The sequence below is a fragment of the Ovis canadensis genome, chromosome 3 (genome assembly GCF_042477335.2).
Source record: "Ovis canadensis isolate MfBH-ARS-UI-01 breed Bighorn chromosome 3, ARS-UI_OviCan_v2, whole genome shotgun sequence".
Classification (NCBI taxonomy): domain Eukaryota; kingdom Metazoa; phylum Chordata; class Mammalia; order Artiodactyla; family Bovidae; genus Ovis; species Ovis canadensis.
This window is the reverse complement of record NC_091247.1, coordinates 144,562,408-144,634,496: the sequence shown is the minus strand read 5'-3', so window position 1 is coordinate 144,634,496 and position 72,089 is coordinate 144,562,408. Positions and strand designations below refer to the sequence as shown.

The 72,089-nt window shown below is 39.1% G+C and overlaps 2 protein-coding genes across 4 annotated transcripts in view; both read right to left on the bottom strand.

The window, feature by feature from the left end:
* Positions 1-27,771: 27,771 nt before the first annotated feature.
* Positions 27,772-61,750, bottom strand: RPAP3 (RNA polymerase II associated protein 3). Of its 3 annotated transcripts, none has more exons than XM_069580911.1 (17): positions 61,650-61,750; positions 58,760-58,943; positions 57,863-58,003; positions 54,549-54,671; positions 53,662-53,789; positions 50,615-50,736; positions 49,395-49,465; positions 48,288-48,413; positions 46,633-46,760; positions 40,945-41,066; positions 39,532-39,602; positions 39,311-39,412; positions 34,094-34,332; positions 32,639-32,825; positions 31,460-31,557; positions 30,926-31,026; positions 27,772-28,406 (listed from the first exon to the last, which is right to left on the bottom strand). In XM_069580911.1, exons 2-17 carry the CDS (start codon positions 58,910-58,912, stop codon positions 28,321-28,323), a joined length of 1,998 nt encoding a protein of 665 aa, XP_069437012.1. In that variant the 5' UTR covers positions 58,913-58,943; positions 61,650-61,750; the 3' UTR covers positions 27,772-28,320. The 3 variants fall into 3 exon arrangements, with proteins under 3 accessions (XP_069437012.1, XP_069437013.1, XP_069437014.1); XM_069580912.1 differs by having other exon boundaries at positions 61,670-61,736; XM_069580913.1 differs by having other exon boundaries at positions 61,318-61,683.
* A 9,230-nt stretch (positions 61,751-70,980) lies between these two features.
* Positions 70,981-72,089, bottom strand: part of ENDOU (endonuclease, poly(U) specific) — a 17,331-nt gene continuing 16,222 nt past the window's right edge. The window contains exon 10 of the mRNA XM_069580910.1: positions 70,981-72,089. This exon is cut by the window's right edge and continues 1 nt beyond it. Within this exon, the coding sequence (XP_069437011.1) occupies positions 71,970-72,089 (120 nt within the window). The 3' untranslated portion in view covers positions 70,981-71,969.

Genomic DNA, 72,089 nt, shown 5'->3' with positions numbered 1-72,089 from the left:
TCTTTTTCAACTTTTCCAACTCATCGTTGCTGCTTCTGAAACTGGTAAATTTATTTGGTGAGCCCTACCTTTAATTGAGAGCCTAAAAACCCTACGTGGGAGTTAATTCCATTTCTAAAATAAAGCATAAAACCCAATGATTCAAGAATATAAAATGGAAACGAACTTTTCAGTTCTAAGCTCCTGTCCAGACTCACCACACCAAGTAAACCGCTGAGGTCAGGTGGAGCACACTTTCAAACAATTACTACTAATAATGAAAAGTACCGTCTCAAGGACCTATGTGCCAGACACTACAGAAGACACTTGAAATGTCATTCTCGATACAACAATGGGAGATAACAGTTATCTTCATTTTTAGGGTCATCATATAATCTCTCAGGGCACTTGAGACAGTGAAAGGAGGTATTATTAATAAGGATGACAAGACACAAAGCATAAACCAAAATTGGCCAGGCAAGGTGGGGCAGATGGTCATCCAGCTCATGTCCCAGCTAACAAAACCCTGACTGACAGAACCAAGCGCCTGACCAGCCACACAGCTTAAGAAGCAGCAGAACTCAAAGACAGGACTGGACTCCCTGATGCCAGACTCCCTCATGCTCGCTCTACTGCCTTGGTTTAAAGTATCGGGAGTAGTTGGAGGAGGTGTGGGGACAGAGCGAGAAAGCAGAGAGAGGGGGTGATACAAGTGACTGACGTGGCTACATCAGCCTGCTAGACCAGGTCAGCCTCATTCATTCCACAGGCTGCCTCTCCCACCGCTTAATTCACATCTCTCCAATTTCCAAACCACAAAGAGCCTATAATGGGAAGAAGTCAACACATGTTGACTAACGATAACTTTTCTAAATGATTTTTCCGGGAGAAGAAAGAGAAAATGAGACAAGAACAAACTGGAAGAGGCTTGGGAACAAATTAATCTAAAGAGTGTCACAAGAGAAATCAATCCAGTGTAGGCAGGAGACTTCGCACACAACCCTGGAGTTTGAACTACAGGAACCATCAGCAAGAAAGGAGAAAATTATATATCTTTAACAGAAAGCATAATTTCTTTTTCAACCTGTAATTCTATTTCATAACCAGACTGATGGTATTAAGGAATTATTTACCACTGCATATGCAGATGGGCTTACATAATAAGGCCACTACATTAGCAAATGTTTCTCATAGGGTAAGAAAAATGCATCTCACTTCTACAGGCTATATTATGTCAAAACAGTTGCTTTTTAAAGAAATGTTTGACTTGTGCATTTTATATTCACTAACATGCCTTGATTTCCTCTGAAGAAATATGAAATGAAAAGAAATGACAAGTACTTCAAGTGAAAAAAAAAAAAGAAAGCAAAAAATCAGTCACTCCCCAGGGGCATCTTATGTGTCCATTCAGACTATGCAGCTTGATTGATGTAAATCTGTTTATCACCCTTCAAGTGTCATAAACAGACATTCACTTCTTCATTCCACTCCACACTGCAGCACATCAGTTCAGGGAATAGCATAATTATTTTAGCAATTAAGCCTACCAAATACTGAAAATGACTTTACAAGGGAGCAACATAGACATTGGGTTGTGAAAGCTTTAGGATAGAAAAACCTGGTAAAGAAAACACCAGAGAGAAAGACTGAAAGAAGAAAAGAGACAAAGAACATCATAAAGAAATCTGCACCTCAAGTCAAGGTGGGCGTGGGGGCCATAGCGAACGGGCTCAGGGGAAAGCTGGGTTTTCCATTTATCTGATGGCTACAGGGTCTGACGGTTTAATCACGTGCTTATCAGTTCACTTTTCCATTAAATCTCTGAGGTCCCTGACAAGTTCAAAAAATTATTTAAAATGGATGCCGCTGTCATTAATATCTAGCTTTTATTTCTACCTTTCTGTGTGGTTACATCTTAATGTTTTCCTATATTAAAAGGGACCAGAGCCCCTCCTGAAACTCCCCTGACAAGTTCTGTTTGCTTAATTCTTTTTCTCCCTCTGTGCTCAGGAATCTGAAGAAATCGGGCAGGGCCAGCTCACTGTTCACTGATGCTGTGACCCAAATTGGGTCTGTTTCTTTCAAGCAGGAAGAGTTTTCACCTCAGGCTAGCGATACATCTAAGGCTACAGTAAATCCACAGTTTGTGTAGGAGGGATGTTTTTACCTGGGGTAAAATGTAGGCATCAGCTGTTGATTTCTTCTGAGCTAATAAAATGGTCTGAGATTCAGGAAAACTTTTTAATCATCAAAAATGATCACAGAGGTATTATCTCTGTCTCTTAACACACTCAGAAAGTTTTGTAAATTTCTTCTCCTTCTAAACTTGGCAATTTCTGTCCCGCTTCCAATAACTGACAGCAAGCAAAAGAAACTGCCCCTCAGCCCTGAGAACAGAGAAAGCACTAAGTCATCCTTGGTTCAGTGACTCACTTCCAAGTCTCCTTGACTCCCTTTGATGATCTTACATCATATTTGCACAACTGCAGTGGGAACTAAGTATCATTACTGTGCACTTATCATGCAGCAGGCTCAGGGCTAAGCACCTTCCACCCATTAGTTCGATGAAGCCTCATAAGTACACTATGAGGTAATGTTGCCCAAACTCAGCCCCTCTTCACTGGTACCAAATAGAAACAGAGTTTTGGCTGAAGTAGAAAAGAGTAGCTTTTATTGCTTTGCCAGGTTAAAGGGGCTGCAGTGGGCTAATGCCCTGAAGACCATGTGACCCACCCAGGAGGGGGTAGTGAGTAGTTTTATAGTGTCCAAGGAGAAGGGCATGATCAACTCATGGACAATTCTGGGATTGGTTGGCATCAAGGTGAAGTTTCAAGCATCATCAACTTTCTAGTTTCAACCAGTCTAGTGTCTATGCTCTATCTGGAGGGGGGTCTGCTTCCTGTAAGACTTTAGGAATGTGTGTTGAGCCTTTATATCTTTCAGGGAACTGGGGGGTTCGGTGATTCTATTATATGACAGAATTATAGTCTAAATTGTTACCAGTTCCTTAGTCCAACAGCTATTCTTTGGAATATTTCTGTATCTTCACATTTCCCAGTCATTAACTCTTGAGTCAACATTTTACTTCAAAAGACAAGGACACAGGGGCATGTACACAGTTTCAATAGGTACCATAAATATCCCATTTTATGGATATCTAAGAATACATGTTTATTAAGTAGAAGAATTAAAACTTGGGTTCCTCCGACTAAACACAGACTTAACTATTATAGAACTATCTAGCAGTGCTTAGACTACAGATTCTAAATCATCTCAACCATTTGTAATGATGGGGTTCAGGACACACTACCCCCAAAATGGCACCCTTGTATATTGAGTGTTTTAAGCTAGAGAAATATGTAAAAACCAAAGAAGCAAGAAGGCCACTTTGGCCTTCTCCCCATCTTTTTCCCTTGAAACAGGTCATGCTGCTGCTGCTAAGTCGCTTCAGTCATGTCTGACTCTGTGCGACCCCATAGACGGCAGCCCACCAGGCTCCCCTGTTCCTGGGATTCTCCAGGCAAGAACACTGGAGTGGGTTGCCATTTCCTTCTCCAATGCATGAAAGTGAAAAGTGAAAGTGAATTCCCTCAGTCGTGTCCGACTCTTAGCGACCCCATGGACTGCAGCCCACCAGGCCCTCCGTCGATGGGATTGTCCAGGCAAGAATACTGGAGTGGGGTGCCTTTGCCTTCTCCGAAATAGGTCATAAAACCCTTTATATAATGGAATTTAGAAAGATGGCAATGACGACCCTGTATGCAAGGCAGCAAAAAAGACACAGATGTGTATAACGGACTTTTGGACTTAGAGGGAGAGGGAGAGGGTGAGATGATTTGGGCGAATGGCATTGTAACATGTATACTATCATGTAAGAATCGAATCGCCAGTCTATATCCGACGCAGGATACAGCATGCTTGGGGCTGGTGCATGGGGATGACCCAGAGAGATGTTGTGGGGAGGGAGGTGGGAGGGGGGTTCATGTTTGGGAACGCATGTACACCCGTGGTGGATTCATGTCAATGTATGGCAAAACCAATATAGTATTGTAAAGTAAAATAAAGTAAAAATAAAAATTAAAAAAAAAAAAACCCTTTACATAAAGGAAAGAAGCATCCTGGTCTCTGAAGACAAAGGAATCCTAAGAGGAATCCTAAGAGTAGGTCTTACCAAGTTACCCCTGTTTACTATACCTACCTCATGCTCTTTAACTTATCCTATTTCTCCATGGCTATCCATTCTTTATCAAACCCAGTACTAAAATATTCAGTCTAACAGTTTCATTATGTAGCATTCTTCATTTCCTTATAAAGCCTCCTGTGCCAGGAAAAATTTACATTAAATAAATTTATATAATTTTATCTTGCTGATCTGTATTTTCCAGTTTTCAGATCTAAGACAGACTGGGCCCTGGGACCCTTTTCCTGCAGTGCTTGCAGCTGGACAAACGTCTCCTTGAGCAACAAAATTCGAAGAAACTCTAAGGGACTAAAAATAACTGCCTGCATGCACAGTTGGAGCCAAGTATGGACAGCAAGATGCAAAAAGACCAAAACAAACCCAACTGCAACTTCTAAAGAATCGGGACAGGGTGTTGGGAACAAAAGCAGAGGGCTGCACAGGCCCCCCTGCACTCACCACCACCAAAGGGGTGGGTAAACCCCCTAAGCCACTGACCCCTGGACCCACCCCTGTGCACAACCCTTGGAACTCCCAAAGTGATAGTAGTATCTTCTGTTCTAATGAAGCAACTCTGGGTGGGCTCCTGGAAGGGGAGAAAGACCAAGCCATGATTAAAAGCTTGGAATTTTCAGTCCCACCTCTTCATTCTCCAGAGAGGAGAGAGGGACTGGAAATGGAGTTAAGAATTGATCGCGCCTGTTTCCCAAAGCATGGAATTTGAAGCACTTCCAGACTGTGAACACACTCACGTCACATACTGGAAGTGTTGTAGGAAAGAAAGTGGGGCGTGAAAGAAAGGTCGCACCCAGATCTCAGGCGAGTCCCTGGGACAGCCGCCAAGCGTGAGTTCTTAGCTTCACACAGGAAAGAATTCAAGAGCGAGCCATAGTAAAGTGAAAGAAGGTTCATTCAGGGAGATACACACTCCACAGACAGCGTGTGGGCATCTCAGAAGGTGAGGGGCCCCCAAATATGGGGTGCTTAGCTTTTATGGGCTGGGTAATTTAATAGGCTAATCTGTGGGAGGATTATTCCCTCAGGGAAGGGGCGGAGGTTTCCAGGCGGGCCTCTTCTGGTCTCTTGTGGTCGGCCTCAGAACTGTCGTGGTGCCTGTGGGTGTGTCATTTAGCTTGCTGATGAGTCACAATGAGCTTATAATAAGGCTCCAGGTCTAGGGGAAGTCAGTTGTCCTCCATCATAGATAGACCTACTTGGATCTTACCAGTTCATCTCATATCCTCAATGGATGTCATTCTCTTAAAGGTTGTGTCCTGTGCCCTTCCTGTCTCATATTACCCTCTCACTCCAGCTTCACAGAGAAGGAAAATCCTGTGCTTTGGACCATCTAAGACCTCATTCTGTGGATCCTTTCATCTGACTGTTCATCTGTATACTTTATCTTATCCTAAGTGTTAGTCACTCAGTTGTGCCCAACTCTTTGTGACCCCATGGACTGTAGCCCGCCAGGCTACTCTGTTCATGGGAATTCTCCAGGCAAGAATACTGGAATAGGTAACCATTCCCTTCTCCAGTGGATCTTCCCAACCCAGGGACTGAACCTGGGTCTCCTGTATTGCAGGCAGATTCTTTCCTGGGGCCTGGGCCACCAGGCAAGCCCAGCAAGTAAGTAAATGAAATCAGCACTGAATGTTCATGGGAAGGACTGCTGCTGAAACTGAAGCTCCAACACTCTGGCCACCTGATGGGAAGAGTCAACTCACTGGGAAAGACCTTGATACCGGGAGGCACTTCCCTGGTGACTTAGATGGTAAAGAATCTGCCTGCAATGCAGGAGACCCAAGTTCAATCCCCGGGTCGGGAAGATCCCCTGGAAAAGGAAATAGCAACCCACTCCAGTATTCTTGTCTGGAGAATTCCATGGACTGAGAAGCCTGGTGGGCTGTAGTCCATGGACTCACAAAAAGTCAGATACAGCTGAGCAACTAACACTTTCACACTTTGATGCTGGAAAAGACTGAAGGCAAAAGGAGACGGAAGCAGCAGAAAAAGAGATGGTTAGTTAGCGCCGCTGACTTAATGGACATGAATTTGAGCAAACTCCTAGAGAGAGCGGATGACAGAGGGGCCTGGCGTGCTGCAGTCCATGGGCTCTCTAGGAGTTAGACGTGACTTATCAATTGAACAACAACAAAGTAAGTAAGTAAGTGTTTCCCTGAGTTCTACCAGCCACTCCAGCAAATACCATATCCAAGGAAGAAGAGGTCATGGGAACCCCTGATTTGTAGCAAGTCAGACAGAAGTTGTGGGTAACCTGGGGACCACCCACTTGGATTGGCATCTGAAGTGGATGGAGGGCAATCTTATGGGCAAAGTGAAAGTGTTAGTCACTCAGTCGTGTCTAACACTTTGCCACCCCAGGGACTGTAACCCCCCAGGCTCCTCTGCCCATGGGAGCAAACCCTTAATCTGCAGGATCTAAATTCAGTTCACTTGTAGGACACCCTGCTGGTATCAGAAAATTGCTTGGTGTGGGGAACAACACACCCACCTCTGGCGTCAGCAGTTTGTGAGGGAGGCCGTAGTGTGAGAGTAAAGTAGACACGAGGGCAAGCGTCAGCTCCCTATCAGCCCGCTCCCAGAATGTGGCCCAGCACGAAGTTGCTGCATGGGCAGAGCTCCCTCTGGCGACCCGGTCATCTGTTCACATTGAGTGTTGCTGAGGTCCCAGGCGCTGGTGCTGCAGGGACTCTAAGTCCCAGGCCTGCCGGAGGCCACATCCTCCTTTTGCTGAGCCTGGAAGCCTGGTGCCTCTGCAGGCTCGGACTGTGTGCTCTGACTGGGAAGTAGGGTGCAGCTTCTCTATGCCCTCACCACCTCTCACCCTCTCTGCCCACCCTGGGGACAAGGCAGAAGTTTATTTTTTTTCTAATCTTTGAGAAATCACACCTCCCTTCAGTGTCTGGCCAGGAACTTTCATCTGCTCTTCAGAATCACTTCCCTGTTCCTTGGGGTTTAGACTTTAGAAAACACAAATTAAGAAGATTCCACACTTGTATATCTCTATCGTATTCTCATCCTTGTGCAAGAAGCACAGGACCAACTAATTTTTTAAATGTAAAAAAAAGACAGAAGGAAATTTAGGAGGGAAAAAAATCTGTTGTTATCTTCAAATATTCTTCTGTCACAACATAATGTAAGAGTTATGGTTTTGTAATAAAATGTTTATATGTCATGATTTTTCATTCAATACACTGCTGTCTACAACTCTGCAACTAGAATTAATATAATCATCTCATACACTGCAGCCAGACCAATTTCCTAAAGGCAGATTCATCAGATTACTTCTGAACTCAAATCCCTCCAAAGGCTCCCCTTTGTCTCCAGAATATAATCCATGCTCAATCTTTTCAGCAGCAACAATGGATGCTGGAAGACAATAGAGTAGTATCTCCAAAGCACTAAAAGAAAATATAAAAATTATGAAGAGAAGTGAAGTGTTAGTCACTCACTCATGCCCAACTCTTTGTGACCCCATGGACTGCAGCCCATCAGGCTCCTCTGTCCATGGAATTGTCCAGGCAAGTGTACTGGAGTGGGTTGCTATTTCCTTCTCCAAGGGATCTTCCTGACCCAGGGATCAAACCCGGGTCTCCTGAACTGCAGGCAGAATCTTTACCAACTGAGCCACAAGCAAAGCCTGTAAACATTGAAGAGCAACCACCCAACGTGGGGCTCAAACCCACAACCCCGGGATTAAGAGTCCCATGCTCTACCGACTGAACTCTGCTAAATGATCATTAAAGGGCAAAACAAACAGATTTTAAATATACGAAAATGAATCCTTTTTTGCATTTTGTTTTTACCACCCACTCTCTGTCTCTGTATAAACTATTAGAGGGTGTTCCTCAGCAAAAAGAAAATTCAACTAGGGGCCATTGTGGAAGTGGGTTACCACAATGAGCTAGACCAGAAAAACAAATCTTTATCAGGTCCTGGGTTAACTATTAACAGCTTGCCTATTCATTCATTCAGCCAACATTTATGGAAACCCAAAATCTCCAGGCACTGTTCTTGGTGTGAGGATCTATTGGAGGAAAAAAGCTGTTCCTGCCACCAAGGACTCTAGAATAAATTAGATGAGGGTGGAAAATGCTATGATAGGCAACTACAAAAGGAAAAGTCAAACTAGAGGTACAATGTTGGCAACCCAGTGAACCTAGAAATTGTAAAACACATTGACAATTTCCATTAGCTAGTAATTATAACCAGAGCCTCTTGATGAGGGTGAAAGTTGGACACTGAAAAAGCTGGCTTAAAACTCAACATTCGAAAAACTAAGATTGTGGCATCCGGTGGCATCACTTCTTGGCAAATAGAAGGAGAAAACATGGAAGCTGTGACAGAGTTTCTTTTCTTGGGCTGCAAAAGCACTGTGGAGAGTGAGTGCAGCCATGAAATTAAAAGACGCTTGCTCCTTGGAAGCAAAGCTATGAAAAACCTAGACAGCATCTGAGCCACCATATTAAACATGCAGCATATTAAACAGCAGAATTTTCACTTTGCCAACAAAGGTTCAGTAGTCATGTATGGATGTGAGAGTTGGACTGTAAAGAAAACTGAGTGCCAAAGAATTGGTGCTTTTGAACTATGGTGTTGGAGAAGACTCTTGAGAGTCCCTTGGACAGTAAGGAGATCAAACCAGTTAATCATAAAGGAAATCAACCCTGAATATTCATTGGAAGAACTGATACTGAAACTGAAGCTCCAAAACTTGGCCACCTGATGTGAAGAACTGATTCACTGGAAAAGACCCTGATGCTGGGAAAGATTGAGGGCAGGAGGAGAAGGGGGAAACAGAGCATGAGATGGTTGGATAGCATCACTGACTCAGTGGATATGAATTTAAGCAAACTCCAGGAGACAGTGGAGGACAGAGGAGCCTGGAGTACAACAATCCATGGGGACACAAAGAGTCGGACATGACTTAGCAACTGAACAACAACAATAGTCAGTCATAAAAAAAAAAACAAAACAATAGTCAGTCATAAAGCACCATCAGTTACCCCTATCTCCACCCCAGCTCTACCCACGTGTTACTGAAAATAGCAACAGGGTCTAGGACTGTTCATAGCTGACCTTTGGCAATATTCTCAATCCAGCATGTTAATCTGAGCTTCCATATCTATTACTGCCCCTGCAGATCTCTAGCTTGCTGTTTCTTATCATTCTTTGTGGGAGTCTATTTACCCATCCAAAAAAGATCCAGACAAGCACGAAAGGCAAAATGCTGTCCTTGCACCCCTGGCTTCAGGGCCCAGCGGGGGGAGGTCCTAGAACTGCTGGTGGATGAAGGCTTAACTTTGAGACACCACTGGTGGCACTCACTGAACAATTTCCCGGTGGCAGAAAAAGAAAAACAAACTCAGAGCCACTGTGGCCTGGCTGAGCACGCAGAGCAGGCAGAGCCTGGGGAAGTCCAGGCCACAGCAGGAGCCGGGGGGGCCCTTTTTGGGAGATCCAAGTCTCCACTACTATTCCAAAAATAGGAGCTAAAAAGCCAGCGGGCTCCCCAGTGGAGTGAGATTTAATTTAGATAGAGTGCAAAAGGAAGCCTGAAATCTGAACTGACAGCAGATAAAGTGCTAGTATGCTTCCTCCAGGATGTGACCCAGACTCCAAATGAGAGAAAGTGATCTCAACATCACCACATTATTAAAGTCACTCACCACATTCCTAGCCAAAGCGCACTCGCTGCCTTGGGGCTGCTGCCTCGCTGTAGGGCTTCCCTGGTGGTGCAGATGCTTTAATGAAGAGCCTGACTCGGGCTGTAGGTAAGTGGACGGGAGCTCGGGTATGATCCGTCTGGTACTGTGATGCCAGCGAGGATCCTCGTCTCTGAGGTCTCTCCCTCAGAGTGGTTTGTTGATTTCAGTCATGGGCATAACTAGATGGATGAGGCTCATCAGCGATATCTGTCTGAACAGGTCTCACCTTAGATGTCTTTGAGGCAGCCTGCCCTCTACCTCCTCTTTCATCTCACTTATTAATTGTATTGCAGTCTTTACATTTATAGATTTGTTCCCCGTAATAATAGAACCTGATTGGCCACCTGGTGTGAAAAGCCAACTCATTGGAAAAAATGCTGATACTGAGAAAGACTGAGGGCAGGAGAAGAAGAGGGCAACAGAGAATAAGATGGTTGGATAGCATCACCAAGTCAATGGACATGAGTTTGAGCAAATTCCAGGAGATGGTGAAGGACAGGGAAGCCTAGTGTGCTGTGGTCCATGGAGTCACAAAGAGTCAGACACGACTTAGCAACTGAACAACAACAGAACACAACATTTATTATCACTTTGTTGCAAACCCAATGCCAAGCACTTTAGAGGAATTATCTCATTTAATCCTCACTTCAACTCCACAAAGTAAGGGCTAACATTATCTCCCTTTTAAAGATGAAAAACCGAAAGTTCTGAGACTTCAGGTCATTCGTGCCAGAGCTGGGATTCAAACTCCTGGCTGTCTGACTCTTGAGCCCAAGTTCTGATGCTACACCACCTCTCCAGTCTGTAAGCATGAAGGTGGCAACCACATCATTCATTCATTCATTCATTCATTCACAAATATTTATTGAACAACTACCACAGAGTATTCTAAGCTATGTGCTGGGAGTAAAACTGGCAAAGTCCCATTTGCAAGAAGCTAACATTCAAGAGGTTAGAAAATAGACAAGAAACAAGTAACTAACAAATGGGAAAGAAAAACCGAAAAGTGATAAAAGCTAAGACTGCAATAAACAAAGTGAATATGCTAGCTGTGCTGAGTCACATCCGACTCTTTGTGACCCTATGGATTTCTCTGCAAGAATAATGGAGTGGGTTGCCATTTCCCCTCCAGGGGACCTTCCCAACCCAGAGGTGGAACCCCTGTCTCCTGCATCTCCTGCACTGCAGGCAGATTATTTAGCCCAAGCCACCGAGGAAGTCCTGTATGCTGGCTACAGATTGACTAAAGCAGGTGTGCAGCCAGGAGGGAGAGAGGGACTTCAGTCTCAGTGGGGAAGACCTCGCTGGAGAGCTAACCTTTGGGCTGAGACCTGCAAGATGAGGGGTGAGGACAGCACCAGGCAAAGGCTTAAGGTGTGTTCAAACAACAGAAAGGAGGCTCGTGTGGCTAAAATGAAATGAACAAGCAGATTACACCTGATGTGGGAAGTGAGGTGTTATTGCCAGTGTAATAAAGAGCCAACTTCTCCTTTACCACTGGTTCTACAGCACTTAGTGATATATTTAAGGTACACGTAACAGTCACTGAAGGAGAAAACAATACCCACCCTTGGGCTCTGAGGAAGGAGGGACAGGATGGTGGCTCCTGTATCCACCCAGGATGCAGCGCAGTGCTCTTCCTCCCACCTCCGCTGCCTGCCCGTGGCTGGAAATCCCAGAAACAGCAGAAAGGAGAACCACAAATCAGAGGTCTTTTGCATTTTGTTGTGTACCTGTAATACAAGGAGTAGGAGATGGGTGTGTCGTTGCTGGGTGTGTGTGTGTACGATGCCCCTATCCACAGCCAGCACAACAGCTTCCTTTGTAGGCTACATTCCCAATCCTCTTCAATCTCCGGAGGATAAAAAGCATGGAACATATGGGAGGATGTCACTTCCCTGTGGAGGGCAGGTCTCATTTCTGGGTGGCCGATTCTACAGAGCCATGCTTGCTGCTTCCAGGAACCCCAAGTATGTGCAGGAAGGGAAGTTGGCGAAGCATGGCATCAGCCTTCCCGATGATGGGGACCATGGGCTTCAGGCAGTCCACACCTGACACTGTTTGCCTGGCTTGCTTCCTTCACACTGCTTTTCTCATCTGTGATATGCCATCTGATGAAAAAGGTTTTCTGATTATCTCCAAGGCACAGATTCACCGTGGGAAGCAAGCATGCGGGCCACTTGAAACAGTCATCTGGCACATTCTTTCTTTGCTGAGAATTTTATCAGCCTATCCAGACAATGCTTCTAGTCTTCCAAGTGCTACGGACAGATCACACACAGATATGGTCAAAGAGACACCTGACCAAGAGAGGCAGTACTCTTCTCAGGGTCAACCCAAAGTGTGACTGTGGCCTAAGCGAACTTTGACGTCCACGCTCTACATCTTTGCCATTTTTTCCTACCTTTCTCACCCCCACCCCACCCCTTTGTGTTGTCATGCTGTGTGGAAAGACAGCGTATCTGTAGGAGCAGCACTGATTTTGAAATCCAGCCTTACTAACAGAGTGACCTCAGGCAAGTACCTAACCTCTGTGTGCCCCAGTGGGCCAGTCTCTAAAATTAAGAGAACAGTGTTGAAAAAAATTAAAATGCAAAAAGGCCCAGAACCCCTAGCTCTGTATCTGGCACATACTCAGTAGTAAACCTTTCCCTAAAACCAAACAGCCATCCCCTTGGCTCCCTAAGGACACTGGCTAGCCCAGATGGAAGATGCTCACAAGTTCATTCTCATGAAGATGCTAATATCCAATAAATTTTTTAAAAAATTTTTAACATTTAGTTTGGCTGCACTGGGTCTTAGTTGCAGCACTGAGGACCCTTGATCTTTAGTTGCAGGGCATGTGGGATCCAGTTCCCTGACCAGGGACCGAACCTAGGCCCCTAGTGCAGAGTCTTAGCCACTGGACCACCAGGGAAGTCCCCAGTAACAATCTTATGTGTTTCTTTTCCCCAGGATTTCTGTGTTCCAGCCAGCAAATCTGAATCCAAAGCAAAGAATTTCTAGGTCAGAGCTTTCAGGCTATGTGATCATATTGGCAGAGGGTAAGAGAGCCTTCTCTGTACTATAGCGCATCACCCAATACCAAGCCTGCAGGACAAGCTAACCAGGGCTGTAGTTTGTGAGTTTACCATCCCCCACCCCATGCCCTCTTCTTCATGGTGCTGCTGTAGTTCATCCAAACAGAAGGGGCTGATGGAGGAAAACCACATAAATCTTCGCCAAATTTTAGACAAAGCAAACTTTATTGAGTCTTGAAGAGAGACCAAAAATTGATTAACTCAGAGAAAAAAAAAAAAAAGGAAAGAAAGTCTGCCCGTGCAGTTCTGTGGCTGGATGCACGTCAACATCGACTTTCGTAAGCGCTGTGAAAGTCTAGCCTGCTCTCACACAGCTAACCAGCCAGGATGTGCCCTCTTTCAAGTCCCTCTCCCTTCACATCTCCTCTTCTCTCTCTCTGGAAAGCTCTTATCACCCTTTCTGCACCTGGAAAAAGCCTATTCATCTTTGCAGGGCTTGCTCAAATGCCATCTACTCTGTAAAGCTTTTCAAAAAAGAAAAACCTTCATCCAACCATCCAGCGAAATTAGTCACACAGTTCATCTCCTAATGTTTTGTTCCTGCCTTTGGCGTAAGGCTTGCCCCAGTTTATTCGCGCCATGTTGCAGTGGAGTTAGTGGTTTGTGCTTTGTCTCCCCACCAGGCTGTGAGCAATTAGATGGCAAGAGCCCTGCCTTATTCATGCTTGTATTCCTGGTATCAGGCACTGTGCCTGGCATGTAAATGTGCCCTCAGTTAACTCTGGTGGAATCAAATTCATTAACTTTGGGGAAGGACTGGATCTCCTCAAGGTTCCGTCTCCTCCTTTATAGATGACAAAGATGTCTATAGCAAAATGTCAGTATTCAGATTCAGTAATATGTCTGATGTGAAATATTGTCTTGCACAGAACACAAACCCTTGTACATAATTAGCTCACTAGGAGTTGACTAAATTCATCCATTCAATAAAAATTATTTAGACAATGTGTCCCCAGTGAATCTCAGTAAATACAAGAAGCAATGACCCTGATCTCATGGAGTTTATATCTCAGAGGGAGAAGACAGCTGATGACCAGTACAAAAATATACAAGAAAATACCACTGATAAAACACTTTGAAGAAAATTAAAGAGTGTTAACACAGAAAGTGATTTGGACAAGGGAGGTGGTGGAAAAGACTTCTCAGAGGAGGTGATGTTTAAGCTGGACTCCACATGACAAAAAAAAAAAAAAAACTGGAATAAGAGCACTCTGGGCTCTCCAATGGCAAGTTCATACCCTGAAACAGATATGAGATAGAAGCACAGAAGGAGGAAATGAGCTAAGTATGATGAGAGAATTTTCACTTACAAGAGGAGCAGAGGCATGAGGTTGAAGAGTGAGGTTGGAGAGACAGGTACAGGGTAGATTATTTGAGGACTTAACACACTAGGAAAAGGAATTTATATTTTATCCAAAGTGCAATGAAAAATGTTTTAGAATTTCTTTTTTTCAAATTTTTAAACTTTTTATTTTGTGTTGGGGTATAGATGATTAATGATGCTGTGGTTGTTTCAGGTGAACAGTGAAGGGACTCAGCCATACATATACACATATCCTTCCTCCTCCCAAACCCGCTCCCATCCAGGCTGGCACATAACACTGAGTAGAGTTTCACGTGCTACACAATAGGTCTTTGTTGGTTATCATTCTGAATATAGCAGCGTGTATATGACCATCCCAAACTCCCTAACTGTCCCGTCCCGCTCTGGAAACCATAAGTTATTTTCTAAGTCTGTGTGTCTCTTTCTGTTTTGTAAGTAAGTTCATGTGTATAATTTCTTTAATCAGAGTAGTGATGTGCAGTGATTGATGTTTTGAAAAGTTCACTCTAACAAATGCTTGCTCCTGACTGTAGTAGTCTAGGAAAGAGATGCTGGCTTGACCTTGGCTGATGGAAGTGAAGACGGAGAGGAGAGGATTTGAATCTGTTTCAGAGGTACAGCTGAGGATGACTGAGGAAAATTAGGGACAGTAAGGAACCAAGCCTGATGTGGAGATTTTGACTTGCTTCTGAGGTTAAGCTTGAAAATGCAGAAAATGTTTTAAAACAATTAGCAGTAACTATACTTGCCCTTAGTCCTCCTGTGAAGTACAATTTAAAATCCTGGGCATTACTTATAAGCCAAACATAAGAAGACTCTAAAAAGCAGAGAGAAGGCAAATCAACTTGGGACTTTAGGACCCAAAAAAATAAAGTGGTGAATACCCTGGCCTTGAGGATAGCAATACAGGGGTTGCAGACTGAAAAAAAGCCCCCCAAAAGTCTGCTCTTTCTAAACAAATGACTAGGAAAGGAATAGCCAAGCAAGACAGAGACTTTTAGATAATAACTGTTCTACTCCAGGCAAATACTGCAGAAAAACTTGTGGCTCCACTCGTCCACACCAGCAAAACCTAAGTAGGAAGTTTAGGCTCCTACCCTCTTAAGGCTCTCATGAGGAGCTCCAATACCCAAGGAGCTGGCATAAGAAAAGTCCAAGTAAGAAGCCAGGAATTTTACCCCCACTGGCCAGTAACAAACACCCCAACCCTCATGGTATTAATAGAGACCCCATGGAACAAACAAATCTATACTTAGCTAATGATAAGAGGTACACATCCCCCTCCCCACTAGGATGGTGTCAGAGGAGGAGGAGGAGGCCTGATGGAAAATCAGAACTTTCATCAACACCCAGCAATAAAAATTCTGCCCTCACCACAGCATCAGTGGAGACCATAAGGGAAAACAACACTGTCATCTCCACCCATCAGTAAGGAGAAACCCTCACCCTCACCCCGCCAGTTAGGAGACTGAGTGGAGAACACAGATTCCTACCTCCACCTGACAGCAGCCGGGTGGTGATGTCCCTCCCCACCCCCACCCCCACCCCCACCCCCACCCCCACCCCCACCCCCACCCACTCCTGCTGCCAGAGAAGGGTCAGATTAAATCAGTTTTTAAAATAAGGATTAAATAAGGTCTAGCATCTCACACTTCATACGAAAATATCCAGGTTTCAATAAAATAATTCATCATACAAAAAAATTGGAAGCACTCAAATTGAATGAAAAAAAAAATAGATGGTAAACCCAAAATGACAGAGATATGAATATGACCTGACAAAGATTTTAAAGCAGCTACAAATATACTTCAAACAAATAAAAATGGGAAATAAAAGATACAAAGAAAAGCCAAATGGAAATTTTGGAGCTGAAAAATACAATAACTGATATAAAAATCTCAGTGGATGAGCTTAACAACGAAAAGAGAAAACATAGGACAGAAAGAGTGAAATGAAAGACAGAACATTAGAAATTACCCAACTTGAAAAACAGACAATAGAGACAAAAAAAAGTATCAAAGTTCTATAGGATTTTTTTTTAATGTCTAACATTTATGTAATTTGAGTCTCACAAGGCAAGTAGGAACATCGCAGGGCTGAAAATGTACTCAAGAGAAATCATGGATAAAAACTTCCTAAACTTTCCAGGAGAAAAAGACCTACAGGTTGAAGAATAAAGTCCAAACAGTATAAACCTGAAGAAATCCATACCAAGACGCATCATAATTAAACTTCCGAAAACTAAAAAACAGAGAAACCCGTGAAAACAGGCAGGAGAAAAGGGCATCTCACCTACAGGAAAACAACAATGACAGCAGGTCTCTTATCATAAACCATGGAGGCTAGAGCACGTGGCATTACATTTTCCAGGGACAAAAGAACTGTCAACCAAGAATCACACATCCAGTTAAAATATTCTTCATCAATGACATAGATATCTAAAGTTTCTGAGATGAAGGAAAGCTAAAGTCTCACCAGGGAACCTACACAAAAAGAATAGCTAAAGAAATTTTCTCTAAACAGAAAGAAAACAATACAAGGAAGACTCTTGGAATTTTAGGGAACTAAGTAAATATAACAGGCTTTCCTCCACTTGAGTTTTCTAAATAATGTTTGAAGGTTGAAGCAGAATTTATAACATTGTCTGAGGACAATGTATATAGAGGAAATACTATATGTAAAGGAAATATGAATAGGGAAAGATACAGGGACAAAAAGAGAGGTAAGTTTTCTATACTTCACTTGAACTGGTAAAATGACACCACCAGTAGACTGCAATAAGTTAGGTGTATACATAATACTTAGAGCAACCAATAAAAAGCTATATTTAAAGATATATTTTAAAAGATAAAATAGAATTTAAAAATATTTTCCAGAAGCACACAGGAAGGTGAGGGGAAAAAAGAAATGAGAAACAATATAGCAAAAAGAAAACAAACAAAAATAAAATAAAATGCTAGATTTATGTCCTAACATGTTGATAATTACATTAAATATAAATGGCCTATATATACAAATTAAAAACAGAGGTTAGCAGGTTGGATTATAAACCATGACCTAGCTATATGCTGTCTACAAGAAACTCACTTCAAGTATAACGATATAAGGTTGAAAGTAAGATGAAAAAATACACATCATGCAAACATGAATCAAAGAAATGCAGGAGTGGCTACATTATTATCAAGCAAAGTGAATCTCAGCACAAAGAAAATTACTAGAAACAAGAAGGGACATTACATAATGACAAAGGGATCAATCCACCGAGAAGACATACCAGTCCTGAATGGATACACACCAACAGCAGCTACAAAGTGCATGAAGCAAAAGCTGATAGAACTGAAATGAGAAATTCACACATCCACAATTATAGTTAAGAGACTTCAACATTCCTCTCAAAAACTGAGAAAACATCTAGGCAAAAAAGCAGCAAAGACACAGAAACACTCAATGCCATCAAACAACAGACTGACATCTGTAAAATCCACCACCACCCCACAACAGCAGAATTCATAGTTTTTTCTCAAGTTCTCACAAATCACTTACCATTTTCTGGGCCATAAAACAAACCTCAACACATTTAAAATAATAAGGATAATAAAAGAATACTACAAACAACTCTATGCACACAAATTTGACAACTTAGAAACTGATCAATACAGCCAAAACCAATAATTAGTCGGACATGACTGAAGTGACTTAGTAGCAACAGCAGCAGCAATATTATCATCACTAAGTACATCACTAAATATTAAATAGATCATTTGAATAGCTCTATAATATTAAGGAAATTTAAACTCCCCAAAAATACATCTCCAGGCCTAGATTGTTTCACTGGAGAATTTGATCCAAAATTTGAAGAACTAGTACCACTTGTACACAATCTCTTCCAGAAAATAGAAGAACGAACATTTTCCAATTCATTTCCTGTTTAGTATTACCCTAGTACAAAACCAAAGACGGAGAATGAAAAAGAAAGAAAGAAAAGGAAGGAAGGAAAGAAAGGAGAGAGGGAGGGAGAAAAGGAAACTACAGGTCAATATTCCTTATGAATATAGATGTAAAAAAATTCTTAACAAAATATTAGGGAGTAGAATTCAGTGTTATCTAAAAAGAATTCTATACTATGACCCAGTGGGATTTATCCCAGGGATGGAAGTCTAGTTTAGCATTTGAAAGTGAATCAATATGATCCACCATATTAAAAAGCTAATAGAAAAAAAAATTACATGATCTTATCAATAGTGCCCCAAAAAAAGTACTTGAAAAAATTTAACTATCCTTGATTAAAAATTTTAAAAAACAGAAAAATAGAAATAAAATGCACTTTCTTTAACTTGATAAAGACCTTACTTAGTAAGGTATTTCCATGCTCCTTCATGGAAATCCTTTTTATAATTCTCTCCATCTTCATCTTTCAAAAATTTGTTGATATCTTATTTCCTAATGTTGCCTTTCTTTTTTTTGCTGTTCTGATTTATCTATTTGTAATCCTATACTATCATTTTAGTAGGACTTGAAGAGAGAGGGAAAAATTATCGTGCTTAATCCATCCTCTTTATCCAAAAGTTCCTACTCATCCTTTTAATTACCACCTCCCTCTGAGAAGTCCTCTTGCTGACCACAGTAATCTCTTACTCGTAATTAACATATAATGGTCTTCAGTTTCATTTTTACTAACTTTGTGGGTCCATATCTAGGTTTTAAGCTTTCTAAAGCAATAATGGCTTTTAACATTTCTATTTCCCCATAGAACATCTGGTACAGTATTAAGTGTTCACTATTTGATTAATAAAAATAAGTAATTAGTTTTATGAATTTATAATATAAGCCAGTTTCTATAATTCAGATTTTATTTTTTATTAGTGTTTCAGTATGGTGGATCAATGAACATATTACATCATGGACTTCACAATGCACCACCCTATTACACATGCCAACTTACAGAAGAAGGTGTAAGAGGTCACATCCAAGTCCCAAAACGAAAAGCACACTGCCATCTCCTGGATCAAATCTAATAAGGCAGCCCTTGAAAAAATGAATACTGCTCGGAGTGAAAACCAGATCTACGGGAAGTAACTACACATGAAAATGAGACTCTTTGCTTTCCTTGTAACAAATGTTAAGGATAATTAAAATCAGTATTGATCCCTATAATAATGAAAATCTTAGCCCTGAATTCAGGTAGTGTACAGCTAGTTAAGGTGACCTGTTAAAACTGCCTTCCAAGTTCCTCTAAGGAGCTTCACTCCCTTGTATGATTTTCTCTTTTCAAAGATGTCCTGGATTCAAAATTCTTCGGTGGCCACTGTTGTCACGTGGTCAGAGAAAACTTTGTTCTTCTTTTCTCTGTCAGAAGCAATGGCAGATTAAACATAATGAAAAATGAGATGGCAAACATGCAGTGCAACCTGACTGTAGCATTTCATGCAGGCTGGAGATTTTCCCAGACACTATACATCCACATTTTGACTGACGGACTCTGATTACCCAACAGGATTCCTTGGACGAGAGAAGCGATAGGGTGAGTCAAAGCGCAAAGTCCAATCCCAGGTACGCAGTGTAACAGACAAAATCAAAGTAAAAATAAAGCCAAAATTTGAGGACACGCAAGCATTTCTGCATTCTTGTGTGTTTCCTGGATTTTCTTTTCCCTTTGGGAAGATTCTCCCATTTTTCTGGGAAACACAACTGGGGTTTTGGCCAAGCAGATGTCAGGTAAGTGCTTACCCACTCTTTCGGGGAAGCCCAGAAAGTAGGAATGCTGCAAGTGCAAGGGCAGAGGCTGCCGGCTGAGACGCTGAGCCTTTAACTGTGAAGCTCGTCTTCACAGAAAACTGTAACCTCTGCAGACTGAGGTTTGCTCACAAACTGTGAGGTTTACAAATCTCTTTCACCTGATTCAGAAGGGGTCCCCGTGCAAAGAAGCAGTGGACTTCACAGGCAGGGTTACCTGTTCCCTTTTCTGTCCCTTGATGCCCCAATGACTTCCTCAAGTGTGGCAACATTTTGTTAAACTCTACATTCCAGTATCACCTGAGTTTGGGAAATTAACAGAGAAGCCCGTGCCCACACACTGGGTAAGCTGGCCTGGGGAGGAGCAGAAGCTGGAGGGAGACTGGGAGATGGCCAGAGAAACCTGCTGCAGTCATACAGAAACGAGCTGACCAGCAGTCAGGGGGCACTTGTGCATGTGTAAGCACTCCCTGGGTTGGGTGTTACTGGAACCCAACAAAAGGCTTCCACTAACATAGGGAGGCAGCTCAGGCTATGTTTGGGAGCATCAGAGTGATGAATGACCCCCTAGAGCTGGATCCCTGGTGATAACACCTAAGTCAATTTGAGCGTGGTACCCTCTCTGGATTCTGCATCTTGGGGGGCTACAGACAGCCCTGCGGTTTGATCTGCAGAAGGGCTAAAAGCAGATGGAGGCTACTTTATAGCATCCTCACCCTCCACTAACCTCAGCCTAATCGTTACTGAGGTAACAATAACCAGAGCTATGCCAGGAGTGCCTCGCACTGAACCAACTCAGGAGACTGCTCACCCTGGAGACCCAAGGATACTCTTGTCAAGTTGTGATCCCGGGACCTCAGCTTCTCCAGGCCCCACTCAGACAAAGCTCTGAGCCTATGGGAGGTGGCAGGCTCCTTACCTTCCTCTTCTCCTCCATTTCCCCAGTTAGATCACCTTTTTCACTTCCAGATAACTAAACTCCACATTGACTTTGGTCTCCCAAGGCCTGCCTTTGGATTTTTTTTCAGAATCCTCTTCTCCAAGGCATAAGGATGGCATGAGTTTTAATCACATAAAATTATCCCTGCTAATGGACCAATTAGCTCAAATTCAAATTATTATCATGCCTGGGCCAAGTAAAACTGTCTCCAAGACGTCTAGAATAGATTATCCAGGCATTACAAGGGAGGCAGTGGGGAGATGTAACCAGCAAGGGGCCCTCTGTCACCAATACAGGGCCAGAGCCAAGGACATGATCAAGTTTAGAACCAAGCAGAGCTTCCACTCCTGCCAGACTCTCTAAATAACAGTGTTTGGTCTTGAATTGTAGGTTCCTGGCGCTAAAATCAGACCAGTAGCTGGAGAAACAGATTGGCACATCAGTGGTCTCTATTTATTGCTGGCTAATAAATGGATCTGAGCACTTTCCTTTGGTTTTCCCGCCATCCTAATAAAGTACCACCTGCCCCATGAGCAGTAACTAATCACAAAGAATTCCAGGATGTTTAGCACTCACAGAAGGCTTGGTTCAAAGAGTAGAAAAGAGGATGAAACATGATATAACCTATGGGGTATTAGACCAACGACCACAAAACGATGACAACTTCTTGGTCTCAGTTTGGCCTTTTGCCACTGCAAATACACTCCTTTACCGTAATTCAGAATCTGCCTTGAATTCATCATTATTACGGTTTTTGCTCTGATGTTACAGAACATATATATTCAAAGATTCCAGTGAGACTAAACCGCAAAATCACTACATCTTATTACTTTAATGGGCTCTGTAAATATCAAAAGGATTGGTGATGGAAACAGAGAGGCAGGGAAAAAAAAGAGAAACAGGTATCCCTGTATGCTGCGACTTAAAGCAGACTTGAATACCATATACAGTCATTTCCCACCCATCACGTGAGTGTAAACACACATACGAACATGCACCACCACCCAACCCTGTCCCAAGGAGACATTTCCGTACACTTCCTTCTGACTGTATTTTCATGACATCTCTTCCTCTTCAAAGTCCAGTCTGATACTTATTTTAGATACAGGTCCCATGCACTAAAGTATTGAAAGGATACCTTTCCACACACCCTACCGATTTTATGAAACTGGAAAAGGGGACTCTGCTTGGTGTAAGAAGGCGGGCTTTCCGATGTGGTCAGTATACGACACTGCGGTGTGTGAAAAATAGGTAAAGGGGGTCAACTGAATGATGACAGATGGAAACTAAAATTTTGGTGGTGAGCACACGTTATAGTGTATATAGAAGTAGAAATGTAATGTTATACACATAAAACATATAATGTTACATATAAACCAAAGTTACCTCAATAAAAAATAAACTTTCATTTTGATTCCATCAGAATGCTTTCTGCCACATACATGCTATTTTCTGAACATGCCGTGGGCAACAGTAATACCAAAGAAATCCACCTGCCAGCCTGTCCCCTCCCTGGCCCTGCTTTTGTATTATCATGAAGATTGTTCAGCCGTGACTGCAGTGTAGAAGGAAGAGCATGAGTGTCTCAGTCAGTCTAACTTTTGCTGGATTCCCAGCTTCACAGGACAGCCTATCTCTGTGGGCATGCTTTTAGGGTTAAGTGAGATGATATATGCAAAGCCCTGGTACAGTACACAGCACATAATAGACTGCATACAAACGGGAGCTTAATACTACACTAAACCTGTTTGAACTGTTAGGACCAAAAAGAGAGTTCCACATGAGACAAAAATCCTATTCCCTTTCCACACTTGTTAAGCATTCAAAAAATATTTGCAGGTAGATTTTTAAACACAATTCTATAAAAGAGAATTGAAATAATCCCCATCGATGATAAAAAGGTCTTTAACATTCAACAAATGCTTTGAGCCAAACTTAAAAGGCTCTTCATCTGGATTCTTCAGCTCAGTTCTATAGTGTTTGAATTCATTCATTCACTTATTTAACAAATATTTATTAACTTCCTGTTATGAGACAAGTAATGTGTTGTGCAAACCATCTCTTGAAAATACTTTGCAGGTTTATACCCCACTGGTATGGATACCTTCTAGTTCCCACTGAGCCCATGCTCAAAGGTTTGTGATGTAAAAGTTTACTCAGTGAAGTTCCTATCATTACTGGATCCCACGTGAAGAGACCTACTAGAGGTTTCCGGAACCAGCATTGAGTTCTGAGTTCTATCAGTACTCACAGGACTTTGAGCAAATAATTTAACCTAAGTGCTGCCCTAAATATCTCAAAGGACAGTTTCAAGGGTCACATAGGACCAACCAAGCGTCAAGAAAACTATACATCACACTGTTGTGATAAACTCTTTATTATCTTCTCTCTTGCCCTGGTTCTTTAAGACAAAATTTCAGATGTATTCTAAACAGTGCTACAAATTCCATTCTGCTACATGATTAATGAAAAGATTGAGTCATTACCCCTGTGTGTTTTCACCATTCTGGCTATATCTGGTTGTATCTTTTTTAAACTCTTTTGTATATCAAATCAATTCAGAATCACTTTTGCGTGGTGTTTGTGAACAATACACAGCGACTCTCTCCAGCTCTGCTGGCCTTTCAGTCAGTGAGCTGTTTATCCAGCACTGAGCTCTGCTCTGTGCAAACAGGCCTCCACGTGGAGACAGCAAGCAACTCAGGAGACTCGTTAGTGAAAGGCAACAAGACAACCAGACAGGGCTTGGGAGAGTGATGTATTTCAGTAGTGTGTTAGCAGCTGAGAATCTTTTCTTACTGATGACATTTTTACATACTTTTCAGTATTTGTTATTTCTAAACTCAACCTTTATTAAGCTGCTCATTTTATCCTGATTTCATCTGCCCCACACTACCCAAGGGATGTCCTTGGTTTCATGAAACATTTTCTTCCCATTATCAGCCTCAAGGTCATCATCAATTATGTTCATTTTGATGGTCTTAAATGTCATCAGTAAAGCAAGTGGTAAGTAAATTAAACTAGACAGCAAGAACTCAGACTTTTATCTTCCTCATTTATACTATTCCCCAAAGAGATAATAAACAAAAGAAGGATTATAATGAGGCCTAAATTTAGTTTTATCCATGTTGACTGCATGACCATCTATCTGTTCCCTTTGATTTTTTTCCTCTGATCCCTCAAGCTGATTATTTCAAAACATCTAGTTTAAATGCTGCAAGGTCATTACATAAAATGACCTACTAGAGCGTTCTCCCTGCAACCTCACCTGTGTGAGCGGGTCCGGGTTTGCTGTGCCATTAGAAAACTGCTGAATCACAGCCATTTCTGTTCTGTCATTTCACTATCCATCACCTACTCAAGGCAGGTAGCGTGTCGTCACCCCCCCCTCCCTAGCCAGAGCCCACCAGTCCCTCAAGACCCACTCAGACCCCACCTCCTCCCTGCAGCCTTCCCTGCTGCCGACATCTGCAGCTCCAGAACCATCCGTCATAGTCCTCTACTGGCCTTTCATCACCCTCGGTCCTACTGGTTTTGCAGCTGTCAGCACGGTGCCAGTCACCAACTGCCAAAGCAGTCGATCCCATGAGCCACGAGGGGACTGCCTATCTCCCAGAAAAGTCAACCCAAACTGAAGGGGCCTCATCTTCTTAAATTAGCTGCCCCCAACTCTGGATCCTGGGATAGGAAGAGCCAGAGCGAACAAGGAGGCCAAACCCTATGCAGGCCCTCTGCACTGTTAACCATAGACCCCGCAAGAGTCACATCTAGTGGGGCATACATAGATTATTAATATTTAGGAAATACAATTACCCAGGGTAATACAGTTACCCAGAGGCCTTTTTTGCTTCAACTCCACAATAAGCATCTGTTACTGAAGGTTTCCAGAGTACCAAAGTGCTCAAGCAGGAACAGCCATTTTCAAAAGAGAGATTAAGGAGTTCTGCCTCCTCGCCACTGCCAGGTTGGGATTAGAAGGTCACAAAGACTGCTATGAAAAATAAAAGATGTCACTCATCATGTTAAATGTCTTATGGCAAGATGGGCTGATGCTGGGGCTGAGTTAAAGTGAAGCTATCCATCTTCACATTTCAAGGGGAAATAATTGAATTGTTAAACCTATATAAGCTCAATAAAACAATTAAATTAACAAGGATTTTTTAATCAAGTGCTTCTGTTGGTCCAAATTATTAATGATTTTGATCCATCTGATTTGGGGTTAACCTGTATCTGTATAGCTCATTTTTCTTCTACTTTCCAAGTGATTTCTGTGAAAGAGATGTGAATAGTGTGCTTCTCCAGTGAATTAGAAGTTTTTCTTTCTTTTTTAATGCCATCTGCTTTATAACTCACTGCAGGAAAACAACTGACTCTCTCATCTCTTTTTCAAAAGCAAAAGCTCCTGAAAGTCTATCTCCCACCTTTTCAGATTTGTAAAAGCATGAAAACATGCTTTCTTTAAGAACATCTGTGAAGATTAGTGGTAGCAAATTGTCTGCTATCATAATCAGTCAGTAACAAACCCCCCCTCAAAAAGAAACAGGAGATAGTATGTAGTAAACTAAATCGACAGCTTCTTTGTGGAGTTTGTGTCAACATCACTGAACCTCACTAAGGAAAAACCCAGTATTTAGCAGATGTGTTATATCTGTAGCTTCGAAGAGCCAGGACTAAATGACAGTCTTGCATTAAATAACCACAGTGAGAAAAGAAATGCACTAACTCAAACCTAATCTGGGAAGAAAGGTGGTAATAATCTAGACTGATTCATCCATAAATGTTAACCGAGCATCTGCCATGGACAAAGCCAATGTTAGCACTAAGGACATACAAGACAGTGTCATGACCTTCAAAGCAGCTTCAAAATCTAGTATGGGGTCAGGATGTACATACATGAAAAATTAACAAATAAGAAACAAGTAAAAGAAGGATGTAGCCAATCAGATTCTAACTCTCTGCCATACATCAGCCCTGATGGTATATAGAATTGCTTATGATCCCCAGGGCAAGTCAAGGGGCTCTAATATGTTACATGACCTTCACCTCTGTTGATCCCTCTGCCAGGACCCTCTCCCTCCCATCATGCACCTGGACCATCGTTCCCATAGCTCAAGTCTCATATAAAACACTGCCTCCTCCTACCCTGTTTCACCCAATCTGATTCAGAGCTGCATCCTCCATGCTCCCCCAGTGCCCTCTCCAAACTGTATCAGAGCACTCATGACACTATGCCATAAATGCTAATTTATCCCACTCCCCAGCTACACTGAGTTACCAGAGGGCAGAAATTGTGCCTGTTTTCACCCAGCACTTAGTCACCTTCCAGCGCAATGGATTCTCAAGGAATGTTTGAATGGAAGTGAATGAATACCACCAATCCCTGTGGATCCCCCCTCCTTAATAAACCTTAAACTCATCCTGTCTTCCATTCCTGTGCACCAGCCAGTATAGAATGACAGCTGAGCAAGAAACCTCTGGGTAAAGACCACCTATTACCAAGTAACCATGGGCAAGTCACACAACCTATATATGCCTCAATTTACTCAATCTGTAAATTAGAGATAACAGAACCTATCTCCTAAGGTTGCTGAGGATTTAAATGAAAAAAAAAAAAAAAAAGACATAAACCCCTAATGTCAGACAAATAAGTACTTCATGTTATCCACTATTATTAGTTCAAACGTTATTCATCTCCTATATTCCTCTAATTGGTCTGTTTCCAGCCACACCATCACTGCAATCCACCCCTCATCACTGCTACCAGAATGATCTTAAAAATCAAAACACATGTCACTCCCTTGCTTAAAACCCTTCACTAGTTCCTCATCACTTTCAGAAAACTGGCTTATTTTGTCACTTCATGAAAGGCCCTTCATAATCTGACTCCCACTCCCTCAACCATCTCCCCACAGCCAAGCCTCGCAAGCACCCTCCTGCATGCAAATCTCAGCAAAATCATTTTCTTACTAATGACTTAAGAAAAACTCAAGTCATTTAAAATTCATTACATAGCTTATGTATAAACTTATGTATAAGCAATACTTTATGGCTAAACTTCATTACCTATTTATATATCACAGCAAGACTATACATTTAGCCATGTATATAAACTCCAAGTATGTTGTAAAACATTGAGCTATATAAACTATGATCATCTTAATAAGTTATACCATGAACTGGGGAAATTATCTCTTTTAAACAGATTGATTATTCCTCAAGTAATTACAAGCATAATAATATGTATGCTGCAACAAAAATAAAGTCTTAAATTTGACTGTCTTGTTGATGCTAACGGCAGCTACAGGATGGTGACCAGAGGTCTCTTTTTTTTTTTTTTTAATTTTAAAATCTTTAATTCTTACATGCATTCCCAAACATGAACCCCCCTCCCACCTCCCTCCCCATAACATCTCTCTGGGTCATAGAGGTCTCTAATTTGATTTTAGCAATATTTACAGGATGCCCAAAATTTGCTAGGTTGCTAGTTTGAATATTTACTAAAATTGACTCTTGCCATCAGTTCCATTAAATTTTATAAATATCAAGTGAGCACCTAGCTTTATGCAAAGGACTGGGCCAGGTACCATGCAGAACAAGGATAAGTAGAACATTAGCCCAGATTTCAAAAGTTCACAGTCACCACACTCGCATGAACCATTTACACACAAGCTATACACTAACTACTACCTGAAAATTCCAAGTGTTCAAACGTTTCCACCTTGCTTTAGACTATCTGTCTTATATTTGACATATAACATGGATATCATGTGGAAATAAAACTGTAGCATTAAAATTTAAGGATGCTGTGACTTTCCAAGTAATCTTTTATTAAAAAGTCTAAATAATAAAGTCTTCCTTCAAAATAAACACTAAAAATACACATCCTGCAACTAAGCAATTTTATGTTAGTGAACTGGCACAATGATATGAAACCATTTTATAATGAAACAACATGATTATCTACCTAATTCTCTATATATAAACATAATTTTATTATATGCTTATGAAGCAACCTTAACATGTGGTTACAAAAACTCATAAAAATATAACAATAATGTAACATGAGGCACTGAAGAATACATCTAAACATTTCAAGTGACTTACAAAATAGAATACTGATCTTTACAAGTATACCTCATTATTTATATTTTTATTTTCAGAAAAAACTTATAAATAGTTCACTTAAGTATATTTCTCACTAGTTAAGCATAATTCATTTTACAGTTAATTAGCTTATGTCCAAAAACAGTCCTTTTTCTGTATGATTTAATTTTCTTAAAAAGCAAAACACTTAATTTCAGTAGAAAATTTACATATGAAATTTAAAGAGGCAATAATTTCAGCAAAAATGGAAATCAACCACCATATCGTTTCTTGAGTTCTTCAACAGAGTTATCATTCAATCCTGATTTGTCTATGTGATTGAATAATACACGTGTAACTGAAAAAGAAAAAAATTTCATTTGAATCTCCATTTTCTCCAAGGTAAAGCAAAAATTAAAAGGAATAATCAAGTCTGTTAAATACTTTTTACATTTTAAAGCAATCATTAGGGTTATTTGTAAATTCTAATTCAGATATTTAAAGAGCCAACCCGAGAACAGAAAATTATACAGCAACCCAATGATGCTTCTTGCCAGAATATTTTGCTTTAGCAATAAACAATTTTCCCTATATCCTTAATGACATGAACTTTGCAGATTAAACATAATTCATTCTGTAGTACCTTAAAGACTTTTGCCCTGTATAACAAGTATACTTTTATTTACTTAATATTCCAATTAACTGTGTTTCAAACCTGAGATCATTTTATTTTAAAATAAAATTTTTTATCACTACTATAAATAGAAAATTAGCAGCAATATCCACAAAAATCATGTTTGATGGGCAAGCTATATATTTTTAAAATATATAATAAAATATATAACAAAAGTTAAAAATAAGATTTCCTTATGAGTCATATAAAATCTTTATTTTTCATACCAGTGAACTGTCCACAGTTAACATTTTGGAAAACACTGATTGGAGTTCATACTATATCCCTCAACATTAAAACTAGCTAACAGTTGTTACTAATAACAAAGATAATAAAAGACAATAGCTACTATTTATTGAATATTTAGTTACATGCTAGGAACTATTCTAAATGCGTCCATGTTTAACCTAGCAGAGAGTGGTGATCCAACCAAGACAGTAGTATTGGTAGGCCAGTTTGGAGAACCAACTCACATTCTTTGAGTACACTTCAAGTAACCACATCATAGTGACAAGAAATCCATTCAGTCAAGCACTCATACTAAGGCTTTCATGTACTAAGCACTATTCTAATACCCTGAGACCTAGAGAACAAGGTAGATAAAGTTCCTGCTATCATGTAGCTTCTATTAGGGATAGAGAAATACATACTTAAAATACTGTCCACTATTGCAGTTCTGTCTTATGAAGAAAATAAAGCCAGGTAAGATGACAGACAGTGATGAGGAAGGGGAGGCGGGCAGTTATTCTGAGTAGGCCTGTGAGGAAAGGTGACTCTGAGGTAGTGACTATTAGGTGGAAACTGAATGAAATGAAGAAGAGGCAGGGAAGGACAGTCTCGGCTGAGGGAAACAGTCAAACAGAAAGACCCTGAGGCTACAAGAAGCCTGGCAATTTGGTACATTAAAACACACAGTCAGTGAGGTAGGCAGAATGACTTTAAACAGTGATAGAAGAGAAGTCAGAATAGTAATAACAAACTAATACCTTCAGGGAATTTCAGGGACTGTTTCTGATTAACTAAAGATTAAGCTGAGAATTCTTTTGGTTTAAGTTTATTAAGAATCTCTCTAAACTAGGTCCACTTCCTTAAATACAACATAAAGAGTATTTTCTTTAGTGATTCAGACTCAACGTCACTGCTACAAACATAAAGGAGAGACAGAAAAGGAGCTCAAAGTGTGTTTCCAGGAGGTGCATTCTAATGATTTTCCTTTCTAAAACTAGACTGTAGCTTAAAACTCTTGAGTACCACTGACTCTTGAACAACATGAGTTTGAACTGCACAGATCCACTAACAGACGGATATTTTTCAGTAGTAAATACTACAGTACTACATGATCCAGAGTTGACTGAATCTGGATGAAGAACCTCAGATGCTGTGGAATGACTGTAAAATTGTATGTGGATTTTCAACTGTGTAGAGGGCTCGTTCCCCTAACTCCCACACTGTTCAAGGGACAACTGTAATTGAAGTGCCTCCATCGTTTGATTTTACTTAAATTAGGGTTCCCCAAAACTGATACTTTATGCCAAAGACTGAATTGTAGAAATAAATAAGGGATATAATTCTTCAAGTTCCTCACCTGCCTCTCTTTACCCTCTAACTCTACAATTCAGCCACACTGCACTCCTTTTAATTTTCTGAGTTCAATTTGCCCTCTCCTGCCTCAAAACCTCTACACATCCTCACTCCCTTCATCTGACTCCTGTAGTTTTTTGAGAATTCAGCTTAAATCAAACAAACTCAAAGATATTAGCCAAAAAAAATGAATGTGACCACCTATGCACCCACACCCCGCTGCATGCTCCTGTGGCAGGGACCCTGCACATCTTCCACCATGCCAGGAGCTCAACCATTACACTGGTACTATATTTTCAAGTAGAAGAGTTCAGACCACCTTGGTTTAAATCCTGGGTCTGGCTTCCTAGCTGTGGAACCTCAGGCAAGTTCCTTACCTATATATGCCTCAGTTTCCCCTTTTGTAAGAGCAAAATGATAATCATACCTATACCCCCTCACAATGTTGTTTTCAGACTGAAAATTTTTACTTAATTCAACTGTAACTCAATTTAATTAAACTGCCATTAAATTGCATGTACCTTATACATAACTGACATTCAATAAATATTTTCTATCATTTGTTGAATAAAGGAACACATAAGAATACAGAGTAAAGGAAAAGCTTTTTTTATAGAACTCACCTTTCTTCTCAGATTCTGACATAAACATCACTGCCATATCAAACCTTCTTAGTTCAGAAAGTCTTTGTAAGATTTCAAAGATGAGTGATGGCTTTTCTTTCCTGAAGTCCAAATAAAAAGCAAATGATCAATTAAAAGCAGCTCATTTAGTTCTGCTTACTAAAATAATATTTCTAATTATACATAAAGTCTTCATTTATCTTTTGTTCCTGCATACTGTCTATATTTTAAGTGCCCAAATCAAGTCAACTGAAGAAACTAATATTCTTAAATGTGAGGCATAGATGAGACATTATTAATCTGTTATAATACTTGTTACTTCTATACTCCACCTTTCTCTAAAGAAATCTGTAAGTCCTTTTTTCTCCTAATCATTTCCCTTTTCATTGTTTATACTTATATTTCTTTGCACTACTGCAACAGTAAAATTTACAATACAGCTAATTCTGCAATATAAAAGGTAGCAGCATGATACCAAAAAGGATGAATTTTCCAAATAACTAAAAGCAGGAAAATATAACTAAATTTACTTACTCAATGTAAAAGTCATGCAGAATTTTAATGATTTGGTTGAATACATCTGGATCTAGATTTTTCTGAAACAACTTGGGATACAAGGATGGTTCAATTTGCTTGGGGAAAATATAAGGAATTAGAAAATTATGGCAATATTCCCAATCACAAATTATTTATATAATAATTGCTTAGATCAACATAGTAAAGAATAACTACTATGCACAAATATTTAATGAATAATAATGGGGAATCACACTGAAATGTAACTATGACAGAAAGTTAGAGGGACTGTAAGATAATCACTCTGTTCAATTCACAGAAAAATCTCATGGAGAGACGTATACCACCCAAGAGAAATAGAAAACAACAGAGCTCAAAGAGCAATAAAAAGCAAGCTTAAAAAATAGAACAACATGAGATAATATATTTTGAAATGTTATATATCGCACAATTATAAGAAATTATTACAGTAATTACACTTGAAAAAGTGCTTTAAAAAATCCATTATTTGGTGAATTTCATATGATTTGACTCTTTTCCTTGAGCAAATAAAAGTTAATTTTCAGGAGAATGATTACCTAAATATTGTAAGCATAGTTTAGCACACAGAAGGCACTCACTGTATTTTAGCTTCTTTCCTCATCTTAAAGAATGGAGAATTAAGTTTAAGTCATGATGTATGAAATTAGATTGTTTCCGTTACAGAACAGAATTTAACACAGAACCTATTTCCAAAGGTTCCCTGGTTGCAAATACTTAAAATGGCCTGATCAAGACGATATATGTATTAGGCAAGGGATAAGAGCATTTTCTACATTCACACTGTGAAAGAAACGTGAAAGTGAAAGCACTCAGAATACTGGAGTGGGTAGCCTCTCCCTTCTCCAGGGGATCTTCCCAACCCAGGGATCGAACCCAGGTCTCCCGCATTGCAGGAAGATTCTTTACCAGTGCTGCTACCAGGGAAGCCCAAGAATACTGGAGTGGGTAGCCTATCCCTTCTCCAATGGATCTTCCTGACCCAGGAATCAAACTGGGGTTTCCTGCATTGCAGGCAGATTCCTTACCAACTGAGCTATCAGGGAAGCACAGAATCATACTGTTCACAAAGCAAATACAACCCTATTATTATATAATGACAAAAGAAGTTCTTTGACTTCTAACTTACAAGAGAACTACTAGCTTCCTACCTCTTACCTTCAAGTACTGATACAACATATCCGGAGAACTTTTCAGTTGTCTGAAATCAGATTCAAGCTGAAATGAGTTTGCAGGAACTGGAGGAAGAACAGTCCTGATAAACTGAGCAGGTGTTTTGTCTACCTCTATAGGAATCTTCTCACTGAAAGACTGACATACATCCTTCTTCAAATTGACATGAGAGCTGAAATATTTCAGAGGCATCAAATAATCAGAAAAGAAGCAACAAATAGTCAAAGTTTATATACAGAAACATCAATAGAGACTCTAAAGTTTCTGACTTTATTGATAGTGTGTTATCTATTTATAGTCTGCCAGTAGTAAATTCTTTCAGCTGATAATAAATGTATAATTTTGGCAAGACATTATACTTCTACAAATTTTCGTGTGCTATGTACGGCCTATTCTCATTAGCTGGGCTAACAGCCTTGCCACCTTTTGACAAACTATTTCCATACACTGCATTTGTAGTAACAGTGTCAGTGCTCGGTCGTGTCTGACTCTTTGCAAACCCACGGACTGTATCCCACCAGGCTCCTCTGTCCACGGAATTCTCCAGACAAGAAGACTGGAGTGGGTTGCCATTCCCTTCTCCAGGGGATCTTCCCAACCCAGGGATTGAACCTGGGTCTCCCACATTGCAGGCAGATTCTTTTCCGTCTGAGCCACCAGGGAAACCCATACTGCATTATTATATCACATATACTCACAACTCAACCTTTCACTCTGAACTATCTGAATTATCACAGTTTCAAGAAAGATTTCAAAAAGAAAGAAATGCTTCCTCCTTTAAAAAAAAGTCTGCCTACTTAAAAGTTTTCCCACAATCTATACTATCTATCTAAATAGAACTACTAGAATTCAAAGTTTTAAAAAAAAAAAGTTTTTAATAGGACTATTGAGTAGCAATGCAAGAATATATAATAAAATTTCAATACCCCAAAGTAAACTATTAGTCTATGTCTTTTATATTCTCATGATTAAGAAAATGCATGACTTTTTTAAAAATTCTGAACAAAATTTAAAGAGCCTACAAATAATCATAAATATCAATGGCTAGAATAATGACAATGCCTAAATTCTACATTGTTTATGAAGCTTCCCTTCAAAAAATTAAAAATTCTTGCTGAATTACAAAGTGAAACATATTTACTTAAGTCCTAGAAAAGAAAATAGATGAAATCAATTTGTTCAAGGTACTGTTATCATTTCTAAATTCCTCACTATAGTAAAGAAATAATGATAATTCGTTCAGCAAAACCTCTCTTACATTTAAGTAAAAAGAATAAAAAGAACAGAATCTAAAGTTGGATAGTTCAAAAGGTTATGGGGAAGAATACAACCAGAAGTCTTATCAGTACTATCAATTTTCAGTACTTATCAGTCTTATCAGTACTATCAATGGAATTATTACCATTCAGATGATTATCAAATAAGAGTATTTCTACTTACTGAAGAGCTGAAGTATCACTGATTTCTTCTATTTTCAATACTTTGGCTTTTGGGACACCACTTGTGGGCAAAAGGTCATCTTGGCTCGAGTTCTTATTTGTCATGCCTGTGGTTGCTGTTACGCTTGCCAGGGTAACAGGATTACACTCTGGAGTAGCCACAGTAGCAGTGCTATCCAGCACATCAACAGTCTGTATCAAATTACCAGTTTCTTCAATAATAACCTTCTTGAGTGGCTTCTAAAACAATAAAATCAATTCTTTACATCAATATACAAAAGTCTCTTATTTTAAAGTCACAAATTAAAAGGTTACAATGTTCTTTCAGCCAATATTCCAGCTGTAAGTAAATTCAATCTGAAGTCATACCTTCTGAGAATGCAAAGAACAAAAAGAATCATGGCACCTACCATATGCATGTCTAAATGGGGGAAAGACGGTGCATGTAGAAATAATTAGAAGGCACTATAAAAGGTGAAGGTACAGGGTGCCCAAAGAAAAGAGGAAGGAAGATTAAAATTGACATCAGGGAGCTTCACAGAAGAAGCACACAGGAATGGCAGTGTGATAGGGTACAGCATGGCCAGTGGGAAGGTGAGACATCCACCACGGCTGGTGCAAGAGGAGGAGAGGTGAGACAAAGCCGGAAAGGCTGCTTAAAGAGAGCTTACAAAGGGATTTGTGTACCATCTCAAGGAGTCTTGAGTTTATCCCAGAGGCAACAAAATCAAGAAAAAATATGGCCAAATGACATCAGTACTGTAGGCTAGCTAAGGAGAACAAGGTCAGGCAATAAACAGCATTCTGTATGAAAGAGACTAATATTTAAACCTAACTGCATCTGCTTCCGGAGAAGGCAATGGCACCCCACTCCAGTGCTCTTGCCTGGAAAATCCCATGGACGGAGGAGCCTGGTGGGCTGCTGTCTATGGGGTTGCACAGTCGGACACGACTGAAGCAACTTAGCAGCAACTTCTTCATATGTAGCAGCTGGATAAAACCAGCCCAGGATTAAAGATTTGTCAAATAATATTCACAAAGCTGCTAAGTACTTGACCATAATAATGGTTTTTAATTTATTAAAATAAATAGCATTCACTATTTATTTTAATCATAACAGATGTTAAACATTTTCAATTTCTTCCTCAGCTTACATGTAATACTTTAATTTAAAAAAAAAAGACTTTCTTCAGTATATTGTTTTCATTCCAACTGTATGACTGAATTTTAAATTACAAAGTTGAAATATAAAAACCTTTTATACTAAACTCAGTGTTAAAGCCAGACATTACACTAGCATAACTAAGAAAAGACCTAATGGTAACAACTGAGTGTTACTGGATGAACACACATACATAAAGAAGCTATTATAAATTTGTTAACAGAATCCTGTTAGCAGTTCTAGCAGTTCTAAAGGATAGTCATGTTAATCTAAGGCCTCTGCTTTGCTGAGAACTATCAAAACCAGTAAGCTTTCTATCAAAATATTGACCAAGAATGGACATGTTAATGTTAAAAAACAGTGTTAAAGAACAGACTATAAAAAAAATAGACTACAACTACTAAATTATATTGACGCAGTCCCATTTAAAACCAAATCCTGGGGCCTTCCCTGGCAGTCCAGTGGTTAAGACTGTGCACTTCCACTGCAGGGGACACAGGTTCAGTCCCTGGTCAGGGAACGAGCATCCTGCATGGCACACCATGAGGCAAAAAACGAAAACAAAACCTAAATCTCGTCAATGACAACATGTAAACTGATCCAGGCTAATGAATTTCCTAGCAGATGATCTGTTCAAGGGTAGACCACTGCGGCTCAATGTTACTGATGATGGCTGGGAGGGATGAGGGGATGACAGTATACTGGTAAAAGGAGAAAAACAAAAAAGACGACACTATAGCCGAAAGACATAAGAAAACATAAGAACATGAATTCATTTTTTTTTCTGGCCACACCTCACAGCTTGTGGGATCTCAGTGCCCCAACCAGGGACTGAACCCCGGCGGCTGACAGTGAAAACAGAGTCCTAACCACTGGACCACCAGGGAATTCCTGAATTCATCTCTTTTTAAATTAAGATTTAGAAACATAAAATTTTCTTTAGCTTTATGACCATTCTTTAGCTTTATGACCATTTCAAGAAAAAAACAGAAATGAAAATAAACAGAAAGAGACCAAGTAGAAAGGTGAAATTTTCATATGGAAAAAGAAAATAAAATAACAGAAAATAAATTAGTGGAAACTAACTCATTTCCTATCTAGGAACTCCAGGTCCAGCAGGTCTAGATTACTGCTCATCTACAGTCTCTCGAGAGAAGACATGCCAAAAGTAGTCAGACCTGCAGCCCTTAAGCACTGAACTCCATGGTTGAGCCTCTTGCTTGAATAAAGTAACCCCTTTCCTGACCACCTTCCTCAGTGTTCAGGTGGCCTCACACAAAGACCATACAAAGGACCGAAAAGGAAATTAACATCTGTTTCACCTGAAACTGCCTTAGCATTCCTGGATATCATTTTCTTTGATCTCAACTAACCTATGAGTAATTTTCAGCTTAAGCAGAAAAAGTCACATAGGGATCATACTTGCCTATGATTTTAAAGCTTATGAAATGGTCTGCCTACCTGCTAAGTTGCTTCAGTCGTATTCGACTCTTTGCAACCCTATGAACTATAGCCTGCCAGGCTCCTCTGTCCATGGGATTCTCCAGGTAAGAATACTGGAGCGGGTTGCCATTTCCTTCTCCAAGGGATCTTCCTGATCCAGGAATCAAACCTGTGTCTCCTGAACTGGCAAGAGGGTTTTTGTGTGTGTGTGTGTGTTTTTTACCACTAGTGCCACCTGGGAAGCCTTTATCAGGTGGGACTCAAATCAAACATAAAGCATCATTCCAAACTGCCATACTATTTTTCAAATAATGCCCAGATTTTAAAACGGAGACCTATTACAAAAATAAAGAGCAAATCTTCCCCTTCCTACTAAGATAATGATTTTGCTTGTATTGGATCAGTTACAAATTGATTACCCCAGATCTCTCAGTTCATGGAGGTGTTCTGTTTTGAGATCCAGCCACAAAAGATTAAAATTCATGTTGCATTTTCACAATTACTAACATAATTGATTTATAACCTGAGGGAGGACAGAACTCAACAGATTTATAAAAGCTGTTTAGGATACACTGGCCACAGAATATTCTTCCATACAGATACTTGACTTACCATGAGGCAGTGTTTTTATAATTATGGACAAGCAAAGTCTGACAAAGACTTATTTTTTTTAAATTTTGGAATTAATTTTTGTGACAAAATTTTACAGAGACGTTAAAGTATAAATCACATTGAATTAAACATTTAATCACCTTTACTGTAAAAAATAGAATAGGTAATAAATATGATGTGTGACAATGAACATAATGTATAAAAGCAACTAGATTTATGCCTGGCATATGAAATAGTATCTCAGAAAATGCAAGAATAAAGTCAAAATAAGAACCCAGGCAATGTATTAAAGAATTCCTCTGTTCGTTACTTGAAATAAGAACTTGGCAAAACACTTTCTTCTCCTCGCCTTCTTCCTTAGTAAAAGGAGGATGAAAATATCTGCTGTGACTTCACTGTAAAATCAGCATTTCTTTCAAAGCATCATCCATGCATTAACAGTTACTTCCAAGGGGCACAGAGGGAATCATGATCAGTGAAGAGCAAGCAGGGAGGTTTCTGGAGGCTGATACGTTTCAACTTTTTGACACAGTTGGTGGTTTCATAGGTGTTCACTTTATCCTTTAAATTTTAATTTGTCCTGGGTACTTTTTTATATGTATTTTATCTTTCATAATTTCCATATATGATACTAAGAAAACATCAGAAATTATCAGAGAGTCAAATTTATACGTATATATATAAATTCATATACACATATATATGAATTCCCAGGTGGCGCTAGTGGCAAAGAACCCGCCTGCCAATGCAGGAGACATAAGAGATGCATGTTCAGTCCCTGGGTCAGGAAGATCCCCTGGAGAAGGAAATGGCAACCCACTCCAGTATTCTTGCCTGGAAAATCCCATGGACAGAGAAGCCTGGTGGGCTACAGTCCATAGGGTCACAAAGAGTTAGACACAACTGAGAGACTAACACATACATATATAATAATACATGCCTTAAATGATTCAATTTTGAAAGTCCAACACAAGACAAATCGCTGAATTTTACCGTCTACTCTTTCCGTTCCAATACTGCAGGAAAAACTGGCTTTATTAGACTTAATAAAAAACAGTATAGTATACTAAAAACAATATGCAGCATATATTCTTAAGAATAATTTTGCCTGCAGGTATACCTTAGAGATACTACAGGTTCAGTTACAAACTATCACATAAAGTGAATATTGCAATAAAGCAAGTCACCTAAAGCTTTTGGTTTCTCAATGCATAATTAAAGTTATGTTTACACTATACCATACTCTTTTAAGTGTGAAATAGCAGCATGTCTTTAAAAAAAAACAATGCATATAACTTAAAAATTTTTATTGCAAAAAAATGCTAACCATCATCTTAGCCTTCATCTTCATACATCTTTTCATAATAGCAACAAAGATCACTGATCACAGAGCACCATAACAAATATGATATTAACAAAAAAGTTTGAAATATTGAGAGAATTACCAAAATGTGACACAAGACAGAAAGTAAAGAAAATACTATTGGGAAAATTGTGCCAACAGACTTGCACAGCAGAGGGTTGCCACAAATCTTCAATCTGTAAAAAATGCAGTATCTGCAAAGTGCAATAAAATGAGGTATGCCTGTACTAGATTTTTGCCAAAGTGTTCATTTTAGATCTAACCCCACAGAAGTTGCAAGACTATACTGTAATAAAATCCCAATCTCAAATAAGAACAGTAAAAGAAATAAAAGACGTTTAATTACAAAATGCACAACTGCTTCAAATTCCTTTTTAATCAGAAAATATGAAGAAATATTCAGTGTTAAATTTAAGGACACTTTAAAAAGTTATGCCAGAACTTAAAACAGTTCCATTTTCTCCAATTTTCTTATGCCAATATTCCTAAGAAGTATTTTTTTAAGATTCTAAAACTGGTTCCAGGAAGAGATCTCAACATATCTCTTAAGAGACCTACTAATTCAACAGCTTGTTTCAACTCAATTTATCATACCAGTGATATTTAAATACCAAGGAGAAAACTTCAGGTCTACTTACAGTTGATCCAAGATGAGGCGGATTATCAATGGGTTTTATCACATTTTGCCTTTGAGTAGAATCAAGAAAGACATCATCCCAGTGTCCTTTCTCAATTAATTCCTTAAAAATAAATTTGTAATTATAACTATCAAAATATTCTCAAGTTAATCACACAGCAAATAAAGGTATTTATGCTTCAGAAGATAGGACCATATTTTGGTGAAAAGAAGAACGCTTACCTTTTTAATTTTAGAAAGTTCAGTTACTGCCTGTTTATTTCCAGGCTCCAAAAGTAAAACAGTTTCAAAATCTAAAACGAGTTTTTAAGAAACATAATAAATTAATGCAAATACCTTATGGAGTTCAAGAAATCATATATTTAGTTAATAACCCCATACCTATATCTCAAGAAGCTTTATTTGGGATGTTAGGAAACTGGTGAGCAATAATAAGAACTAACGCTTATTCAGTGCTTTTCTCTTTGCTTTATATCAATTCTCAGATAACCTTCACTACAATTTAACTTCACAGTGACACAACTGAGGACTGAGGGCTAGAGGTCATCTACTTATCACAGCTCACACTGATAGCAAATGACAGGGTAACTCACCAAATGTAAGAGAGAATCTAAGAGAATTCCAGATCATGGAATATTATTCAGCCTTAAAAAGGAATCCAATTCTGATATATGCTACAATATGGATGAGTCTTGGAGACACACCAAGTGAAGTAAGCCAGAAAATAAAAGGATAACTATTGTATGATTCTTTACTCATATGAGGTACCTAGAACAGTCAATTTCAGAGACAGAAAATAGAATGCTGGTTACCAGGAGCTGGAGGGAAGGGGCAATAGAGAATTACTGTCAAACGACCGAGTATTCAAACTGGAATGGTGAAAAAGGTCTGGAGATGTACGATGGTGATGGTTGCCCAAAAGGTCAATGTACTCAGTGCACTGAATTGTACACTTAAAAATGGCTTAAACAGTAAATTTTATGTTATGCATATTTTACCATAATAAAAAAAATGCATGGGCTACAGCTGAAGCCAGACTTTAAACTGCCAGATTTAAATGAACATGTCACAAAACAAAGGCTGAAAATCAACTAGTTAACTACTGATGCATCAAGAAGTTAGAAAACTGCCAAATTAAGCCAAAAGACAGCTGAAGGAAGGAAATAAAGAGCAGAAACAAACAAAACAGAAAATATACACAAGAGAAATAAGCTGGTTCTTCAAAATGACTAAGAATAAATACTAAAAAGACAGATTGTGAAAAAAAATAATAATCAGCAATCAAGGGAAAAAGGAAGACATCATTACAGATCTCACATTATCCTCTATCTCCTGACTGTTGATTCCCTTTCTTTTCATTCTTGCCTTTTTCCTGCTTTTTTCCTTCTCACCTATAATTCAAATTTTTCGTTAATTTTGAATGACAATTGGCCAGACTGTACTGCTATTAGAAGATAACCAGGCCCACTATGGAAACTGAATTTCTCCAAATTTGCAAACCTAAACTGTGAAAGAAAACGTACTTCTCTAAGTTTGTATCCTCAAACCGTGGAAAGGCTACGGAAATGTCTGCTACTATAACTTGGGAGTGTCAACAGGGAGAGTGAGTACCAGTTGTTACAAAAATAGTCTTACCTTGTTTGGCCTCACTTAACTTTCCCAAAAATGTTCTTGCAGTGCCTCTTCTGGCAAAAGCTTTAGAATACGAGCCATCTAACAAGACAGCTTGTGTGCAGTCTTTTTCAGCCTCTTCATACCTATTAAACATGATATAAATACTAAGGAGGAAAATGTAGCTTATAGAAAACTTCATGTCAACTGAGTTTCTAATATAAAATGTATATATCTCCCAAATCTCTCTTTAAGGGAAAAGACTAACTTCTAAATTTTTTATTCTCACCAAATTTTGGAATCCTCTGGTTGAGGAGGGAGAATGTAGCAGATTAAGTGAAGTCAGAAATTAGTCTGGTGAAAGGATGGAATTAATGATGGTAAAATATGAATAAAGTAGACAAAATATAGCATACCTCCCCTCCAACTCTCAACATGTACAGTTACTACATTAACAGTAACTGGCATCAATTCTCCAAACTTAATTAAGACTTACCCATACTACATATCACCTAAGGAAAACAACACACTCATACTTCGAATTCATTGTGTATGTGAAAGAATATCATCTAATACTTTTCATGAATTCTACTCAGTCATGCAATCAGCAGTCGATTCAGTTTGACTGGGTACTGCTTCATAAGAAAAAAGAAAAGTTAAAAAAAAAATAAAATAAAAATCTTGATATCCTCATATATTAAAATGACATTTAATGAATTGTTATGGATTTACTTGGCATAATAATGGTATTGTGATTATGTGTGAAGCATCCTTAAAGGATGAAATATCATGTCCATGATTTGTTTTATAATAACTCCAGGTGGGAAAAAAGTGGAACTAAATACGACAAAAAAGGTATGGCTTGTGAAAACTAGATGATTTGGTATACAGAGTTTACTATGAAAAGTTTCACAATAAAATTTTTTTTTTTTAAATCTTCTGTGATCACATTCTTCCGAAGACCTAAATAAATGCCATCTTACCTTCAAAATAAGACCTAATATGAACAAGATTAAACACCCCTGAATTCTTTTCTTTTTTTCTGAATTCTTTAATTCACTTCTGAGCAAAAGAAAGATTATGTTTGTGTGTGTTCATGTCCATGCCCCAACCAGTTTATTCTCTACATGACTGATTACATCATTTTCCCATTCAAGATACTGCATGGTCTCCACACTTCTTAGGATGAAGTCGAGCTCCTCTGCAGAGCACAAAGTCGGGGGCTTGCTTGACTCTCCAGCCTTATCTCTGCCAGTGCCCCTGCGTATCAGTCATCATATGAACCTCCTGCCCTTTCCAGAAGGCACCATGGAATTTTTGCTTCTTGTGTCTTTGAACCTGCACTGGGACACTAGAGCTGTCTCTTCACCTCACTAATCATACCATCCCTTGACATCTTGGTTCCATTCAAACTCCTGTTTGAAAAGTTGCTCTTTTCCCTGTTCCTCATCTAGTCTATGACAGACAGTGCCTGACAGCACTCACTATTTAGTAGAGAAAACTTCAGACGTCAACTGTACATCCAGAAGACACATTAAAGGGAATTTCCTGGCGGTCCAATGGCTAGGACTCAGCGTTTTCATTGCTGAGGGTACAGGTTTGAACCCTGGTCAGAGAACTAAGACTCTGCAAGCTGGGCAATGCGGCCAAAAAAAATAAAGACATACTAGGAAGATATGCAAGTAAGACTCACATAGGTCTTTGAAATTAAAAAAAAAACCTTGCTATGATATACTTATGCAGTTATCAACTAAACCAACAGAACACAATAAATTAGAGGCCTCATAAATGTAGATATACTCTCTCATCTATTAGAAGGTATTATTCTTGGCATTAATCAAACCTAAAAATGTAGGCCTTACAATTTTTTAATCATGTGCAATTCCTGAATAGCGAAATTCAAAATTTTCCTAAGTTAGTAAGAAATGCAATGACTTTTACTCAGTCTAATCAAAACAATACATCTCTAGTGAGTCTGTTAGTTTCAATGAAGTTAAATACAAATTAAAATTTTCTTCTATGATAGCCTGTGATCCTTTGAGATCTAAAAATCTGGATGGGAAAAATACTACATCCTTACTACCATAAACTTTTAAATGACATGTAGCTTTCCTTTCAATTACAACTGCAGATAATAAACAACATTAGTAAAAGCAGTACCTATGACTTTGTCACCAATAAAAATCACAGATATTTTCATACCACACCACATCTGTCACAGATATCTTTGAAGTATCACAACTATTTCAGAAATAACGAGGCAATTTAACCTGATGTTTGTTTGCATGTGATCATAGTAACTGTTTGTAAATGCTCCTATGACACAGCTGGCCAACCAGCAGGCAACTCTGTCCCTAGCAGTCACTCAGACGCCAAAGAGTGAAGCTATATGTTATGGAGCGTGTTGCCATTTCTTCCTCCAGGGGATCTTGCTGACCCAGGGATCAAAGCCATGTCTTCTGCGTCTCCTCAAACTGGCAAATTCTTTACCATAAGCCACTGTTATCACACTGGTAATGTAATCATCTGTGCTGCTTTCTGGCCATTCCCTAGACACACTTACTGGTTGATGAATATGTAGAAGACGTGTCGGTGAACATCCCCAAATTCTAGTGGCTTTATTCAAACTTTCATAATAACACATCTTTAAAAATTTTTTTAACTTTAACCTGCCTATGTTTATTTTAGGTTTGGAAATTTTTGTTCTTTTTAAGTTTTTATTTTGTACTGCTGCTACTGCTGCTGCTAAGTCGCTTCAGTCGTGTCCGACTCTGTGTGACCCCATAGACGGCAGCCCATCAGGCTCCCCCGTCCCTGGGATTTTCCAGGCAAGAACACTGGAGTGGGTTGCCATTTCCTTCTCCAATGCATGAAAGTGAAAAGTAAAAGTGAAGTCGCTCAGTCGTGTCCGACTCTTAGCGACCCCATGGACTGCGGCCCACCAGGCTCCTCCATTCATGGGATTTTCCAGGCAAGAGTGCTGGAGTGGGGTGCCATTGCCTTCTCCGATTTTGTACTGGGGTATAGCCAATTAACAATGTTATAGTAGTTTCAGTTGAATAGCAAAGGGACTCAGTCATACATACACATGTATCCCTTCTCCCCCAAACACCCCTCCCATCCAGGCTGGCACATACCACTGAGGAGAGTTCCATGTGCTGTACAATAGGTCTTCGTTGGTTACCCATTTTAAATATGGTAGTGTGTACATGACCTTCCCCAAATCCCTAACTATCCCCTCCCCCTGGCAACAATAGATTCATTTTCTAAATCTGTCAGTCTCTTTCTGTTTTGTAAGTAAGTACATTTGTATCATTTCTTTTTAGATTCCACATATAAGGGATGTTATTATTATATTTTTCCTTCTCTGACTTACTTCACTCAGTATGCCACTCTCTAGAACTTGCCTATATTTTAAATGCAGTTTCTCATTTTGTAGTGTGTTTAATTTCTTTTTAATAATTTTATTTTTTTATTTATATCTGTGCTGAGTCTCCATTGCTGTGTGGCTTTTCTCTAGTTGTGGTGTCTTTAGTTGCAGTGAGCTGGCTTCTCATTGCGGTGGCTCCTCTTGTTGTGGAGCACAGGTTCCAGAGAGCAAATGGGCTTCAGTAGTTGTGGCTCCCAGGCCCGAGAGCACAGGCTCAATAGCTGTGGCACACAGGCTTAGCTGCTCTGCAGCATGTGGCATCTTTTCGGATCAAGGAGAGAACCTGTGTCTCCTGCACTGGCAGGAGGATTCTTTACTACTGAGCCACCAGGGAAGCCTCTGTAGCGTGTTAATAAAACCATTATATCACAAATTTTGATGAAGCACAAGCTGGAATCAAGATTGCAGGGAGAAGTATCAGTAACCTCAGATATGCAGATGACACTACTCTTATGGCAGAAAGCGATGAGGAACTAAAGAGCCTCTTGATGAAGGTGAAATAGGAGAGTGAAAAGTTGGCTTAAAACTCAACATTCAAAAAACAAAGATCATGGCATCTGGTCCCATCACTTCATGGCAAACAGATGGGAAAACAATGGAAACAGTGACAGACTTATTTTCTTGGGCTCCAAAATCACTACAGATGGTGACTGCAGCCATGAAATTAAAAGACACTTGCTCCTTGGAAGAATAGCTATGACCAACCTAGACAGCATAATAAAAAGCTGAGACGTTACTTTGCCAACAAAGGTCCATCTAGTCAAAGCTATCTTTTTTCCCACAGTCATGTATGGATGTGAGAGTTGGACCATAAACAGGGCTGAACCGTGAAGAATTGACATTTTTGAACTGTGGTATTGGAGAAGACTCTTGAGAGTCCCTTGGACTGCAAGGAGATCAAACCAGTCAATCTTAAAAGAAATTGGTGGTGGTTTAGTCGCTAAAGTTGTGTCCGACTCTTGCGACCCTATGGACTGTAGCCTGCCAGGCTCCTCTATCCATGGGATTCTCCAGGCAAGAATTCTGGAGTGGGTTGCCATTTCCTTTTCCAGGGAATCTTCTCGACTCAGGAATCGAACCCAGCTCTCCTGCATTGCAGGTAGATTCTTTACTGACTGAGCTATGAGGGAAGGTCTTAAAGGAAATTAGTCCTAAATATTCATTGGAAAGACTGATGCTGAAGCTGAAGCTCTAATACTCTGGCCACCTGAAGCAAAAAACTGACTCACTGGAAAAGACCCTGTTGCTGGGAAAGACTGAAGGCAGGAAAAGGGGACGACAGAGGATAAGATGGTTAAATGGCATCACCAACTCAACTGACATGAGTTTGAGCAAGCTCTGGGAGTTGATGATCAGGGAAGCCTGGCGTGCTGCAGTCCATGGGGTGGCAAAGAGTAGGACACGACTGAGTGACTGAACTGAACTAACGTCACAAATCTTAATATTTTTAAAACTCTATTTCAATATAATTGGTTTCCTTTGTAATCCTAAATGTATAACTACACACTTAAATATTATCTTGAGAAAGGTGCACCATGCAACCAAAGCGGTCTGTGGCACCAAAAAGTTTAGAGTCTCTACTTATAATATTTATAGGAATCTTTAATTCTATAACTAGTGTGTAGTATTACAACAAAGACATAGTTTCTATCATCAGATATATCACTCTGCTGATTGTCCAACATGGAGCCCTTGAGTGCATCCAGAAATATGTGGTTAGTGTCACAGGACCAAGTTTTAGTTCTGTATGTAATCAGTCAGCAGTTTCAACGACAGCACTTCTCTTTTGTCATATATGCATACGCTTCCAGATAAGACTCTGCCCAAAGGGTTCTGAGATTAAAAATAATTTTAAATCACTAATTCAGAATAGCATAAAGCAATTAAAGAAGTGTTAAACTGTGTAATGCCAGACCAAAACTGAGTAAGTACTTTAGAGCTAGTGACACAGTGGTAAAGAATCCATCTGCTAAATACAAGAGAATGCAGGTTCAATCCCTGGGTCAGAAAGTTCCCTGGAGAAGAAATGGCAACTCACTCTAGGATTCTTGCCTAGAAAATCCTGTGGACAGAGGAGCCTGACGAGCTACAGTCCACGGGGTCACAAAGAGTCAGATACAACCAAGCAACTAAACAACATTTACTGAATATGCACTATGACACACACACCCTCTCTCATTTAATGCTTAAGAGTGAGTTAAATTAAATTATTTAGATAATATACCATTTTACGGTAAATTTCATTTTCATCCTGCAAAGAATTAAAGGTAACCAATACTTACTTCTGAATCTTCAGATAGGCCATTGCTCTGTTAGCTGGAAGAAGGGCATTAGCGCCATCTGCTGCTATCCCTCGAGTATAGCATTCGATTGCTCTTTCATATTTCCCCTCTTTGAAAAATGCATTTCCCTATCATTTCAGAAAGAAGTATGGAGAAGAATTTTAAAAAAAAATTAGTTGAGTTCAAATTTTTAGCAACACTGCTAGTATACCAATCATTATTATATCAGTAATTAGACTATTTTTTAATTGCTAAAAATCCATGAGATGTTTTAGAATCTGTTAGTTTGGGTTGTTTTTTATAATGGTGTTCTTCTCTTTTCGGTACCAAAAAAAAGTGTGCTACTATATTATCTTGCAGTACTAACCATTATTTTACCAATTAAAGATTAGATGAAGTTTAAATGAAAAACACATTTTAATAAATACAGGCCCAAATACTGTACTCTTTAATTATATCAGAATCTGTGCAGGGAATTCCTTGTGGTCCAGTTGTTAGGACTCCACACTCTCACTGCTGAGGGCACTGGTTGATCCCTGGTTGGGGAATTAAGATCCCCCAAGTTGCGAGGCACAATCAAAAAAAAAATAGAATCTGTACAAAAAAATTTCATAATCCAAATAATTTGTGTGAAAGAACAGAGTACCAGACTGTACAGCTCACTATTCAGTAACATTAATATGCCTAAACAGAGAATAAATCAAATTGTATTGGAAGGTATACTAGATTTCATTTTAACACTGATTTATAATCAGAGTCAGACATATCACAATCAATAATCATTCCATAAATTTTTATTAGGAATCCTCTGTAGCTCCATGAAAGCCTATAGTATGTTAAATTAAGTCTAAAGAAATTTTGATCAGAAATAGTTCATTGTGTGACATCCCTGGCAGTCCAGCAGTTAAGACGCCATACTTTCATTGTTGGGAGCATGGGTTCAATCCCTGGTCAGGGAATTAAAATTTCATGTGCCCCGTGGTGAGGCCAAAACGGGGGAAAAAAAATAGTTCAGTGTGATTTAATGAAAAATAAATAAGAATCAGTTTTATTTCTTTTTTTAATACATTTATTTATTTCTGGCTGTGCTGGGTCTTCATTGCTGCTCGTGGACTTTCTCTAGTTGCAGTGAGTGGTGGCTACTCTTCATTGCAATGGTTGGGCTTCTCTTCTTGAGGAGCATGGGCTCTAGAACACACAGACTTCAGTAGTTGAGGTTCCCGGGCTCTAGAGCACAGGCTCAGTCGCTGTGGTACTGGGCTCGGTTGCCCCATGGCATGTGGGATCTTCCTAGACTAGGGATCAAATGCGTGTCTTCTATACTGGCAGGTGGATTCTTTACCACTGAGCCATCAAGGAAGTACTGTAATTTATTTCTATGTTAATTTTATAACCATCTATATATAAACATATGTCAAAATGCTCAAAATTAATTTGTTTCCTAAACTTATATATAATATTTTTTATAATTATGTATTAAGTCATCAATTACTCAGTTTTAATTGGTAGGCTCCAGAAGTTTTAGTATATTCAATTTTCAGTTTCTATTGAAGGAGAATTTTAATATAATATTAAGAAAGACAAAAACTTAACTGATACACAAAAAACTAAGAGTAAACTCAGCAAAACATATACATGTTAGAATCCTGGATTACCCGATCTTTCTCTGAAATAGCCTGTTGTTTATTCTGTTGCTCTTCAATCTGTTTTTTCTCTCCTTCATCTGACTTAACCATTGTATCAGTTTCCTCTGGATATGAGTCTTCTTTGGAAGTTAAAGCCTAGAAGACATAGCAGTCAGCTAAATAAAACAAGTAATGGAAGATGCATACATGTTTGACTTTAAAATAACAAACTATTCATATTAGAATTCCTGCCACATTTCAAATAATTAAAATATTTACTCCAATTCAAAATCTACTAACAAAATTAAAAAGCAAATTTAATGTATATCTTATTCCAATTAAAGTAATACTCACTACAGAGCTATTCATTTATTTATTCAACAAAGATTCTTTTGAATTTCTACACTGTTCTAGGAACAATTTTTAAAAATAAAGAAGGTAATTGAGACCACATCACCAAATCTCTCAAATTTACTATTCATAGTCATTATCTGACCATCCAGGATAAAACACAAAAATACACAACACAGTTCACAATTAGAGTCAAGTTGATGGTATTTACCAAGAGATTTTATATGCATTATGTAATGGTGATATTTAAAGGCAGACTTTCCTCAATCATTGCTACTTTCAACAGATGGCAAAATAATTATAAGTGATGCAAAAGGAAAGTAAAAGGAATACATACTATTAAGTACAATCTGACAGCAAATTTTACAGTTAATATCTATTTTCTTACTTTTAAAAATTTAGTATTATTTTCCCTGTATAAACCATAAAGATGGAGCAACTTTAAAACTACAAAAATCAAAGAAATATGTGATAATACAAAAACAAAGCACAAGACAAATTAGAAAAATTAGTGGGATAAAGAAAAATAATTCTGTCATCTGGATAAAATAAAGCAGTAGTAGTTCTAAATATCTTAGACAACTTTTTAAGGTAACAATTAAGAATCTTTAAATACCATTATACCACCTCTAGCTTACAATGTGTTTAGTTAAAAAAAACTCTCTAGTACAAAGAATTAAAATTAGAAAAATGTCTACATTACATAGTACAAGTCTATACAGAAACATTTACTTTGTCAAATAAAGGTAGTAAGTAACACGATTAATTTAAATAACTACAGTTTACCTGATTAATTTTCCTGAGTTCATTTGAAGCTTCAAAGTTATTTGGTTCCAGTTCTAATACTTTTTCATAATCTGAGTAAAACAGAAGATAACAGAATATTTAAAAGATATATGGTACCTATAGCTGATTCACGTTGAGGTTTGACAGAAAACAACAGAATTCTGTAAAGCAATTATCCTTCAATTAAAAATATAATTAACAACAAAAGATATATGGGACTTTCCTGGTGGTACAGTGGATAAGAATCTGCCTGCAATGCAGGGGACACGCGTTCAATCCCTGGTCCGGGAAGATTCCACATGTCTCAGAGCAACTAAGCCTGTGCACCACAACTATTGTACCTGAGCTCTAGAGCCCACAAGTTGCAAGGACGGAGCCCGTGAGCCACAGCAACTGAAACCCACACACCCTAGAGCCTGGGCTCCACAACAAGAAAAGTCACAATGAGAAGCACATGTGCCACAGTGACGAGTCGCCCCCACTAGCCACAACTACAGAAAGCCTGCACACAGCAACAAAGACTCAGGGTAACCAACAACAAATAAATAATCAAAAAAAGATATATGGTATTCAAAAACCTGTATAAAACAGCAGTCATATGCTTACAGGGGACAGTTTAAGAGGAACTAGAAATACTGACATTATTCCACTGGATTTCCTCCATTCTCCCAGGACAGATAAAACCCTTAATCCTTGTGTCAGATCACCTCCTTCTTCGAGCCTCAGGAAGAACACTTGCTATCATAAGTTATATCTCATAAAACCAAGAAGGAGCACAATCTTTCAGACATAAACTTCATTCCGATTTTCTGATTTATACTACACAAGCCTATTTTATGAAATAATAAAAGGATTAAAATTTAAAAATAAATAAAAATGTGTTAGGTTCATGCATTACCTCTAGCCTCACAAAAGCCAACAAGATGTTTTAATCTGTCTCACATATAAGAAACTGAAAATCAGAGAAGATACATAACTTTCCCCTGGTAACAGAGTGAACACATGGTTGAATGAGAATATGAACCAAAGTTTAATCAGTGGCAAATAACAAGGTCTTTTCCCAAAATATCAAAATACATTTTAAATTGCAAAAATCAGTTTTATTCAATATAGAAAGATCTCTAAAGATAGTAACTGTGATTATCTAGTATTCTCTGTAAAGAATCAGTTAAACTATTAAATAGCTTTTTAGATAATGATGACCTGGAAAACATTAATACCTTTTTTGGCATCCTCTAATTTTTGCAAAGCAAATCGAGCAGCACCTCGTCTTGCATAAGCCTTTGTATAACTTCTATTCAAGGCAATTGCTAAATTACAATCAGACTCAGCAACAGCAAATCTGCAATTTAAAAAAAATAACAGTGAAATTAATAAAAATCATCTGTTAAAAACTTCAAAAAATTTGTTTCTGAAACCCCTGAAAAGGAGATTTACTTCCCATTTGAAGGCATGTTTCTCTTTTTTTTTTTTCTATTTTCCTTTTAATTTTTATTGTAGTAGATTTATAGTGTTAGTTTTAGGCATACATCAAAGTGAATCAGCTATACATATATGTATACGTGTGTGTGTGCGTGTGCGTGTGTACACGCATTTATCTCCACTCTTTTTTAGATTCTTTACCCAGAGGCCATTACAGAGTACTATGCAGAGTTCCCTGTGCTACCATCTCCTTTTAGTTAAGCCCATTAAAATCAGTAATCAGTTTCTTTAAAGCAAAGAAAAGAATGCCCACTATCACTGCTTTTTCTCAGTACTCTACTAGAGGTCCTAACCAAGGAAGTTCCATAAGAAAGAAAGAGAACTAAAAAGACTGGAAAGGAAGGAATAAAACTGACATTCTCAGATGATATAATGGTCTACCAAGAAAATTCAAAACAATCTAGACAGACTGTTAAAAATAAAGAAAGTTAAGCAAAATGGCTACTCTACTAGATATCAACAACAACAAAAATAAAATAAATCTAACAAAAGATGTACAAGATCCAGATGCAGAAAATTACGAGGCTGTCTTCAAAGACATGAAAGAAAACTACAGCAATTTCACATTCATCTATAAGACACAAAAATAGAGCAATATAATTCTCTCCAAACTGATCTGTAAGTCCAATGCAATTGTAATCAAAATTTTTCAAGGAATTGGACAGGATGATTCTAAAATTTATACCGATTGGTAAAAGTCCAAGAATATCCAACATTCCTAAAGAATAATAAGGCCCTATACCAAATACCAAGATTTACTATAATGCTATAAAAATTAAAGATAGTATGGAATGGCTATAGTAAAGGGCAACAGATCAATGAAGAGAAGAAAGAAATGAGAAACAGATCCATGCAAACTTGACATATGACAATGATAGAATTTCAGATCCACGGGGAAAGCAAGGATATTCAATAAATAGGCTGAAACAATTGGGATATGGAACTGGAATTATGCCTTCAGCACACACAAGGAGACAAGCATGAAAAGCAAAACATAACTTTCAGGAGAAAATAGAGGAGATTGCTACGAACTCAAAGAAGGGGGCTATTTTCACAAATCACACTTTTCAAAGTGCCAACATTTTATGAAAATTAATAAATGAAACTCGTTAAAATAAGAATTTCTGTTCACTAAGACACCATTTAAAAAAAGATCAGTTACAAACTGAGAGAAGATAAATATTATAAACACTAACTAGTATCCCCCAGAAAAGAATGCTTAAAAATCAACAGAAAAACAGCCTAACAGAAAAAAGGACCAAAGATAAAACAAATATATCACAGGAAAATAAAACAGATAAGTGGTGAATAAACACATATGAGGATGTTCAACCACATGAGAAATTGGGGAAATGCAACTTAAAGCCACAATGAATTACCACTTTACACCCCCTAGACTGAAAACAATTCAGAAGCCCCATTGTACCAGCGTTGGTAAGGATATGTACCGTGTATTCTTACACACTGCTAATGGGAATGTAAGCATGTACAACTATCATTGTAACAACTGGTCACCATCATTAAAAGTTGAACACGTGCACATCCTAAGATCTAGCACCAAGAAACACGTACAGAAGTGCTCACAGTATCACTGTTGTTAAATAATTAAGGGAAGGCGGGGGGAAGGCAGGAAAAGAGAAGACAAGGAAGGTGAGGAATAAAGGAACCAACTAGCAATCCAGCAATTAGAGAATGGATACATGATGGTTTATTTCTAAAAAGGAACTGCATATGCATTCAACAGTGAACATGAGAGATCTACAGCTATTGATATAAACAAAACATGATCAAATCTTATGAGATGAACTGAAATATGAAATACAGTATTCAAATAAATAGGTAAGCCACAGAAAACTATATCCAATGATATACTTTTAAAGCTCAAAAATAAAGCAATGTTATACAGTGTATTAGAGATATACACATATACAATAAATTTTTTTAATCAAAAGAATGATACACAACTCAACATAGTGGTTAACTGGGAGGGACAAGAGTCAGGATATGGAAGAGAATATCAAAAGTAGCTTTGAAAAATAATGTTCTGACTCTTAAGCTGGGAAGCATGTTCATGCAGATTTATTTTAAATTATTCATCATTTATACATACTGTAGATATCAAATATTATAAAAGGTAAATATCCCCTAATTTGTCAGGATATTAACAACATAAGCTTCAAAAGATTTTAAAATATGCTATTAAAAGTAGTAAAAACTCAGACACCAATATAATTCATATTTCCAAATAGTAATTAAAACAGTAAGAACATCCTCCTTGACTGTATTTGGTTTTTAAAAAATTTTTATGCTAGGTCATTTCTCTGCTTAGAATTAAGATCATATACATTTATGTTCTTCAACACTAAGTATGTATTTTAAGGATCAGTATGACTTAAATGTTGGAACATATTTTAAGCTTACCATAATAAAAGTTCTCTGTATTAAACAGTAAACACATAATTTTTCAAAATGAAGGAAAATTGATTTATAAAGAATTTTTACCCACCTAACTTTTTTTCTTCTGTAAATTAGGAAAAGGGCATCTTATTCAATTTTTATAGGAGGAACACCTCAATAAAGTGAGCTACAAGGAGCACGGTTTGAGCACGTGAATGTTTAAAATGGCTTAAGTTAAAGAATTCAGTAAAAGGGAATGAATAAGAATTTATAGTTGAAAAGAAATGGAAAATGTTCTCAACCATTCCCACACATTTCATTAAGAAAGATAAAAAAAAAAAGTCTCCATATGCACATAAAATATTCACACATTATGGAAACGCCTTACTTTTTCAGTCTGAAGTAAGCCGATGCTCTGTTTGTTGGCAACACTGGATTATATGGATCAGCATCCATGCCTTTGGTGTAGCACTCAATTGCTTCATCATATTTTCCTTGTTTGAAGTATTTATTGCCCTGTAAAAGCATACAAGTCAGATGCACACTGACATAGAATTCCAGAGCTACTTTCTTTCATTATTCATCTCTTCCTATCTCATTAGCCATGTAATCAAGGCTAAGGTCATAGTTTGGGCCCAATCCAAGAGCCCTGGCAGAAAAATGAGTAAAATACCTAGCATTAAATACTTTTTATTCATAATAACCCATAGAAATGCAACAAAAGAAAGGCATTAAGACAAATTCTAATCTGAAGAGTGCCACCTCTTTAAAAAGCAATATAGCCAGTTTAACAATAAAGAGACATTTCTCAGGGAGATGTCATATGTTCCAAAATGCAACCAAAGATGGTCTGTGATATGGAGTAGTGGGATACAATATCCATGTCAAGAATCACACGCTGATCTGATTAGTACTTCAGTCTACTATTTAAAGCCCTGGAACAACTCTCTGTACACTCCAAGTACTTTACATGTAATAATTCATTTAGTAACACAACCACCCATTGAGGTACAGTAATAATATTAATCTTACTTTACAGCTAAGAAGACTGAATACATACAGGCAATTTAAAAGACCTTGTCACAGGACTTGAACCTAGATAATCTGGTTTCAGAGCACACACTCCTAACCACTATACTATAGTGCCTCCTGATAGGGATATGGCCAAAAACAACTTGAACACCCACTAAATTACACTGTAGAAATCTTGGGGGCCACATGATTTTCTACAAATCCTGCCTACCTGAAGAAACCAACAGCTAACCTAAAGAGTACCTTTTCTTTTAGAGCAAGAGCTTTTTGTGAATCTACATGAATCCCATCTTCTTCTGACTCGGATTCTTGAGACACAGAATCATGGGTATTCTCCTCTTTGTCAAGTTCATCAAGAATACTATCCTGAAATCAAAAGTAGGGGAACAGTGTCATAATTACATGACCATTAAAAAAGAGATATACTGCCCCCCCCCAAAAAAGAACATTCAATAGAACTTAAGTTTTTACAACCTAAGGACTTAAAGGCCTATAAAAATAATCCAAATAACCTCTCATTATTGGGAGTTAATTCAGAGAAAAGAATATTCTTATTTAGAAAATCAAGATCCAAACCACTTACATTATCTGACTTTGAACTCATATAAAGTAAACTAAGTCTACAAACCAACCCTAAATCACAAACTATTAGCAGTGAACTATTATTGTTTTACATAAAAGAAGTTTGCAATTAACCCAAATCTATGTAACCGCATCCAAAAGCAGGGAAAGGGTTTCATCTAAAAACCTTTTCTCTTTCTGATTTTTAAAACAACAAAAACTGCTTGCAGAATACAATTAACTCCTGATTCTCATAGCAACCTATGAGGGTAGATATAATTATCCATGTTTTTCACTTGAAGAAATTGAGAAATAAAAGTTAGCAAACTCACTCAAGGTCACTCAGCTAGGAAGTGGCCAAATGAGGATCTGAACCCAAGCCTCCTCCAAGGAGCTCTCAATAACTATGTTATACTGTTTATCAATGTATTCTGAAATACAGCTGACTATCAAAGAAAATACACAACATGCTCGTCCAGCAATTTCCAATCTCTTTTGATTGAGACATTCCTTTCACGGTAATAAATCATTTCATGGATTACATCAGTATTTTTTTTAACTATTTTTTTTAGTATACATGCACGCAGGCTCAGTTGCTTCAGTCATGACCAACTCTTTGCAACCTCATAGATTGTAGCCCACCTGGCCTCTCTGTTGATGGAGATTCTCCAGGCAAGGATACTGGAGTGTGTTGCCATGCCCTCCTCCAGGGGATCTTCCCGACCCAGGGATAGAACCCATGTCTCATGTTTCCTGCACTGGCAGACAGGTTCTTTACCACTAGCGTCACCATATATAATAAAAGAATGATTTTTAGTAAGAATTTTTTTTTTTGCCATGCCATGTGGCTTGCAGAAACTCAGTTCCCCAGCCAGGAATTGAACCTGGGCCACAGCAATGGAAGCTCAGAATCCCAGGCCACCAGGGAATGCTTGAGTAAATTTTAAACCAGTGAGAATTAAAGAGTTCATTAAAGCTCATATAAACAAAAACTTTATTATATAAATAAAATCCTTTCTGTCTTTTACAAGTTATTACTAGTCTAAGCAATTTATGTAAGAAAAAAATTGTTGGTAAATTTTAAAATGAAATAAGATCTATGCTTAGTTTCACTAAATAAATGAATATTAAAAGATGGGACTGAGTGACTTTCCTGGCAGTCCAGTGACTCCATGCTTCCACTGCTGGGCTGAAGGAACTGAGATCCTATCTGTTGCACAGCCACAGCCAAAAAAATTTAAAAAACAACAAAATAACCAAAACAAAACAAAAAGATGGACTGAAATGCATCTATGGGTTTTAGCATAAGGATTCCAGAAATAGCACCCAAAAAGAGAAAAAAATAAGAATAGAAATACCACCAGCCTATCAATATGAAAGCCAAGACTGTCCAACCCTCCTACAACTGACACGTGTAGAAAACTAACGGCAGCAGAATGCCAAGGCCACTGCTCACATCTGAACTAGCATGGAGTGGTAAGTAAACAGCTGTATCTTTTACAGATACAATAAAATGACAATGTCAAACAGTGCAGTTCAATCATGAGTGCACTGGCCACACAGAGCATGAGTTCAATCAATAACTGTTGAATGAGTAAATGACTAGAAAACCACCTCTCTAAGAAATCATCTGACACTGTGCCTTTCAGGAAAGGGCATTATAAGCACATACCAATTTATGAAAAGGATAAAGCTACATAAGAAGGGGTAAAGTTACAAAAAATGAATGGTTCCGTATTTGGAAACCCTTTGGCAGTATCTTCTGACGCTAAGGCATATATAAACTATGACAGAGGCATAGTACTGATGGTAAACACTTCTCCAACTACACTGTGCCTCATGTGCACGAGACCAGAAGCATGCAGAACGCCGGTCTAGCAAGGTGAAGGCTACCTTCCTGAGGTTAAGATGGCCCTACGTTTATTGTCACACAGCCGTGACCTAAGACCACACACAAAGGCATTCTCTTAACCATTATTCAACAGGTCCTTTAGCCTATTAAAAAAAAAGATACCGGTAGAGTCTTTCTTTTGTTATATTGTTACTGTCTCAGAATTCTAGCTGTTTAGGGGTTAGACAAGGTGAGGAGGAAGGTGGGTACAACTATGAATGGACAGCACAGAAGAGATCTTTCTGGTGATGCAATGGTGGTTACCCAAATCCACAGGTCATAAAATGCCACAGAACTATACACACATTGTACCAATGTCAATTTCCTGGTTTTGATACTGGACCATAGGTAAACAAAGCTTTCCCGGTGGCTCAGACGGTAAAGAATCTGCCAGCAATGCAGGAGACCCAGGTTCGATCCCTAGGACAGGAAGATCCCCTAGAGAAGGAAATGGCAACCCATTCTAGTATTCTTGCCTGGAGAATTCCATGGACAGAGGAGCTAGATGGGCTATAATCCATAGGGGTTGCAAAGAGTTGGAAAAAACTGAGCAACTAAAATACATAGTTAAATAAGATGTAACCATTAGAGGAAACTGGGTGAAGAGTTCACTACATCTCTATGTACTGTTGTTGTTTTTTAGTTGTTAAATTGTGTCCAACTCTTTTGCAACCCCATGAATGGGTAGCCCACCAGGCTCCTCTGTCCATGGGATTTCCCAGGCAAGAATACTGGAGTGCGCTGCCTTTCCTTCTCCAGGGGCTCTTCCTGACCCAGGGATCAAACTTGGCATCCCCTGAACTGTAGGCGGACTCTTTACCACTAAGCCACCAGGGAAGCCCCTTCCACGTACTATCCATGCAAAAAAAAGAAAAAAATAGGAAGAAAAGAATCCAACTGTTTTAGCCATTATTCACTGAAAGAGGGCCATAGGAGAAAAGTTAATTGAAGAGCTATGTATTTAAGTTTTTATTCCACACAAAATAGTTTATATGAGAAAGACACAGGTCCTAAGAACTTTACATTGTTTTTCATTTAATCCATAACTCTCAACTAACTCCAAGAAAATTTTACTCAAAGACTAAGAAGCACATAATTAACTTACCACATCAAGTTTTGCCCATGCCTCATAATCATAAGATTTTATCCTGTTTTTTATGTTTTCATCTTTGGTTTTTTTAGATGACTCTTTAACTTTGCCTTTCTTCTTTTTCCTAAAATTCCCATTTCGAATAGGAGGTAAATTCTAGGAAGGGAAAACAACATGTTTTGAGACAGCTCTGTTAATTTCCTGTGGAACTAGTGATATTTAAAACTCTCACTGAAGGATATTTTCAAGTAAAAGTAATTTTAGTTTAGTTTTCAAGTGGTTAGAAATACCAATTCATTTCTAATGATAAGCTTATGCCTGAAAATTTTAAATCATCCTTTGACAAATACTGAACATTGTTCAGTCATAAGAAAAATATTACCCAGAAATTTTAATTATACACTTAATTTGCAATCCTAAATTCAAAATTCAAAAACTGCTTGACCTTCAGCCTTAATACAATGATTTAGCAACAGTACAATGGCAAACTAAACTGCCTCCACATTACCAACAGTATGAAAAAGCTGTCCATATCTGAATGCACTGTCTTAAGAAAACTGGTTGAGTCTAGGCACTCTCTGCATTTAGGGCAATACTGTATGTTAATATATCATTAAGTATATAATTATATATGCTATATATACAAGCCTATTTTATGATGCTATTCATTTACCTTAAGAATTATCACATGGTCTTCCTATGGATTAAGCCTTAAAAATGTCCTAATATATTGATAGTTAATACAATTATTACAAAGACTTTTAAAAGTAGAATTTTTCAAAATGTTGGCAGAAAGTAAATCTCTTTAATTAGCATCTCCACAAAACATTTTAAAGGCTGTGCTTTACTTTAAAATAAATAAATGAAGAGCTTCCTTGGATGCTAAAGTGGGAATTTAATTAAGAAATTTACCTCTTCAGGAACACCATTCTGTCTTCTAAGTTCCATATCCTTTTGTTTAATATCTTTCTCCCAGTTTTCTAAATCCCTCATAAAGTCTTGTAACTCTTCTGCATTTTGTTTCACTTGCAGTTGTAATTCAATTGATTTACTTGTTGAAGCCATTATGGCCTGCAGAGTTTTGACCGACCAATCTCTGATAAGAATTAAATAGAATCATTTAGTTTATTTTTTTTGAAACCTAGCTAATTAATGATTTTTACCTTGTCATAAATGGCCAAGATACATGTAAAGAAAGGAACTTAAAATGATGCAGAAGAAAATATCAGTATATTATATTTTAAATGAGTCAATCAATGTTTGCTGAATAATCAAATGTAAAACAGAAAACTTTGGGCATCCATGCAATGTGAATGAAAGGCAATACGGAGGAAATTACTGAAATTAGCAAACAGCCTATGGTAGCAGAACGGCTGCACATCTCTACAGTTTATAAATTTAGCCAATTACCTCCTTTACTCCTTTTCCTTTCAACATTTACTGAACTTTGGCTATGTAATAAGCCCTGTATTAAGATTTAGGGATGCAAAAACAAGACAAGGTCCCTTCTCTAGTGGAGAAGAAAATAATCAAAGTACTGAGTAACAAAATATTATGCTTGGCAGGACTTCTCAACCTTGGGACCACTGATATTTTGGGCCAGATAATTCTTTGTTGTAGGTCAACTGTCCTGTGCAATTGTAGGATGATTGGCAGCATCCCCAGCCTCTACTACCTAGATGCCAGTATTACTCCTTTCCCTCTGGACTATGACAACCAAAAACGTCTTCAGACATTGTCAAATGTCCCCTGGGAAGCATAAAAACCGCTGGCTGAGAACCGCTGTGCTAGAGGCATGTACAGATGCTACAGAACTGACCACAGAGGACAGATACAAATCAGATGGTAGGTTTAAGGAGAGAGTCACCAGAGCTGCTGCAATTTAGCCATGTTTCAAAAGGGGCCAGTCAAGTGCTTAATGTGGAGGAGTGGGCAGGCAGAATGAGGGACTAGGCGGGAAAGGATGGAAGAGAAGGCTAAGAAGGAGGATGGGACAGATCGTGAAACACCAGGCCATGAGATGTGACCAATGATCCGAAAGCCACGGGACACATTAAGGTGGTAAAATAAAAGGGACATGATAATTCATTAGACTGAGAAGTTGGGGAGCAGCTGCCGCTGCTGCTAAGTCACTTCAGTCGTGTCCGACTCTGTGTGACCCCATAGACGGCAGCTCTTCAGGCTCCTCTGTCCCTGGGATTCTCCAGGCAAGAACACTGGAGTGGGTTGCCATTTCCTTCTCCAATGCATGCATGCATGCTAAGTCGCTTCAGTCCTGTTCGACTCTGAGCGACCCTATGGACAGGAGCCCCCAGGCTCCTCTGTCCACAGGATTCTCTAGGCAAGAATACTGAAGTGGGTTGCCGTTTCCTTCTCCAGCTGGAGAGCAGAGAAGGACACAAAGTCTTAGATTTCTGGTTTGGGAGCCGGGTAAGATTAGTAGTACCATTTTGAGTCAGGAATCATAATTTTAAAAGGAAAAGAGATTTCAGGATGGCAGAACAAGTGTAAAAATAGATTTTTTCAGTTTGGCATAAATTGATTTTGAGTTCTTATGAGATGTCAGGACACAGTAAGTAGTTACAGAGGCCTAGAAATGTAAATTCGGGTGTCACTAGCATAACGGCAGAAGCTACAATCATGAGATTTGGACATGTTTAATTACTGTGACAGTGGAAGGGGAGAGAAGAGACGAGATCTGCAGAACATTAATATCTAGGGAACAAACAGAGGAAGAAATGCCAACACTAAAAATCAGGCAGTGGCATCCAGAGAGCTGGAAGGAAAACCTGGAGTTACTGTCACAGAAGAGAATTTCCAGGAGTTCAAGAAGGCCAAGGAGGTCATATGTGCGAAATAAAGTACATTGTATTTAGTCATTTAAAGATTGTTTAGAGTTCAAATAGGCCATTTTTTTAAGGACAGAAGTAAAATGAGCTGAATAAATGAGATTATATGGCGATTAGTATTTCATCTTTGATAACCTAAAATTGTTCACGAGTATGGAGGGCAGAGGAACTGAAAAACAAAGTTAAAAAGGATACAGGAAAGTAGATGAGTGATGGGGCAAGGTCCCAGATATTGGGAGGTGAGGGAGAGTTAGGCTGGGAGAGATAGAAGAGATTAGAAAAGGGATTCTCCTAAAAGATGTTTGCAACCGCAAATAGGTCTACTGACCCCTTAGCCTTGCCTCAGGAACTAAATTTAAGCTTTTTTCAGGCAGTGCACACGTTTGACCACATATGTATATCTCATTAAAAAGCAAAACTAGTACAATGCTTTGCCGAGGGGCTCAAAGACGTAAATAAAACCGCAGCAAGCCACTGAGATAACGTGGGAGGTAGAAACCTGTTCCATTTTACCCATCATCTTTCCGCTCTCACGGAACCTGCGTCCAGGCTGGCAATCAGAAACTTCCAGCGCCTGAGGGTATCACTTTCATACCCAATATGCGGCCGAGCACTGCATACCCACGACTAAGTGGGGCGGACTCCACACAGGTCTTCTCGGGAGAATGGATCCGCGATCCTGGACGACCGCAAATCGCCGAACGCCCAGAGCAGCAGGGATCGAGGGACCGACAGTAAAGCTGACCGTCCAGGCCCAGATTGCTCCGGGCCAGCCCCTCCCGAAACGCGCTCCCCGGTGCGCCGCTACCTGGACACCGCCGCGCCGCGCCCCCGCGCACGCCCTCGCCCTCGCCACCTCACGCGGGATCATGGCAGCAACCCCCTCCTCCCGCCGGGCGACCCCAAAAGCCTCCTCGCTACTGCAACCCGGGATAACCGCAGGGCCGGCTCACCTCACCAGGCCGTTACTAACCCCGCTTCCGCGGCGCCCGACCCGCAGCACCTCACGCCCGGCCCCGCCTTCCTAGACTTTCCCACAAGTCCTCGCGCGCTCTCGCCCCGCCCCCTGGAGCCGGGACAGAGCATGCGCAGAAGGTCAGATACGCTGACCTAGTCTAGAGCAACGACAGCTGTGTTAAGGCAGGGTCTGTGGCTTTGCCTGCTTCCAGTGTGACCGTATTTCACAGTAGGTAATACAAAAAATGCAGGATCATCCTGCCTTGCTTTGATTCCCCAAATAATAACGCCTTGAAATATTTCCTTGGATTTTCCTCAATTTTTTCTCTGATATTTGCCTTGCTGTATGTAATGGTATTTTACAATCTTTGTGAGTATGATAATCATATGAGAAATTTACCCCTTGTCTACCATGAACAGGCTATGGAAACTGGTAACTCTAGCAATTTTTTTTTTAAGTTCTTATATGTGGCAAACAAGTTTTTCAGTCTGACTGCCTTGCACCTTTCAAGTAAACTCTTTCTAAACGAGTCTGGGTCTAATACTGTGTGTCAGTATTAAGATCAGTCATTAGATTTGCCCTAGCCACAAAGAAAAAAAGAATATGAAACTTTTAATATTTCATGCTCCTATTTCCTGAATGAGTGAGCTTTCACTTTTCATAGCAACTCAAATTATAAAACAAAAATAATTTTAAAAGAAGCGAAACAACCTTTCTGTTGAAAGAAGCAAAACTTTCCATTTGAAATAGCCCTCACCGAGGGATGGAACCCATGCCCCCTTCAGTGGAAGCTTGCAGTCCTAACCACTAGACCACCAGGGAAGTCCCAAAGCAACTATGTTTTTAAAAATTAATTCTGGCAGAGTCAATTGAGAGAGAAGGGGGACAGCTAGCTGCTCTAGTAAAACATCATAGATTCTCTCACATCTCTCTCTCTCAAGTAACATGATAATCAGTTGCTGGGCAAGTATAGAATCAAAGCAAGAGGACTTAGTCAGTCTTGATGGCCCCCACCATCACCTAACTCTGAGGCTTCCACTGTCCTGCAAGAAGCTATGCCTGAATGGCAGCCTTCCTTCTGCAAGGGAGGTTGAAGGATTTTCTTAGCAGTCATGTGCTCATCTAAAAACTAAGAATTCAATAAATAAGGAAGAAGAAACAGAGCATTACTGAGAGCAACCAGTACCCTTTATTAAAGGCCTTGTTAAGTATTCATCGAAAGAATAGTGAATAAATAAATTAGTCCATACTGAGAGAAATCCAGGCTCACTGTAACCTTAGGAAAAGGGCTGAATTCTGAAATACTGATTCTGCCACTTACTAAAAATGTGATCTGAATGTATCTGTACATTGAGGCTTAATCTAAATTGAAATGAAGATAAAAATACTACTAGAGTGAGAAAGGATATGTAATCAGCCTACTTGGCACAATTTGGGACATGGTAAGAGCTTAACAAATGTTTCCTGTCCCTCCCTCCTACAAAGGTAAAATCCAGACCCTGGGATTGAATAACTTTCCCCTGCATCTCTCCCTGTCTCCCACTTGACTATCTGGAAGACCTCTGAAGAGGTCTCTAAGGAGCACAAGTTCTAGGTATCAGGAGATAAAGGTTAAGGCTGATAGCAAGGAAGGTAAACTGCTTATCCAAGAGCAAAATGATATCTGTATAATAAGGGTTTATTCATTGGAAGGACTGATGCTGAAGGTGAAGCTCCAATACTTTGGCCACCTAATGCAAAGAGCCAACTCATTAGAAAAGACTCTGATGCTGGGAAAGATTGAAGGTAGCAGGAGAAGGGGATGACAGAGGATGAGATGGTTCGATGGTATCAGCAACTCAATGGACATGAGTTTGGGCAAGTTCCAGGAGGTGGTGAAAGACAGGGAGGCCTAGAGTGCTGCAGTTCATGGGATCACAAAGAGTCAGACACAACTGAGCGACCGAACAGCAACAATGATAAGGGAGACAAGAATTATTAGAAGGAATAAGCATGCTGTTTTATTTTGCTTGTCTCACAACAATGGTCATATTATCCCCATTCTGATAAGGACACTGACCTGAATAATTAAGGAATTTTCCCAAATAATTAGCAAATGATGGAGGCTGGTGAGTCAGATCTGGGCAGTCTGACATCAGAGCTGGCCTCTGTGACCCCCTGTTCTGCTGTTCCTAGTCTTGCTCATTTGACTGTGAGCGCCCAGAGGAAGGGTAAGAGGAGGCTGTGTTATCCACCTGTACTCTGTAACTTACCTGAGGCACTCAATTGAGGAGTCTCAATACCTGGCATTTTCCTAGCATCTGTGGCCTAAATAACATGTTCACAGGTGAGAAGTCTCCTTGTGTCTCTCTGGCACTTCCTCCTCCCTCAGCTTGGTCAGCCTCTGCAACCACAAAAGCTGCATCCAGAGGCACCCTTATGTTCATGGTCAAGGGGCTGGCTATCAGGGCCAGGAACCACCAGTCTCCATTTACCCCTTCATAGGCTATGTGCAATGCTCCTTCCACTTTTTTTCTTAAGACTTTATTTTCTGAGAGCAGTTTTGGGCTTACAATAAAATTGAGATAAATATACAAAAAGTCTCATGTCTACTCGAAGAAGGTGGTCTTTGCCCCTCCCCCTTTCCTTGGCTATAAAATTGTAGTCTACTTAGTCCTTGGAGCAGAGCTCCCTTGCCTTCATGCTTGCGTCTCCTACAAGAATACTATATGAATAAATCTACTTCTTGCCAAAAAAAAAGATAAATGTACACAGATTTGCATATACTCCTTGTCCCCCAATTATGTGTAGCCCTCCCTTTTATCAACATCACTCGCCAGAATGGAAAAAAAAAATCTTTTTTTTACCAAGTATGAACCTACACTGACACATCATAGTCACCCAGAATCCATAATTTAGCTAAGGGTTCACTCTTGGTGTTTGTTACACAGTGGGTTTGCACAAATGACTAATAACTATATATCTATGGTTATAATACCATACAGAGTGTTTTCACTGTCCTAAAAATCCTGTGCGCTGCACATATTCATCTCTCCCCCTCAGCTGCCACCTGCAATGACTATTGATCATTTTTACTGTCTCCACAGTTTTGCCCTTTCCAGAATGTCAAAGAATTGAAATCATATAATATGGAGTCTTCTCAGTTTGGCTTCTTTCCCTTAGTAATATGAGTTTCAGATTCCTTACAGAGCTTGGTAGCTCATTTCTTTCTAGCTCTGAGTTATATTCTTTTGTTGGATGCACCACAATTTATTCACCTGCTGAAGGACATCTTGTTTGCTTCCAACTTTGGGCCATGATGAATGGAACTGTTAAAAACTTCCATGTGCAGGGTTTTGTGTGGGTTAAAGTTTTCAGTTCCTTTCATGGTACAATTGCCAAGGAGTGAATTGCTGGATCTTATAGTAAGAATATGCTTAGTTTTGTTACAGAATCATTAAGCTATCTTCTAAAATGGCTATACCATTTGGCGTTTACACCAACAATGTCTGAGAGTTCCTGTTCCTCCACATCCTCACCAGCATTTGATGTTGTTAGTGTTCTAAATTTTGACCATTATAACAGATGTGTAGTGGAAAATGGTGTGTTTTAATTTCCACTTCCAAAGAATAGCAAGGAGATAAGAAAGCCATCCTCAGCAATCAATGCAAACAAATAGAGGGAAACAACAGATTGGGAAAGACTAGAGATCTCTTCAAGAAAATTAGAGATACCAAGGGAACATTTCATGCAAAGATGGGCTTGATAACGGACAGAAATGGTATGGCCCTAACAGAAGCAGAAGATGATAAGAACAGGTGGCAAGAATACACAGAAGAACTGTACAAAAAAGATCTTCATGACCCAGATAATCACAATGGTGTGATCACTCACCTAGAGCCAGACATCCTTGAATGTGAAGTCAAGTGGGCTTTAGGAAGCATCACTACAAACTACGCAAGTGGAGGTGATGGAATTCCAGTTGAGCTATTTCAGATCCTGGAAGATGATGCTGTGAAAGTGTTGCACTCAATATGCCAGCAAATTTGGAAAACTCAGCAGTGGCCACAGGACTGGAAAAGGTCAGTTTTCATTCCAATCCCAAAGAAAGGCAATGCCAAAGAATGCTCAAACTACTGTACTCAATTGCACTCATCTCACACCCTAGTAAAGTAATGCTCAAAATTCTCCAAGCCAGGCTTCAGCAATACATCAACCATGAACTTCCAGATGTTCAAGCTGGTTTTAGAAGAGGCAGAGGAACCTGAGATCAAATTGCCAACATCCGCTGGATCATCGAAAAAGCAAGACTTCCAGAAAAACATCTATTTCTGCTTTATTGACTATCCCAAAGCCTTTGACTGTGTGGATCACAAGAAACTGTGGAAAATTCTTCAAGAGATGGGAATACCAGACCACCTGACCTGCCTCTTGAGAAATCTGTATGCAGGTCAGGAAGCAACAGTTAGAACTGGACATGGAACAACGGACTGGTTCCAAATAGGAAAAGAAGTACGTCAAGGTTGTATATTGTCACCCTGCTGATTTAACTTATATGCAGAGTACATCATGAGAAACGCTGGGCTGGAAGAAGCACAAGGTGGAATCAAGATTGCTGGGAGAAATATCAATAACCTCAGATATGCAGATGATATCACCCTTATGGCAGAAAGTGAAGAGGAGCTAAAGAGCCTCTTGATGAAAGTGAAAGAGGAGAGTGAATGTTGGCTTAAAGCTCAACATTCAGAAAACGAAGATCATGGCATCTGGTCCCATCACTTCATGGGAAAATAGATGGGGAAACAATGGAAACAGTGTCAGACTTTATCTTTTTGGGCTCCAAAACCACTGCAGATGGTGATTGCAGCCATGCAATTAAAAGATGCTTACTCCTTGGAAGGAAACTTATGACCAACCTGGATAACATATTCAAAAGCAGAGACATTACTTTGCCGACTAAGGTCCGTCTAGTCAAAGCTATGGTTTTTCCAGTAGTCATGTATGAATGTGAGAGTTGGACTGTGAAGAAAGCTGAGTGCGTGCTGAAGAATTGATGCTTTTGAACTGTGGTGTTAGAGGAGGCTCTTGAGAGTCCCTTGGACTGCAAGGAGATCCAACCAGTCCATTCTAAATGAGATCAGTCCTGGGTGTTCATTGGAAGGACAGATGTTGAAGCTGAAACTCCAGTACTTTGGCCACCTCATGCAAAGAGTTGACTCATTGGAAAAGACCCTGATGCTGGGAGGGATTGGGGGCAGGAGAAGTGGGTGACAGAGAATGAGATGGCTGAATGGCAACACTGACTCGATGGACATGAGTTTGAGTAAACTCCGGGAGTTGGTGATGGACAGGGAGGCCTGGTGTGCTGCAGTTCATGGGGCCGCAAAGAGTTGGACACGACTGAGCGACTGAACTGAACTGACTAACATTTGAGGTGGAGTATCTTTTTATATGCTTATTTGCCATCTATATATCTTCTTTAGCCTGTTGATGGTTGATGTCTGTTAATATCCCATTCTTTAATTTGTTGTTGACTTTTTGTGGAGTTTCAAGAGTTCTTTCTTTTCATGTTTTAGATAACAGTCTTTATCAAATGTGTCTTTTGCAAATATTTTCTCCCCATCTGTGACTTGTCTGCTGATTCCCTTGATATTGTCTTTCCCAAAGCAGCAGTTTTTATTTTTAATGGAAGTATAGTTGATTTACAATGTTTCAAATGTACAGCAAAGTGATTGTTTATATATATATATAGACACACATATATGTTCTTTTTCAGATTCTTTTCCTTTATAGGTTAATATAAGATACTGAATACAGTCCTCTGTGCTACACAATAGAGTCTAAATTCTCAATTTATCCCTCCTCCCTCACTTCCGCCCTTGGTAACCATGTTTGTTTTCTATGTCAGACTAGAAACAGACAAAAAGACTGTGAGTCTGCTTCTGTTTTGTAAGTTAGTTCATTTGCATCTGTTTTTAGATTCCAGACATAAGTGATAATATGATTTTTGTCACTGACTTACTTTACTTAGATTGATAGTTTTTAGGTCCCTCTATGTTGCTGCAAATGTCATTATTTCATTCTTCTTTATGAGTGAGTAATATTCCTGTGTGTGTGTGTGTGTGTGTGTATCATACCTTCTTTATCCATTTATCTGTTGATGGACATATAGGTTGATTCCATGTCTTGGCTATTGTAAATAATGCTAACATTGAGGTTCATGTTTTCAAATTAGAATGTTTATCTTTTCCAAGTATATGCCCAGAAGTAGGATTGCTGGATCATATGGTAGCTCTATTTTTAGTTTCTTAACAAACCTCCATACTCTTCTCCATAGTGGCTGCACCAGTTAACATTTCTACCATCAGTGTATAGGGTTTCCTTTTCTCCACACCCTTTCCAGCATTTATTGACTTTTTGACAATGGCCTGACTGGTGTGAAGTGATACCTCATTGTGGTTTTAATTTGCATTTGTCTAATAATCAGTGATGTTGAGCATCTTTTCATGTGCCTCCTGGCCATCCAGTATGTCTTCTTTGAAGAAATGTTTATTTATTCTACCCATCTTCTGGATTGGATTGGGGTTTGGGGTTGTTTTTTATGTTGAGCTGGGTTTGGTTTTGGTTTTTGGTTTTTCTATTGGGCTACTTAATATGTTCTGGAAATTAATCTCATGTCAGTAGCATCATTTGCAAATATTTTTCTCCCATTCTGTGGGTTGTCTTTTTGTTTTGTTTATGGTTTACTTTGCTGTGCAAAAGCATTTAAGTTTAATTAGGTCCCATTTGTTTATTGTTGCTTTTGTTTCCATTACTCTAGGAAGTGGATCTGAAAAAATATTTCTGCAGTTTATGTCAAAGAGTGTTCTTCCTATGTTTTCCTTTAGGCATTTTATAGTAGCAAGTCTTCCATTTAATCCATGTTGAGTTTATCTTTTATATGGCATTAAAGAATATTTAATTCCAATCTTTTATGTGTAGCTATCCAGTTTTTTCCCAACAACACTTATTGAACAGATTGTCTTTTCTCCATTTTATATTCTCGCCTCCTTTATCATAGATTAATTGCACATAAGTGCATGGGTTGTTTCTGGGCTTTCTATCCTGTCCCATTGATCTATGTTTTTGTGATCTATTTTTGTGCCAGTACCATACTGTTCTGACTACTATACCCTTAGAGTACCATCTGAAGTCAAGAAGCATGTTTCCTCCAGTTCAATTCTTTCTTCTCAAGATTTTTTTTTTGCTATTTGGGGTCTCTTGTATTTCCATACAAATTTTAAAACGTTTTATTCCAGTTCTGTACCATTGGTAATTTGATAGGAATTGCACTGAATCTGTACGTTGTCTTGAGTAGTATGGTCATTTTAACAATACTAATTCTTCCGATCTAAGAATATGATATATCTTTCCACTCATGTTGTCTTAAATTTCTTTCATCTTACAGTTTTCAGAGTACAGGTCTTTTGTCTCCTTGTTGCTGCTGCTGCTGCTAAGTCACTTCAGTTGTGTCCAACTCTGTGTGACCCCATAGACGGCAGCCCACCAGGCTCCCCCGTCCCTGGGATTCTCCAGGCAAGAACACTGGAGTGGGTTGCCATTTCCTCTCCAGTGCATGAAAGTGAGAAGTGAAAGTGAAGTCGCTCAGCTGTGTCCGACTCTTAGCGACCCCATGGACTGCAGCCCACCAGGCTCCTCCATCCATGGGATTTTCCAGACATGAGTACTGGAGTGGGTTGCCATTGCGTTCTCCGTTTGTCTCCTTAGGTTGGTTTATTACTAGGTATTTTATTCTTTTTAATGTGATAGTAAATGGGATTGTTTCCCTGATTTCTCTTTTTAATTGTTTGTTGTTAGTTTATAGAAATGCAACAGATTTCTGTGTATTAAATTCTAACCTGAAGCTTTACCAAGTTCATTGATGAGCTCTAATAGTTTTCTAGTGGCATCTTTAGGATTTTCTATGTTGTCTTCTCATCTCATCTGCAAATGGTGAACAGTTTTACTTCTTGCTTCCAATTTGGATTCCTTTTATTTCCTTTTCTTCTCTGATTGCTATAACTAGGACTTCCAAAACTATGTTAAATAAAAATGGCAAGAATGGACATCCTTGTATTATTCCTGAGCTTAGAGGGAATGTTTTCAGCTGTTTACCACTGAGTATGATATTAGCTATGGGTTTGTAATGGATGGACTTTTTTTTGCTGAGGTATGTTCACTGTGTGCCCACTTTCTGGAGAGTTTTTGTCATAAATGGATATTGAATTTTATCAAAAGATTTTTCTGCATCTATAGAGATGATCATACTGTTTTGTTTTTTATTTATTTAACTGTGCCAGATCTTAGTTGCAACACACGGGATCTTTAGTTGTGGTATCCACACTCTCAGTTGCAGCATGTGGGATCTGGTTGCCAGGCCAGGGATTAAACCCAGGGCCCTGCACTGGGAGCGAGGAGTCTTAGCCAATGGACCACTAGAGAAGTCCTGATCATGCAGGTTTTATTTTAAGTGTTTATTGTTAATGAAGTATAGGTTATCGGTTTTTCCTTTCATGGATTGTGCCTTTGCTGTTATATCTAAAAAAGCATTACAGTGACTTCCCTGGCAGTCCAGTGGTTAAAATGCTGCACTTCCAATTGAGGGTGTACAGGTTTGATCTTTCTTTTGATTAGTATTATCATGGTATATTTTTCTTTATCCATTTTAAAGTGGATTTCCTGTAGATGACATAGTTAGGTCTCAGTTTTTGATTCACCCAATCTCTGTTTTTTAATTAGTACATGTAGAACATTGACATTCAAAGTGATTACTGACATAGCTGGGCTAATATCTGCCATATTCATTACAGTCTTCTGTTTGTTGCCCTTGCTCTTTGTTCCTAATTATGTCTTCTACTCTTCCTGCCTTTTATGCTTTTGAGTATTTTATATGATTTTATTTTCTCTCCTTTCTTAGCATGTCAGTTATACATATTTTTAACTTCTATAGTGGTTGCCATAGTTTGCAATACACATTTACAACTAATCCATGCCCACTTTCAAATAACACTATGCCACTACATGGATATTGTGAGTACTTTATAATGACAAAATAGTTCCTTCCTCTGTCCCTTTTACCCGCATTGTAGACAGATACTTTACCATCTGAGCCACCAGGGAAGTCCCCTTTTACCTGTCACAGATAAGTTTACATAATCAAATACATTGTTGCTATTATTATCTTGAATAAACTGTTATCTGTTAGATCACTTAAGAATCATAAAATAAAAGTTTTATCTTCACTTATTTCTTCTTTGACACTCTTTCCCCAAGCAGTTCAAGGGGGCCATATACAAAGACGAGAAAGATTTCAAGTTTTCTTAAATGACTTTAATTGGAGACACAAGACTCTAAAGCCTCACTCTGTGGGACAGCATTTGGTCCCCAGTGCGGGTAGGGAGAAATGCATGATTGAAGTTGAAATAGGGAGCCCCAGTCTCCCTGTCTTCCATTTTGGAGCTTATGCAAATTTTGGCTGCTGAATGAGACTTATAATTATGTTAGTGATACCAAACTATAGGTTCCTTTCTTCTTCTGATGTAGAATCTTCCTATGAGGGAAACTCTTCTAAAAACTCTTTGGAAAAATAAAAATAAAAACTCTTTGGGATCAAAATTCAATTCTGTAACTGCACTTAATATCTACAAATAGGAAGTTTCTTGATGCAGTTACCTAGCTGCAAAAAAAAAAATCAGGCCTGGAGGAGTCTACTCCCTCTCCAGCCTGCTCACTGCATCAGCCCTTACCCTCTCACAGACCCTGTTCTGCGAGTGTTACAACCCTCGGAAAGACCGAACACCTGCCCTCGATCTCCACAGCCTGATTTCTTTGAAGGCCCAGTACAGGGGTGATTACAGTTTGCAGCGCTGTGTACACAGCTATTATGTTAATCTGGGATTTCTATCAGCCGTTCTTCCTAAGAACAATTGAAAACATCTTCACAGTAAAAATAGCATCAGGTTTGCCTTCTTACCAACCCCCAGAAGAGGAAGTGGAGCAAACCCCTTCACTTTGCATTGAAAGGAAACAGGAGGCCTGGAGAGCCTTCTTCATGGTTCATCTCCCTTCAGGGCAAAGAGCTATGGAGGGTCCCATCCTTCTATTTCTAAAGTGCTGGAGGACAAAGATTTGACTGTTTTTCTAACTTGTATAGTTTCCTTCTTTCCCATAGGAATGTTTCTGGATTGGGGAATTCCTTCCAGTCTCCTCTAATCCCATACCCTCCAGTGCAGAGAAAATAGCATCTCAGTCCTACAAGACCTCTCACTGCCCTCATATGCCTTTCTGGCTTGAAACTCTAATGGATGGAGGACACCACATAGGCTGTTGCGATGTACTTCTTGCCATTTCCATAGGTTGACTTGTTCCAAGTATAGGTCTGGATGGCCAAGGGATGTCCACCCAGGCTCAACTGGCA

Coding starts and splice junctions, on each gene's coding strand:
- RPAP3 (XM_069580911.1), bottom strand. CDS start 58,912: ATGGCTTCAACAAGTAAATCAATTGAATTACAACTGCAAGTGAAACAA. Junction 39,603..40,944: donor GTTAAGTGAGGCCAAACAAG/GTAAGACTATTT, acceptor AACTCGTTTTAG/ATTTTGAAACTGTTTTACTT. Junction 34,333..39,310: donor CGCCTCATCTTGGATCAACT/GTAAGTAGACCT, acceptor TTATTGTTTTAG/AAGCCACTCAAGAAGGTTAT.